The sequence below is a fragment of the Anarhichas minor genome, unplaced genomic scaffold, assembly GCF_050575085.1.
Source record: "Anarhichas minor isolate MPS153535 unplaced genomic scaffold, ASM5057508v1 ptg000025l, whole genome shotgun sequence".
NCBI lineage: Eukaryota > Metazoa > Chordata > Actinopteri > Perciformes > Anarhichadidae > Anarhichas > Anarhichas minor.
The window spans coordinates 13,253,663-13,325,751 of NW_027466471.1; the positions used below are offsets into that span (position 1 = coordinate 13,253,663).

A 72,089-nucleotide genomic window follows, 5' to 3' on the forward strand; every position below is an offset into this window, starting at 1 on the left:
CTTCATGCTTACTCTTTCTGAGTGCATCTCAGCGATCACTCTGCTCTGGGAAAAAAGGGAGGACTCGAGAGCCATCAAGTAAGCCTCATTGAATTGATATCCCGTCCAAAGTCTATCGTTTATCAAAAAAATCAAATCAATCAAGCGCTCGCTCACATAGGCTTGAAAGGTTGTCTCTGAAAATGAATGATCCTCATTCCTCACATCCATAATGTCAATTAAATGACAGTTATTTGATTTTTTTCCAGTAAAGAAGTTTGGTTCCATTTTGTTAGAGTAATAAACACGTGAAAGCTCCACTTTTCTGCTCTCGACTCTTGACAGTATGACTCTGACTGAACAGAAGTGAGAGCAGCTGCTTTACATTCTTCAAATGGTTTAGCTAAGGTGCTCCAGCACGCTTCAGCACTCAGAGGGCTAATTTAGGAATGTCCCCAACATTTGGACCCTTTTGCGGAAAAAGGGAGATTATAAAAAAACACCCATTTGCTCCCCCCCGAGAGTATAAATTTAGACTGGCATTGACACTTTGAGAGATCGAGTCACATTATCTGAGCATCCCAGAGTAAAAAAAAAAACATCCACTGAGCAGTGGGTACTTTTCTTTGTCATGAATGTTTCATCTATTCTCTGCCATTTTACTGCTAACTGGGGCTTTTAAGAGTCCAAGTTGATGCCAGACTCCGGCAGTGAGGACCAATTAGACACAATGGTGATATCTGGACAAAGACCAAGCCGCACTGCAGTGCTGGCTATCTGAAAAGTACATAAGGGTGTGATGGCACAGGGCATGTAGCAGGAGGTCCTATGGTGCCCACAATAGTCTACATCACACATTTTGGATGGGCTTGCCATATACACAGTGTGGCAGGCAGGAAGGAAGCAGGGGTGAGACAGAAAAAGAATACATTACAGGGGGATTACCGGCACCCAGTGTGCCAAGTCTCTCGCGGAGTTTGTCACGCTGCATTTAGTATGTAAGTGTGGGGGGAAATGAAAGAGAAGGGAGTGCTATTATGTGTGTGTGTGTGTGTGTGTGTGTGTGTGCGCGTTTTGTGTGGTTTTGCGGCTTCATCATAGTCAATATCTGGTCAATTCATTGTAATTGTCATTCCAAATGCTTTACGTTCCCTGGCACACAGGCACTAATTAAAATAAAGTGTAGTCATTAAAGATCAATTCCCTACCAGCTTATCAACCCTCTGTGAGGGTTTAACACCGTGCATATTCATGAAATGAACAGCTTACCTACAATTACTGCAGTTAAAGTCTTTACTGTACATATGGTAATGCCTCAGTTGCAGCCTCACATTTTATTTTTATTTTCCCTTTTATCCAACAAACTAATACAGTTTTATATGTTTGTGCAGTTATGCAAATCACCTTATTTGCAGTATGTGTGGCCATTCATTGCAGCCTCTGTAGAATGTTCAATAACTTTTCTGCATCTCACGTGTGGAATCTAATTATAGACTCATTTGCACTTCAGAGGAGAAGATAGTTGGCTTAGCTTGGTGTAAATCATGTGCAGCCATCTAATAAAAAGACTTAAACTTTTATTGAGTCTCTTCAGTTAGAGGCGCATTTCACATCCTGCCTCAGCGTTATAGTCAAACAATTACAATTACATGCAGTCAGTCGGTGTGTGAGGACTCATTAGTGATTGACGGTTGTATAAACATTTACTTACTCTGAATGAGAATGGGTGGCTGACAAATACTCCACAGGCTAAATTGCCCCTCTGGGTGAGTTGGCTGAGCTCTAATCAGCACTGTTGTAAACATCTTGGAAGGCAGCATTTCATTGTACCAACCAATCAATGCGTTACATCCAAAAGCAGGGACGCTCTGAATGTGGCCCGCCCATCATTTCAGCATGACGACAATAAGAAGGGAAAGCAGCTGTCTCCAGTCGAAGAACAACACCCTGACACTGCACTGTCTGTCAATAAAGTTTCAAGGACACGCTGAAGTCCCAAGTTTTCTGCTAAGCCCTACCTACCTTCTCTGTTTACCACACTCTACCTCAAAGATGCTGACTTGAAGAAGTGCAGAACTGTCAGTGCAGGAAGATGAAGTGTACATGCACCTCCCACTTCGTCAGAGTGCCTCAGCCAGGAACTCTGCACAATTAGTCCGGAACCTCCAGGGGATGACTGTTCATAGGAGATGAATGCACGCAGGGTACCGAGTCGACTCATATATGTGTATGTGTGCGTTTTCGTATGTCACAGAGAAATGAAGTGCAAGAGAGACTTTAATGTTTGATGGCATTTAAAAAACATTCTGCGAGAAGCACACGTCATTTTTTCAATATAGACAACCACGCCCTTTCTGTGCTACACAGGTTGCACTCTGCAACTTGTATCATTCATTAATGTTGCAGTACCTTTGCTTAGAGAAAAAGACCACCTCAAGGAGACCTGCCCCCTTTTTCCTTTCCTTTTTCCTTTCGGCAGCTCACAAAGACGTTGTGAAGCCAAAGTAGTTTTCACTTTAGTTTTTTTTTTGCACATTCAGTTTGATATGAAAATAACGGGTTCAGAGACCTGGCAGGGAACCCGGGTGGAGATCTGAAACGAGCATAATCTCAACATCCCCTCCAGCCCACTTTGGAACCCAGAGCGCTCTTCAGTTCAATAATGCAACACTACACGCTGCCAGAGTTAATAGCAGCAAGTTTCAGGGTGAAAAAGTTTTCATTTTAAATAATCATGCCCACTTCAGTCCACATTCTGCCACACCGAGCCTTATGTTAATGCCTCTGAAGGGTCGGATGTGGATGAATGTGCATTTTTCTCTCTTGTACAATATACAGTGCATTTTTTTTTTTGCTCTCTTCCTTCTCAATGAAAAGCACATATTTCTATCTTATGTCTGTAATAATATATTTGTTGGCATATAAATGGCCAGCTAAATCAAGAGGCTTTGAGATCTTTTGTCTGGGGCTCATGAATACTGTCTAGTTTTCAGGCCCCTGCGGCTGAACATCAAGTGATTTGAATTTGATTTGAATAAAAGTCCCTCAGTTTTGTATTATTCTGAAAGTTGCATGTCTAATTTAATTCATTGTAACAACTGACTAATCTAAGGCCGGCAATTTAAATCAGCCAAACATCATCTTTTATTTGCTGCCACTGCTGCTTCACAAAAACATAATAATTTGGCTGTCTTTTTATTGCTGTAAAGCAGTGCCGATCATCCACATAGATGCTCCATATAAATGTCAGCGGGCTTATTCACTGTAACAACCCCCTCTCAGACAGGGTTGGTTGGGTTCCATGTGGTCTACATAGAAGAAGAAAAAACGAACAGAGGAAGATATCTTTTTCTCTAATGAAGCATCTCCAGAGATGCTTTCTGTTGCGACGGAACAGTGCGAATGTAGTGTGGGAATAAGGTCTGACAATGTGAGACTACTAGAGATGGAAAGTGAGAGGGATGGCAGAAAAAAAAAAAGGAGGGCACAGTTGATCATTTGTTGTTGTTTTCTCTGCCATGGGTTTCTTTCCTCCCACAGATAGAGAGAAAATATTTGAACCTTTTTTTTCTGGTCCGGAAGCTGTTGCTCTCCAGTGGTCTCCCTCCCTTGTTACTCTCACTGGAGAGATTCAACCCACGGCATTTCACACACACAGAGGCATTCGCCACAAACCTACTTATTTACATGCACATTTGCACATGTATAAACCCTGAAACAGATGTGCAAACATTGTTCAAGTGCATCCACTGGAACACTACTGAAATATGCATACAGTATTCACACAAACCCTAGCACACATCCATGAGTCCAAATACACAAAATCTGTCATATTTCTGTTAAAGCTATACAGCCAAACTCAATTTTAGAGAGTACATCTATCTAGCCTTTATTTGCAAAAATGACTGTATAGACTCGGCCGACTAAATGCAGCTGTTGTCCAATCAGCAGTTCTCCCTAAAATTGGTGCCAAATATGCAGGCTAGCAACGTCTGCAAAGTCTTCGCTTTACAATATGGAAAATAGTTGAATGTTGCTCATGCTATTTTTACTTAGAGACAAACAACAGAGAAATATTGACGCATATACAGTACAGAAATGGATAAAGAAGCTGCACAGGTTCGGGAACCATGTCTTCACCATTGGGAACAAACACTGTCCTGAAGTCTGAGAGTCAGCACTTTTATAGTTTTTGCGACTTTGTTTAGCATATTTGTGATATTTCATATGTGGTTCTGCAGTAGTCTCCCAGGACAGAGATGCAGAGGTAGAGAGGCCTCATAATGGTGCACTGTTGTACAGTCGGTGGGTAGCATGATAGCGCCCCCATCTGGACCAAAATAAACTATCAGGCTGCAGCGTGCAATGAGCTTCTGGGAGACTTGCAGTGCCAAGGTTACAGCTGTCGCATGATTAGAAAATTACTCTGCTGTAATCAACGCTCTTTAGAGTTTTAACAACTTTTGCGTTGTTTTTTGACTGTTTGTCCCACATGATTGTCCCACATGTATAATAATGATGTATAATAATGTATAATAATGATAAGTAACTCAGTACAGGTCAAACTCATTATATGAAGCTCAGAGTGGCACAGTAAGAGTCCATACAAACACAATTTCATCTAGCATGTTTGTTCAGTGGATGCAACAATAAATGTTTCCTTTGAAGGTGGGAACAGAGCTCCAACGGAGATACAATAAAAGCCACAAAGGCAGAAAGAACTGACTGCAGGGGGAAAATGAATGAAAGGCTTGTACATCGCAGAGACATGGAGGGAAAACTGGGGCAGAGGAAGGCACGGGGTGCTCCGATTGGTTTGTTTCTCTGCAGACCACTCTCTTCCAGGATGTTCTTTGGATGCCACAGAAGTTTAAATAAAATAAACAGGCACAATTGAGTTCACTTGGGTCTGTGAATGGTGCCTTTCAAAGCCTCGCTGAACCACATGGCGCTCAGGACCTCAGCCACAATGCCTCCCTAGACTAACTCAATATTCCAAATATAAAAGGACCAAAAACCTCTTTTATTCTTTTATTTTGTGGATCCTAAAGAGGAATAGATATTTGTTGTAGAAAATAGATGGTATTTTGAATGTGCCACTGCATGTGGCACATTCCCTGTGGTACTTTCAGCATGAAATAACCCTGCAGGTGGACATTTTTCTGAACATCCTTCAGATCTGCTGTCAATGATAGAGTTCTGTTTGGTGAAGAGTAAAACTTTGTTTTTACAGCAATTACTCAAAGTTATACTAAGGTAATTACCTTTCCCTTTTCAAAAGGATAAAGACAACTTTCTTTTGAATATTATCTTTTTAGATCTCTCGACTTTTAGCGTGCAGGTTAATCAAGTGAGAATTACTGTTATCCTATTCCTCTTTGCAGTTACAAAGACATTTTTGGTGTGTGTGTGTGTGTGTGTGTGTGTGTGTGTGTGTGTGTGTGTGTGTGTGTGTGTGTGTGTGTGTGTGTGTGTGGAAGTCTTAACAAACAAAACTATCCCACTGTTCCGGAGCGTCTTCACTCTGATAGGAGAGGCCAAGATATCCAATTAATAAGAGAGGTCAAAGTTAACTTTCCACTGCCTGATCCAATCACAGGAGGTGCCCCAGTTAATTTGGTGAACAAAGTCATGGCAGGGTTGGGTGGCCACTTAGGGAAGGCGAGGCGAAGGAGAAGAGATGGATGAGAGGAGGCATGATAAGGACTGAGGGAAAGATTGGGGCCTCCTGACAGCTCAGCTTGCATGGCAAATGAGGAAGCTGACTGAACAACATTTACTGAATCTGCAATGAGCACGATCAGACCACTTTAGGAGAAGCAGTGTGCTACAACAGAAACCAAAATCAAAAAAACTTTTGTGACAACCAGAGATAGATAAGTCCTGCAGTGTTTAATGCCACGGTGGAATGAGTGTTTGTGCATAAAGTCTTCAGGTAAATGTCATTCCACATTTACAGTTTTGTCAAGACTCATAGTTCAGCCCTGTGTTTGTTACACAACAACATCCTGTCTGCAACATTTCTTCTCAGTCCGGAGCAGTTGGACATAGAGAGGAACAGCTTTCAGATGTGACATGCCGCTCTTTCTATTTCGGAGTACCCACATGGATACACAATCAAAATCATCACTCACTTGACTCTACCCAGGCAGCCAGTGACTCTTCACTCTGCAATGGAAACTTCTGAGCTTGCAAAAAACATTGATAGATGTTGCCACACTATAGTACATAATACACACACCTCATTGAGACTGAAAACCAGTCTCAACTTTGACAGGCAGCCATGGACTACGCCCAAGCACATCCACTGTTCCTAAATTCATATACAGACAGTTTTGCCTCAGGAAGCTGAGAAATATTCCCTTCTGCTCGATTTTTTTTTCTTCTCTCTCTCTCTCTCTCTCTCTCTCTCTCTCTCTCTCTCTCTCTCTAACCCTGCATCCGCTATCTTCGTCACATCTTTCACACTTTGGTTTATGAATCCAAACTGACGGCAGGCAGACTTCTTTTCAAACTTTGAAAAAAGTGACTCTGAATAGAACATGTAGCCCTTCGGCTCCTGGGGGCTCTGAGACTCCAGAGCTTTCTTGAGTGGTGCATTTCAAAAGTGGAGAAAATAAAACTATTGGAAGCAAAGAAGGTGGAAAAGAAACAATATATATATATATATATTCCAAGAATTCAAATAATGATAACCTTAGAAAGCAAAGGTAATAAAGTGATTTATGCAAGTTGGAGATAGTATTTGTCTAACAAAAAGAAATCCCTCGCAGAACTTTAGCCACACATTACCAGAATTTCACTGCTGTTTCATCATTGCCAGTGAAGATCTAAACTCGTTAATCTGATAGTTATAAGCTCTTAAAGAAGGCATTCTCAGCACTATTATCTTGATGCAATGTCATCATATCATAGAGTGCCCTTATTCTGAATAAATGTTTTCATCTACTTGAAAAGATTCCCCTATGGCTATATCATACTATTTCATTACTTCGGAGTAATTTTCACAGGAAAGAAAATGAACGAAGTATGTAAGCTTAATTCGATGCAGCTATGGTCTTTTAGAGTTTGAAATTGAATTTCACCTACCTTCAAAGTCTGGTAACACAATTAAGCTTAGTTCCTTGGCTTTAAATGTGATTTTGTTCTCAAGTGTCTTTGTTCTGAATGTCTTTTCTTCTACGTTAATTGCATTTTCAGCGGCTGTTGTTCAGCAGTGTAAAATGGGCATTCATGACACCTAACTTGGGCTGCCCTGCTGTCAAATATACCTCACTGCAAAGTGATATTAATGCCTTTGTATTTTTTGCTGAATGGAATCTGGGTTAAAGCAAACGTCTATACTTTTAATGCTAGATATTTTCTATGGTTCATTAATTTCGCTTTTCTTAGTAAGATGCCAAAAAGGTCTCTTTAAGTCAGGCTGAATCGCCTGCTTTACAGAGCAAGAAAAGATGGTCTAATTAAACTATAGCCCTCCGTAACTTAACCTCTGACTGATAGTTTAATGAGTTACTCACATGGAACAGGTTTGATTTATATTCCATTTATTCATGGACACATACATTTGAAAAATATAGGTTGGCTCACCACAGTCTTGACTTATGGCATTGAGGCAATTAAAGTCTGTAAAAGTGAGAGTTAATATTTGTTAAAGACTTCCTCCTTAGTATAAGAGCTACAGTATAACACTTAATCCTTTACAGTCATGCTCACAACAAGTACATGGATAAACGTTCCTGCACATCTTCTGGGAGTGAATGGCTCTTAAATTCAGGGTGAGGAAGGGGACAGACACAAGAAAAGTACAAGCAAAACAATGAGGAGTCTGTTGGGTTTTGTAAATACATATTATAGCCGAGTATCCGGCTAATCAGTCCGTGCAAGCCCAGTGTCCCTGGAGACTGCTCAGCAGCCATCTGTGAGTGAAGCAGAGAGAATAAGCAACAGGGGGTTTGGGGAGTCTAGAAATGCTGAATTAAATCTGCACTAGCAGCTGCAAGAGGAGAAAAGTAAGATGTGTTGAGCTGGAAGCAAAATACATAAAATAAGAAGTAAAAAAAAAAACCTGCTTTTGTGTTGGTGAGAAAATAATGCATAAGTGTCAGCATGCCAAGGTTTCTCAATGGAGGAGAAACACTTGTTAGACTTGCAAAAAAAGGTTAAAATGTTAACTTTATTTCTCATTTCCATCACAAGGCTATACGCTTGTTTATTAAACATGCATGAGTGTCGCCAGGACAGATTCATCATGAAAGAAATGCAAAAACTGAAACTTTATGAAACGATGCCACACAATGCATTTAGCAGCAACTGTGCCCTCCTCTAAATAAGGGGACTAAATGATTGTATGAGTGACTGAGTGAGGGAATGACTGATCGAGGGAGAAATGGAGGAGGGAGGGAGGGGGTCAGTGAGTTTGGGAGGGAGGGAACAGACTGCTCTATCATCTCCACCCAGACACCGCTGGGATTTAGAGTGAGAGACAGTATAGAGCGGTGGAGAGACAAATCGCTTCTCTTGACCTTTGAGCGAATAGCCACATTGTAATAATCCACAGAGGGGGTTTATCCATATTATTGGGTTTTTCACTTTCGCTACCGAAAAGTACTCTTCCAACATGCTGCTCAGGGAGATAAGGATGGAAGCATGGAGCTCTGTACTTGATCATGTTTGTTGGTGTTTGATCTCTTAGAGCTCTGGTGGTTGTGTGAGAATTAATTTATCACATAATATAAAAACTAACCTGGATGCACTGTAAATGCACAGATCAGTTTAGAGATTTGTAAAAATGCTCTTTTTACTGCTTTTAGCTGCAGCTTTCTCGCAGCTAACAGTTCATTGAGCTCCTGAATACTAAGATTTCCACTTTATGTGACTTCATTAAATTGTAACCAGTGCTGTAATTCTCCTCCCTTTGATTCAAAAGCTCTTCTCTGCACTTTTTTTCTTTTGCCAAACAGAACATGTATAGCCTGCAGTGATGTGCAGGCAGTGCTGCAGCATTATGGGCCCTTAGCTTTTCCATCGGCTACAGTAAGGAGGTTAGCATTATGGACTAGTTACTGGTGGTGCCTGTCACTGTGGTGTGCACCGCACTCTGATCTACATCGTTCTGGGCTTTAAGTACTACTTCATGCCCTGAGCAATTATGGGCTGCTTCACTTTGGTCTGCTGCATAGAAAGCTGAAGATGTATTAGTGGGAACAGCACCGTTTCTGATAGTGAATAATTCATCTGTTGCATTACGGTAGAAATGATTTAGATCTTTCTCTGGACTGCTTAAATCACTTTCACCTGTAATTTCAAACAGCCAACTCTGTCACGTGAGCATTTAACAGAGCTTTTTCTTATGGGTAGAGCACAATGTTTAAAACAATGTTGTTGTATATCTTTGATAATCCTATCTGTCCTTTCTTACCCAGTGACACACAATATGATTTTCTTCTGCAGAACTGGTAGCAGGCCACCCATAATCTTTTGATTTTCATTACTTTTCTTCCCAACTTTTTCCCTCTGCTTCCCACTCATAGATGCTTGATGAATGGATGCAGTCAGCCCCTCAACCTGTTTGCTCCTCATGCATCATCTGTAATCATCATCCCTGCCATGAACAGCCATTTAATATGTGGGGAATGAGGGAATCCCTATCAGTTACGCACTGAATCTGGGTCTAATGGTCCACAGTTGACAGGGCAGGAAGCAGCGTGCTCTTACAGCGCATGTTTCACTGAATCAAACAGGAGCAGGCCTAGTTGATTCAGTGGCACCTCATCACACAGACACATTAATAACTGCCACAAAGATTTCAATGACTTATGGTGTAGTAAAAAAGCATCCTCCTCCACGAACAGTGTGCTGTACAACATAATCAATTACAGGAGAGCACGAGTACATGCCACTTGATTATTACAAATAATAAATGAACATTAGGCAGCTGGTAATGCAACCAATTTGTCTTTCTGAGGGTCGCTAATGGCGCAAAACACTCTGCTTGAACTCACCCTAAAGAACTTTGGATATTCCGGCACTTTCCATTAAAAATTTAAATGCAATCAGTGTTGTAATCTTCGGCTGCAAGTCTTGCTGAAGTCAATGGTGCTGAAACAACAGCCAGCCAATTCAATCCAACATCAATCAATCATAAGAGATTGTGCTCGTTGGAGGAAACTGCTGAGACTGAGCGATGGAAGCAAGTTCTGCTGGTGTATCCACTGCCGAAACATATTCTGAGACACATGTGAACTGATTGAGGTACTAAATGTCCCCCAAAGCCTGCCTTGGCATTATGAGTTTTGCATTAAGTGTGAGCACAATGCTTTGAACTCTATTTGACCTTCTATAAATATGTTTGCTCGTTCTTTAAACTGAGGATGTCCTTGTCTGTGTGCGCCGTTCACTTCCTATGCTCGTTAAATATCTTCTCATCAGGGCTCAGGGTCATGGACACCGGGCTGAGCTGTCCGAGTCGTCTGTAGTGTGGAATACAAGAGTGCCAGCCAGTCAGACAGCCACACTTTCACACACACACACACACACACACACACACACACACTCAGCTCTAATGAAAGAGATGAATTATTGCTCTGAGTGTCCAGAGTTTCACACAAAGTGGCGTTAGCAAAAGCCACAATAAAGCTGTATCGCCACAAAGAGAGGGGAAGTTTGTGTTCTGCACACACTGTGTGGTAGTGTGTGTGTTTGTGTGTCTGAAAAAGAGTAAGCCTAGGAAGGCAGCAGGCAGTAGGATGGAGGGGGTGGTGGGGAAGGAAGAAAGAGAAAATGTACACACACACACACACACACACTGCAGTCCTCCTTACCCCTACAATTCAGTGGCTCAGTAAAGCCCAGACATCGTAAACAGGATTTATGTCATTTAATTAAGCTTTTGTACAATTACCTTTATTTACAGCTGCATGAAGCAGGCGATGGGGAACTCATGGCAGTGTGAGCCAAACAGAGAGGTCGTAATTCCTGTCCTTTTCTTCTTATTGTTCCCAAGATATGAGAACACCACTGTGGGCTTTGCTCGGTGGAGCTGCATATTTACATATATCACAAATCTGTTTTGGTCCTTTGTAATAATTATTATGTTTATTTAATAATTTAGTGTAAATTCCACATAGCTTGTTTCAGGATATGGATGACCAATATGTTTATTTTAATAATTGCATATTTTAGTTAAAACTGTGGCAAACATGTGAATATATAGCTAAAAACCTTAATTCCTCAGGATACATGTATCCCGAAATTCTGCATTTTCCACTTTAACTCTTATAAATACTCAGCTTTCATTTCCAACAGTCTGTTCCCTAATTTGTGAGGGAAAGTGTGGCTGACATATCTCCTAATGGTGATGTGCTGTATCCTGGTTCTATAATAAGGACACTTGTTTCAGCTTTGATGTTACAGTGCCATCTATTGGCCAGTCTAAAAGGTCCAAGCTTTGGCTTGTGGCTGATACAGAAAATAAATCAAAACGTGTGGTTCTGCGTACCATGCCTGATTGCTTTGACATGAACAGAGGCCCTCTCTGACAGCTGTTCCCATCTCTGTGTCAAACCACCAGAACACATGGTGGTGTCTGTGCTGGTTCTCTGCCATGTGGCAGACTCACACAGACGCACTGTGACTGTCAGCATTGTTGTCACTCTAGGAGTGAGCATGGCATCAGCATCAGCCATCAGCATGGGCATTGAGAAGCAAGAGTCAAACAACATCGTCACTTTACATGTTTCACTAAAACAAAATGCATCGCATTGCATCTGATGTAAGATATATAACAAAACAAGGTTTTAAGTGTATGACTTGTCATTAACCACAATTACTTTTTGAATATGCTCATTTGATTTTTTGCAGATAAATAGTAGTACATTGTGTAATTTTCTCCCCACTTTCATTCAGACAAAACACCTCTTGTTTTAGGGTTGTAAGATCTGACCAGGAGAGGGGGCTTTATGCACACTTTTGCACTGACTGGCGTTAGAAACAGCATTAAGACCAAGTCACCATGGCCCCTGTCAGTTTTGTTGTAATTGATTAACTTAAGACTGGCAATGATGAGCATAGAACTGAAATCACTTAATGATGTGTTATACCACATGTGTAAATATATATATTGCAAAATGCAAACCCATCTCTGTCATGATTTTCCTTTTTTGGGGGTAAAAAAGTCAGAAACAAAGTAACAAACTATGAAAACTGTTCAATTAAATGAAAATAATCTTATTTTCTTTGGTATTGTTGTTATATACTTATATGCAATGATGATTGCTGGATAATATGTATGTTGAATTTATTGGAAATGTCCAATAAAGTCTCTATTTGATCATGACGAGACAATAGCAATACGGTATAGCTAGTTTAGAAGCAACATCTGCAAAGACTGACAAAGTGAGCACAACTGAGGCCTGCATTATGAATTCATAAGATGCCATTGTTGTGGAAAGTGAGATGAACAGCAAAACACAGCTTCACTCACTGCTGCAGTCAGTGTCTTGGGGCATTTTAAGTGAATTTTGGACAGTAAAGGAAAGGACGGATGAAAAATAGTTCCTAGCATCCTTGAATACTTGAATCCTCGAATACTGCTTATCAGGGTGCTAAACCAAGAGGAACATCAGGAACTGCTAGCATATATTCAGTCATGCACAAAACACTAAGAAGTGATTATTTGTATTATCTATCTGGAACGATCATTTGTTATCTCTAATCTCAAGGTGTGCCAGTAAAACAAGTATAACTTCAATATGTTAAAAATGTAGCACGACAAAACTTCCAGCAAAGTTGTCGGAACAAATTCTTTACTCCGGTAACTAAATTTGCTGAGGCACAGCAACTCTGCAGCTGGAGTTCAGAGGCTGTGAGTGTGTGTTTACAGTGTGTGCGTGTCTTTGTGAGGGACGTTAAGAACATAGGCTTGTAAAAGCGGGGAATACTCCTTAATTAATTGCAGAGCAAGTTTCCCCCTGAAGCGAAAAAACTATGCCTGTGATAGGGAGGCCTGGGGAGACAGCAGAGCACTGGGGCTGCATATTGCAACGCACATGTTGCGACATGATCGCCGCAGGTAAAAGTACATGCTTCTTGCTGCAGGCCTTCTCCAGTTAAAATGAGATCTGTCAAAACAGCAGCATCAGGATCATTACAGAAAGGCTACTAGTTCACCTGTCTTGGCTTTTTTGTTTTTTAAAAATACTTTTTTGGTTTTGCACTCATATTTGAGACTGTAAACACATTTCACGTCAAATTTAGGGTTCTGAAAGATCATAGGTATATAGGTATGTTTCCATCTTTGGATTGAAAGTAATTTTGTACTATTTGGGTCACGAAAGCTAATATTGGCAATTGCTAAGAGAATAGCAGAAGCTAGAAAGAAAGACGATATTTCCAGCCTCTTTCTGCTGGAACACATGGGTTAATAGCTGAAGATGAATATCCTTCCTCATCTAATGGCTTGTCCTAGATTTCCCCACCTGCAGTGCCCTTATTTTTCAGTGTAGTGTCTAATCCACCATCGCTCCTCCACTTAACACAAAACAAAGCATCCTGCAGTGTTACTGTAGGCAGCCCATGGGAGCTGCTCTGTTGAGACCCAACTTGTGTGTTACTTACAATTCATCAGATTGTAATTATCACACTTTTTATGACATCCATTCCAGGGTGCGGATTATGCCAAATAGATAGCAGACACTCACCTCTTGCCCCCAAGCACTCTGCTGATTTATAATGCAATCATTTCCATAATCTAAATTTGTTTTGCATTATTCATGCTTGAATGTACTTATTTTCAGGGGAATATTTTGCTTGTTACTGAGCCACTGAATGATATAAACAGCTTCACAAGGAAACTGGAGTAGTGCATTTTGTTTTTGATACAGCCCACCACAACTGAAGTGATCAAACTAAATGTTGCCATAGGATTGAAAAGTCAGTGTGTGGGTTTATTAACAGCTACTATCATAATGTCACAACCGGCTGTATAAACTACATCTCTTGGCTTACAGAGGTCTCTTGATCATAGCACCCTCCCCCTATTTCCTGTCACTGCAGCTTTGGTAATTGTAAGGCAGCACGGAATGGGCTACATTTCAGGAGAATGTATATTTTATTTTACTTACATACGTTGCCTTCTAAATGACAGATTGTTGCCATATTTATTAGGCAAAATAATTGAACCCTGGTACTTTGTTAACAATGGCTTTACGTCCTCATTTTTTGGGGTCATATACACAAACTCCAATGCTCTATGGGTAAATATATGCAAATCAAACTGAATGAAATCATATCAGTTAAAAAAAAATCATGTTTTAAGCTGTTCTCATTTATTTCGCAAAAAATATTAAATATAAAGCCGATAGAACAGTGCTGAGTATGTTATTTTAGCTGTTACATTAAAGAGGGCTTCAGGACCCCAAAACAGAACATTAGGGTTTAATGCTTTTAGTTTGTATCTTTGTCTCTTTTCTATCCATCTATGATCTACACCCAATTTTGAGTGAGAGGCAGGGTAGGCTACATCTGGCCTACATGTCAAGATAATAAGATGGTATTGTCATAACAGCTCACATCATGCTTCTGAGGTACAACATTAGTAGCCACAGGGAGCCAGATCCAGCAGAACATACATCTCAGTATGTAACAGTAGGGGGTTATACAGGTCATAATAAAACACTGTCAGCTTAGGTAACAGATTTGCTGAACACAACGTAGATCAAGAAGGACATGGTGTGTGTGGCCAGGTTGTTAACCCCAAGAGATGTCCCATATTGATGTGATCAACTGCCGTGGCATTTACATTTCAATATCACCGTCTCTCTCTGGATCTGAACATATGGATACACGTTCATTCTGTGCACACACAAACATGACATGATATCATTTCATCGATAGACATTACTGTACGGAAGCAGTCACTGCATTCATTACCTCAGATTGTGTCATAGTGTAGGAGTGAGATGGTAAACATAACAGCCTCACTGGGTAAATATGACCAAAACCTACTGTAAATCTGCAAACACAAACACATCTCTCCAAATGTGTTTTTTAAGTATGAAACATGAACCCCTTGCGGACATGAAAAACAGGCCTTCAGCTTGAATTCAAGGCGGAATTTGTTTATTTTTATTCCACAGCTGACTCAGTTTCTATCTGCACATCACACCATTGAGCCCTTTTTACATTACCAACTTGTTTGACCAATCTATCGTAGCCTAAGTCATAAACATGCCTGATGCCCTGAAAATTGAAAATGGAGACATCCTGCAGGGTGAGGGATGATGTTGCAAAGGAAATAAGGAAACTTACTAGGACACTATGTTTGGAGCCTGGAGCTTTACAATCCTGTCCCGGCTCAGTCCCCTGTCCTGATCCATTCTTTATTGATGTACGCAGAACACATATCCTGAGGGTAGATATTTGAGTGGGACAAATGGATCTTTGTTGTGTTTGAGGAATTGCTCAGCTATGCTCAACAAGCAGATCATTTTAAAGACTTTGCCTCTGAAGACTTCCCTGCGAGGATTAAGTGAGGGCCTTGCCTCCTCACCACTGCCCTAATTTCTCATTTTGTCTCACAACAGTATTGATCTGAGCATCCTGTTATGGTGTTCAATGAAGGATTCCACAGAAGATCGCTGATGGGATGTTGCTTCGATACCACCTCTGCTGTGAATAATGCCAATAAAACGTCCAAAGGTGATCAATGGTAGTGATTCTACCAGTGGGAGAATGCTATGCTTGTTTGATTAATGAGACTCGGCTTGTTTTATGTGGAATATAGTGCCTTTGACTATGTAGACTATTGAAATTAAACAAGTGTAATGTAAATACACAAAACGTAATTTATAAATGTTGTCTTTTTGTCATTTTGAATAAAAAGGTGTTTTATTTTGCAATGTCGAAACCTCTGCATGAAGCATTTTCATTTGTTTAAATATGTATTTGTGTATATTCTGCAAAGCACAAAATATCTCAGAGGTGAAATGTGGCAGACAATATGTGCTTACGCATGCCAGCAGCCCTACTGTAACTACACATATTGTTCCCCATATGCGTGAAAATAATGTTATGAGCATGACATGTGTGTTAGAGAGGCACAGAAACACAGACTGTTGTCATGTCCTCCGTGGGAGCACACGGTGCGCTGCTGTGACAGTCGGCATTGAACATGTCTTTGGGGATGCTCCATTATTTACACCGTGCCTTCCTGTGGGCCCGATGAGACATGACAGGAGCCACAGGAAGCTCATGAAATAAACAGAGGGGCCTAAAAGCACAAGGGGAGGGTACAGGGTGATGGGGAGGCCCGGGGAGACAGCAGAGCACTGGAGCTGCAGATTGCAACGCACATGTCGCGGCCTGAGGGGCTGGAGGGAGGTGAGGCAGGGAGGAAAGACACGCACGGACAGAGAGAGATGAGAGAGCAGAAGGAAAAGATTTTGTTGGAGAAGAAGTAGAAAGAGATACAAGACACAAGATTAAAAAACAGCAAACAGGAATGAAGGAAATTTGTTTAGGATGTTGTGATTAGACAGACAGAGGGGAGAGAAGAGGCTAAAAGAGCGCAACAGCAGTCTTAATTTAGCCAGATATTAATCCCTTACTGATGCATATAAAACACCAGAGTGAAGATGATGTCATGCATTCAGTGGACAGTTAGTGGGGTGTGTGATGTCTCAGCTGTTGCTCGAATAGGTTGGGCAGTGAGTAGCTTCTGGTGTCAGCCTGCATGTCCAGATGGATGGAATAACCTCATATAGGCTGTGACTCATCACCTAAGGCAGCAAACCAATACACAGTAGCTGCCGGCAATAAAAGACTCAGGCAATACCCTTACTGTTTCAGTGAAGTGATAAAATGTGACTAATGGGTATTGAGGTCACAGACGGGGATGTTGAATTTTGTTGGATGATGAATTTCTTGCTTGTATATTAAAATACAAAAGGTTTTACCCTGAATGTTCTACGTTTATAATCCCACATTTGTCTCTGGATTATCCCATGATGTGGATTAGGACAAATATGTTTGTGTATTCTCTCAGATACGATGAATATTTGCTTGATAAAACCATGCTTTTATGTCCTCCTCGTTCTCTCATACACACACACACTTAAGTGTTTTATGAGTATGATATTTGTAAGTAACTTTTTATGGGATGTGCCTCTAACAACAACCCCTTTCATTGTCCCTCGGGGAGCTGCTGTCCATCTTTCATGGCAACCCCAGACGGGAAAAGGAACCGCCCATACCACTGGTGCCAGGGTGATATCATCTGATCGTCAACCTCAAACATGGGCGCTGAGCCACACGGTACATTTTCATATTGTGGAAGGTCTTCATCCTTCACTTTACACTTTTATATTCAGGGACTTTTCTTCTGCAAGTATTAATCCTGCAGAACAAGTAAAATTGGCTTGTCATATAAAATGGGAAGTTGTGAGCTTCATATATTGGAATATAGGTGCCAAGTAAATTAAGCTTATAAACTTGAATCTGTAAAATCTTTTTTTTCTTACGTCAAGCTGAATGTAGCTCCTCTTATTGATGCAGTCCATTAGTTGTAATAGTAGTCTGTCTGTGGAGTATCAGTTGTCATTCTACTTGTGCTTGAATGCTCTTAATTCCCTCCAGAGCCCATCTGGACAAGCATGTTTTTCAAACAATATGACAAAGCACTGCAATACTAAATGTAGATGCATGCATCACACAAGCTGGACATTTGCACAATCATTTAAACTGTTCTTGAATTTACATTTATAGTTGCAAACATGTTAATGTGTAATAAGTGAAGCAGTGGCATGCAAGTGCATTTACATAAACAATTATAATGCAGATACAGTGTGTAAATTAATGAAATAATCAGGTCTCAATACATACATGGTTAGCAAAGGACTTGTGATGCATGCCAAAACAAGAACTGACGTCCCAGTTGACCCTTTTTCTTATCTCACAAACATCAATAAAATACATGTGATGAGAGTGGCAGTGGGACAAACTTAAATATATTGTTCTCCAATCCAGCTGTCTAAAAATAATTCACATAACACATCTGGAGTGTGTGTGTGTGTGTGTGTGTGTGTGTGTGTGTGTGTGAAAGAAAGAAAGAGACAGAAAAACAAACATTAATTTCTTTGTTGCATCTTTGTTCTGCATGTGTGCAAGAGTACTAACTTTTATGACAAAACTATGACCACATACAATATTTTACACCAAACCTTGGTGCAACAGAGCTCTGTGGTGACCTACTACGTTGTCTTTTTTTGAATAATATTCAGAAGTCATTGCTGACGCTGCTGTCAGTAAATATGAGATCAATAAGGAGAACAGTGCAATAGCACCGGTGTTGTTTTTCCAGAAACAATGCTGAACCCAGAGTTCAGATCATGTTCAAGTAGTACAAGTAGTTAAACGTGGTGTTTATCACATTGCAAATTCTATTCTTACTCCGTGTCTTTTGTGAAAGTTGTCTTCATATCAAAAATCGAAAAGTTGTGCATTCAGAGAGCTGCCCATTTTCTACTGCAATCCCTTTCTAAAAGTGTGACTGAGGGGCCCATGTGCTCTCCGTCCCCCCGCCCCCATCTCACAACCACTCTTCCCATATGTGCAATCGAGTGGCAGCTGCAAACTCCCCCGCTTGCCCTCTGAAAAAGAAAGTGAAAAACAGCCCCCTGCACCACAGCGAATGTAGGAGAGTTTTTCTGGGCAGAAAGTGTCTGGCTGCCACGGTGAGTGTCAGGAAGAAACAAAAAGGAAACAGTCAAGGCTCCTAGTGTTTATTGTGGTAGAAAACAGTTAACACGTAATTTGGAAGGACTCTGTCATCTGCAGAATTCATCTTTAAAGAAGGAACGTCTCTCTTTTGCGTAACTTCACACTGTGTTGTGACTAAGTCGATGCCTTAATTGTGTGCACATACAACATACACACAACCTGCAGTTATCCACTAATAAAAAAACACAGTGGCCTCCCCATCTGCCTTCTCCAACTCCCTTTGGGGCCTGCAGGAGGTGTAGAACAGCAGACTGTGCCATAGCCTGCTCAACACATTAGTAACTCGCTGACACACGGAGGCCAGGCGGGCACATATGGCACATATTGAGGCAATGCCAGCATAAGTCTCATCCGGCTCCAATTAAAATATTACAAGACAAGTGCGTAGGCAGAGAAACAAATGCACGAGTGTGCTGCACACACAGACACAAATATGGAGCGGTCCTCATACTTCTGCTTCGTTCAAACCCTCTGTTTTACATACAACACAACACTCACTGGAATGTCACCTCTTACACACACACATACATGATCTTGTCAGAGACCGGCAGACGGACCTGCAGCATAATACTCATCTTGTGCAAAGGAGGAACTGACGTCATGTAAATTGTTAGAATACTAAACAGACAAGATTAAATGCAAAAAAAATACAATACTGGAACCAGCAACAGAAAGTTAAAGCTGAAAATATGTTGGTAGGCTGATAACATGAACCTTTAATGCTATGGATAAAATATACAAAACATATTTACAAACACAGTTTATAGATTATTTAAATGGATTTTAATTTCAGCTAACGTATGTGTATTAACAGCAAACGCTACATCCTGACACGATCTGAGACATACTCATAGAAACATACTTTTTTTCAAATGACTCCAGGATTAATGTCACATCTTGAAATGTGCATTGATAATTCACATGTGACATTAAACTTTAAGCATCTGGCTGACATTGGACGTGGCATGGGAAGGTCTCATAAACACTACGAAAGTAATGTTGGAAAACTCAGCCCACTACTCCTGAGGACCTTTGCTCACGCTATCCATCCATGTGACACTCACTCCCTTTTTTAAATTTTTATGTTGATCCGGTGATTTATTCACACAAGTCCTGATGTGCCTGCAAGTGTGCTTTGCTTGAGTTAAGGAAGAGAAGGCAAGCAGTCTTGTGCACTGACCCTGGAACTTGAAACATATGGGTTAATGTGTGTACCTCACCTCAGACACCCACCACTGTAGTACTTAAATGAGACACATTCAGCTGACACACATAATGAAGATGTTGCTTAAGAAAGTGTGTGTGTGTGTGTGTGTGTGTGTGGTCTGTGTTTTAGAAAGATGACAGAAAGAGAGACTGAGAAAGGAAGTGTATGTGCATTTATAGCATGTCACACTCACTACCGTGTTACAATTTATATCTAATGTATGACTTTTACATACACACCTAACCACACAGGATGAAAGTCAATTGATGCAATGAGGACAGAAAAAAATTACTCAAACTAACACGATCAAGAACCGATAACCACTTGTAATAGATAATTCATTCACATTTACCAATGTGAGCAATGGAGCTTGTTTTTTTAATAACATTGAAAGACGTGATGCAACTGCAACATGTCAGTGGACGCAAAAAAACGTAATTGTCTTCAAAGGCATAGGAAGGTGGAGATATTCCCACGTGCCGCCTTTGAGGGCAATGAAGCGTTATGAAAATTAATATGGATGAGGGCCCTCAGTCGACACACAGTCGGCCCTCTGTGGTAGCGCTCAAATCAGTGCCCATCCTCAAATCTGACAACGCAGTTATGGTGAAACAGAGCAGAACAGCCAGGCTGGCCTGACGCTCTCCTTCACACACTCTTTCTCCCCTTGGCAGACTGTCAGCGCCGACCGACCTCCCATAACACACATGCAGTGATACAGAGATGAAGACAAAGACATGAAGTCGGACACAGAATCACAGATGCAGACAAAATCCCAGGATACACATGCATGCGTTGAACTCTAGATCTTGCTTATTTCACCTCTACAGGTACATAATCTCCTTTTTCACACTCGTTACATTAGAGTCAGTGGTTGAAGTCGAGCAGAATGGTTACTCCACCTCTTGGCAGGTATGGAGCTGGCCCTCTCAATTTGTCTGTCTATCCAGGGAAAGGCGATTAGCCACATCCTGTCTGCAATCTCGTTATGCTCAGTTTGGTAGGATCCACAGGACACAGTCACACTGTTACACAGAGACAGAGGATGATCCCAGCCCTCCAGATTACACCAACACATAAAGCCAAATGAAGACTGGGGACTACTGGACCTAGCAACAATCAAGCCTAAGCCACAGCCATACTGTAAACGCAGAGGCAGTGATGATCTTGAGACCAGGCTGTTCTGCCACTTTAAGAACCCGCTCACCCTGAAGTGCCCTACATGCTTAATGAGCATGCTCGAGTGTATGACTCCAGCGAGTGGTGCTTGTTTGTTTGCGTGTTTACAACTGAGTATTTGTGTGTTTCAAGTGGAGTAGCTTCTTTGGTTACATGTCAAGTCAATGTCAGTCAGATTTTATAGTTCACTGACCATCTGTGTCACAGGACTTAGGGGAAGCCTGTGCTGTGGTGGAGAACAGCTACCTGAGTGACCCACGGGAATGCAAAGTGTGCTTCCTCTTGAGTGGCAGTTTTTCGCACCCTGTCCACCTCTGTCATAGCGCATGCAGGAGACATTTGTCAAGAGAGCTTTAAAATCCCAAAATGTCTTGAAAAGGCCTGTCCAATCACAAGCAAAAGAGAGAGAGAGAGAGAACAGATTGATGAGGGTTCATAAAAAGACTTAAGCGAGCAATGAGAGAGTGGACGGGATATCCAGACGCCCTTATTTTACAGTGCCAGTTGCTCGAACACCGGTCAGTGTGAAGGCTGAATGGTGAAGGCAGCTGCACAAAGGGCATGCCTGGAGATGTTGACCCAGCCCTCGGCTGTAGCTACTCAACACTATGTTAGCTCTATCATGTCAAGTTTAGCCCTTGGCTGACTTTCTAAAGCTTTCAAATCAACTTCCCTGCCTGCAAACGACATTTGAATGTCTAAACAGGTATTCAATTCTCTTCCAGATCAGAAATTACATAAAAGAGCAACCTCACTGGGTCAGTTTATGTCCACTGAGTTTGCTGATATATGCCTCGGTCAGGTGTGCAATTTATTTATTTTTTTAGATGTTGGTTTTAAACGGTGCTCTAAAGCGTCATGTGGCAATTTTATTTATAATATATAAAGAAAATGTGAAAATCTTTTTATGTGCCACAGAGATGCCATATGACCAGCTGCAAAAACCGTATGTTACTATTACTTGTGATTGCGCCTCATTGTATGTTTATGTGCACCAACATGCACAGGTCCATTAAAAAGAAATATCACACATGATTGTGTGTCCATGTTTGGTGAAAAGTGCGCTAACACTTGTTTAGTGGTTACTAAATCCAAGACTACTTCCAACAGACTTCATTCTGCCAGGCCTGCACTGCAGCCTTCTCCACTCTTTGCTTCAGTTGTATTGTGGAAACTATCTGACTTGGTCAATCAAGCATTAGGATATATGAAATATTGGTTGCCTTGCCTGCGCGTTTAGGGCTATTGTCTTGCTACACGGTCCTAAAACTAGACAATGCCTACAAATACACGGCCCCACAGTCTTCTCCCAATATGAACAATCCTAATACTTTCTGACTGTATTGAAAGAAGCCGCTCTGTGTCTGTGGCAGTCCAACAGTATGCAGAGGCCAAATGAGTTGAATTAAAACGGAGTACTCGTTCTAGCTAAAATGAACAAAGATAGACTTTCTGTCACAAAGCCAGAGCTATATTCAGACTGTCTTGAGCAGTATATCAAAGTGCTAATTGAAAACTCTGGTAAGACCATTATGCATATTTCATTAGGAGAACTGAATGATGTCAGTCCAGACTGACAAGCTTCATGTTCATCACCCAAAAGGAAGAATTCTTGGTAGGGCTGCAACTAATGATTATTTTCATTATCGATTAATCGTTTGGTCTATGAAATGTCAGAAAATAGTGAAACATGTCCATCACAGGTGTCTTTTAATGTCCTGTTTTATCAGTCCAAAACCCAACGATACTAAGTTTAATATTGATAGTTAAGTCTGTCATCTCCAGCTCCTTTTTCTTTACCTACTCTCTGACCCTCTAAAAAAATATGATTATGAAACAGTCTCGTTTCCCAGAGCACTGAGTGAAGATCCCATGGATTGAACCGGTGCCGCTCTGTGTTCACTTGGCTGTGTCTGCTCGCTGAGTGAAGAGGAGTGGGAGAGGGAGGGGAGAAAGAGCAGATCAGCAGCGGGCAAGCCACCAGCCCTGAAACCCAGAAATATTGGCGAACTTAAGCTTGCGAAACGAAAGAATAATGTACTTTTACGACATGCGAGTTTGCACAGACCGACCGGGATTTCGGTGATAAGGCTGGGTCGCCCGTGGACTCTTATCCGGGACGGCTGGAAACTCAAGAGGAAAGAAAACAACAACACTGGAAAAAGACGGGGGTTTCACACAACAGTGACAATAAAACAACACTCCCCGACAAGTGGTCTGCCTTGTGCCGAGGGTGAACTAAATAACAGGAACTATTGGTGAATTGATATTCAAATTTGTAACATTGTACGTGTTAATTTCAACATAGTGCTTCTGTGTGAACTTCAAACTCAGGAAACAATGAAGACATAGCGAGCAAGAACTCATCAAGTGTCTCCAAGCTGCTAGCCATCCCGCTAGCGTTAGCTTGGCTATCTTGTAGCGTAGCGAATGCGAGGTGAAGCTAACGCCCGCTAGTGCGGCCAAGTGAGCGAAGTTAGCTCGTCGGCTAACGTTAGCTGGCTAGCTTAACGCGGTCTGGGAAACTTTTGGTGTTGTTTCTGCCGCAGAGCCCAAACACTGAAGGAGTTTTGTAAGAACAGAGGGGAAGGGCAGGTTCCCTTCTGGACTTCCGCCCTCTACATATTGTCCTAATATGATGGCTACGGAGGTCAGCAGTGAGGATACGGGCTTGGTCACGACGGGGACAGGGGTGGCAGGCGGAGGAGGCCCGGACACGGCCCCTTTCCCCTACTATCCCAAGCCGAGCAGAGTGCGAGCCACTGATTTGGGACAAGGACCACCGCCAACCCTCCGCCAGCATTCAAACCCCTTTCCGGACTCACTTCCCGACACGAGTGCGACCTACCCGATGTCTAGTGGGGATGTGACCGGACCAGCGCTTCCCGCAACAGGGAGTGGCGGAGCAGTAGGTGGACATTCAGTTTTACAAGGACCAAGTTCAGGGATCGTGGGCGGCATTTGCTATTCTCCCACTTCGGAGGGTCCAGCTAGTCGGGTTTCACCCACATCAACAGGCCCGGATGGACCCCCTGACTTCCCCCAACTGCCACCGCCACCTCCTCCCCCTCCAGGTTGCGGGGTGCCCGGTGGCACTGTGGATGAAAGCGACATGCAGGATGGACCGGAATACGAGGAAGAAGAGGTGGTGTTCCCCCTTTCTGCACCTCCTACGAACCAGTAAGTACACTACCTGTACAAATCACATCTCGGTCATTGATACCTAGAAATCAACATTTTCTAGCATCCTGTACTTCTTGTTGTGTAGACTTCCTTCCTGCTGTCATACACGTGAGGTCTGGATTTGACTTCGTGTTGACTCCTCCAGGTGTAATAGTGTCTCGTGCTACTCACAGCTATATCATCAGTTATGATCTACATCTGTGAAGCCAACTGCACTCACAGTATTGATGATTGTGTGCATGAGCCTTAACATGAAAATAAATGCATTGACGGAAAGCATGCCAAATTTTTAACAGTATTACCATGAAGGAAAAGTTAGAGGAGGCAGCTACAGTGCACTGGTTTGATGAAGAGTTGCAGGTGACGAGGGTTTACTTTCCTCTGAGTGAGGTCAGTGTCTGTCATCTAGGTAAACAACAACTTTAAATGTGCCTTTCCTGTTGTAAGAGTGTACAGAGTTCACTTGGGTCAAGGTGCTGAGAACACCTACATCTATAGGATGTCCTGCCCAGTGCACTTTAATACAATACTTATAATCTTTACTGACCAAATGCTTGATTTAGTTTGATTTACCAGCAATTATCCCTTTACATTTGTAATATGGAGTAAGTTAATCAATTCATTTCTGGCTGAATTGTAACTGGTACAGTGTCACACTACATATGTTAAATGCATCATATACATTGCATTTTAGAATTGCAGCTCTGATTATAGGTATTTTTTATGAATTTGTCAGGCATGCACAAAATCACATGTCTAAACGCGTGCGTGTGTGTGCTGGTGTTGTAATAACCTAAATACGGCCCTCCTATTTATTTCAGTCTCATTAGAGAAGTGCTGAGCGTTGTCATTTCTGGCCCCTCATACTGTAAGATATGGAAGTGACTGGACCTGGAGTGTGGATTCAGCTCTTCTTTTAGGAGCCACCCTTTATCTCCCTGTCACAATACAGAGGGAGGCTCGGACTGGTACTGAACCCCTAAATGCAACAGCAATTGAATCCAATGTCTCACACATAGTACCAACTGTGGAAGTAGTTGTTCTGCCACGGCCGACTTCTTCGTGCGTCTGCTCTCGATTTCCAGTTGATCAACTTGCAGGGTTGCCAGTGAGGCCGTGGAACAGTTGTCCCTTGTGCATGGATGGCATTGATTTTCTTTGGTCTTGCTTTGTTTCACAATGAGAGTCTTGTAGTCAAATAGTTATCTGCCACATCCACTAACACACACAACTTCACATGCTGGTGAGAGTCAAAACGAGTCTTCTCACTCTCTCACTCTTGCCTACTCTGAGATGCTTTGACTCAACCGAGTTGTGCAAGGCTCATACGCAACACCGTCTTCTCCTCTCTATTGGTGCTGTGGTTTTGTTGAATTGCTTGTAGTGGTGAAGAATCCACCAGAAAGCTGGACCGCATTGTTTTTTTTGTTTCTAGTTATTATCAGTCTGTAATTTCCCAACATGTGTGTTGTGAAGTGTATGATGGTGTTCATCAAAGGCCTTCAAGGATGTCAATCTGTAAAAGGATCGTGACAAAAAAAATGTATGCTCTTACAATTTACTACCATGTTCTTTCTTTCTGGCTTCATTGTCGCACTTGATAACTAGTTTACTATTATCAGAGATTTGGACGCAACAAAACATCTGCTTTAAAAAACATAGAGGTCAATTGCTGCATTTATGTACAGTTTATGTGTGTGCTCATCGTGAGAACACCTGCCATTGGTAACATGAGCGAGGCCAGACACGGGCTCTCCTCAGAGCATACAGCCTTCATTCATCCTCTTGTGTGGCAGTGGAGGCTTCTGGAGAGCTGAGGAGTTATAAGGTGCTGCCATCGCCTTGTGATGATGACCCAGTTAAGACGAGGGTCTGTCCCTCATTCAGGATTTGTCACTGATCCACTGTGATAGACGGGGGCTGATATGTGGACCCCCTGCGAGATTACTGTCTCATCCAGTGGTGCTGTCTTACAGACGATGCCTAATCTAATGTACAGGGATTCAGGCAAAGGCGTAATAGTCATGGACATAGCTCCTAGCTTTGGCCTGGAGGCAATATAGTGAATCTCATGGCATAAAATGAACTTCCCTTGAGTCACATTATGTATGTGAACATCCAATCTATGTCTAATACAAGAAATACATACATTTGTTGTTGTTGCGGTGGACTTTTTCTTTCATTGTGCCTATAATAGCATATGCCAGTGGCACCAATGGGTATTATATTCACAGCTGACTACCCAGAATGATTCTGAATTCCACCCTGTCCTTTCAGCAGTGTTGCAGGCTGCGTAATCTGGCTCCAAGACTGCTCTTGTATTCCTTTGAGTTATGTTAGCAGCCTGCAAAGTACCTGTTGGAGGAGTGATGGTGGAAAACTTCCACACCGTTGGAAGCGGTCCCACTGTGTGTTGCACAGTGACGGTGAAAGCTAAACTTGGTAGAGTGAATGTGTTTGCGAGAGAAAGACAAATGGCAGTCACAATCATTCACACCTCTGTGCAACAGTCATTCATTCATAAACAATGGCCGTGGCAATGCCATAGGAATTTCACACGGATGATAGTTTAACGAAGAGGCAAGAGTGAAGACGTCAGGCGGGCCGAACAGAGCGCGTTCCTGCAGCCATTAGAAACCTGCGGCCCAGCGCATGAGCTTAAACAAACCGAACGTTGGGAAATGAGTTGTTGATTTTGAGTTTCCACGAAGATTAGTGAGGATTTTAAAATTATAAAGGATTCCCCAAGGAGGTGGTGGTAGGATGAATGAGAAAAACAGGGGAAAGGAAGGATGGATTTGAAGAACAGTGGCTGTGTGAATGAGTTAAGCACTTGGCTGTGGAAACGTCTCTCTAACCGCAGTGTTAATTGAGTAGCCACACTACCTAATTGCTCTTTGTTTAGGGAGGCAGAGACAGTGGAGTTCTGAAACGGCACGAGGATCATGTCGCGTAGCTTAACAAGGATGTTCCCTGGTGGAGATTGTTCCCACTAGCCCAAAAATGTTACAGCACTTTCATAACAAAGCATGGTCTTATGAATGGAATTGGATCAGCCATTACACCGGTTTGATGACTGGTGAGCCCAGCAATTAGTATTAAGCCTGTAATTTCCTGTTATACATTTTTGAAATTACTCCGGGCTGAACAAGTTACACTGCAGCTTATATGGAACTGTGTTTGCATCGTGTCACACGATGCAAACCCCCCCCCCCCCCCCCCGTACAGCAAAGGATGCACATGCTTACGGTTGTTCTACTAGACCCCATTGATTGGAATACCAGTCCCTCTGTAATGTCTTCGCTGTGGGTTGATAAGGCAAAGCCTATGGTTTCCATGCATTTTCAATGTGTTACGCAACGTCCTGTCATGCCCTTCTAATACCCACACTGCCCTGCCTTTTCTCTCCTACATCCTGTTTTCAAGACTTCTGAGCCTCTCATTGTGGCCTTAACAGGATCTTCCAACGCATTTGAGTTGTGTTTGTTAATACCCAGGATTTTGTGTTTGAATGACTCCACGTTATTTGGGCGTGCTTGAATAATAAGTTGGCTTCTTTGCATAGAAAATGTTACAGTGCCAGGTTAATGTTAAGTACCATAGTACAACAGGCAGGACGTCCTTCGCAACAAGTATAATAAAGGCTTTTCTTGTCATTGCTTTGTTACTTTGTACGCAAGAGCAGCCACACAACTGAAAGCTATTGTTGCACATTTCCATTTGATTGAGATGCACTATCTGACTGTTACTCCACATTCAGTTCAACAAGAATCGATGGCTTAGGGTGCTTTCACACCGAACCTGTTTGGTTAGTTAAAAACAAACTCTGGTCGGTTAGTACGGTTTGTTTAGGCTGGTGTGATAGCTGTCAATCAAACGCTGGTGCAAAGCAAACAACCCAACCAAGACGGTCTGATAAGGTCGAGCTTCCAAGTGGACTCTGGTGTGGTTTGTTTGTCGTGTGAAAGCAAACAAACAAAGCACAATGTTTTATGATAGCAGCTATGTGATGTGAGCAAGATTTCAAAAGCTCAACCGCTAATAAATCCATCTGCTGATTGTGAAAGCTGTTGAGGAAGGGATCTCATTGATCTGCATTTAAGGCCTGTATATGAGCACGTCAGCGTGGGTATTTCCCTCATTAATAGGCCGGTTACAGCCGTGCTTGTGTCTGACTCTGTGTTCTTTGTCATTTCATTAGCTCCATTAAAACGCATGTGACAGCCATGCCACAGATCCCCGCCTCATCCACGCGTCTGTGTGCTCCCCGGTGTTCCTGGTGTGCGTTCGCACCACTTATCTGGGAGCGTGCAAAGGGGATTTAGTACAGTCCTGTCTCCACTATTATTCATCATCACATGCAGTCAATTTTCAGTCTAATAATACTAATATTGCTTATAGTGGTGCAACGCATCATAAAACCCACGGTTCGGATCAGATCATAGTTCAGATCGGCACAAAAGAGAAAAGGGAGCTCCCTGGTCACGTTTATGTAAATGATGTATAAGCTGCTTAGAGCTCATGTAAACAGTTCCCAATTCATCTGTAATATCTATTTTTATTGTTGTGAAAAGATCTTCTTCAAACAAATGTCCTGATTTGCATATTTTATCGAATATTGACAATACCGATCGTTAGTAAATCTTTATTTCACACTGTGATGGTTAATGTTAAACTGTGTAATTAATCCGGGGTCCACATGAGTACCGAACCACGAGGGGGGATCCGTACGGATCACGGATCGACGATGGTATAAATGTACATAAATATACACGTTAGAAGCAAAAGCATTTAAGTGCTGCATTCATTCTGTCAGTTACCAGAATTAGATTTCCCCACGTGGGTCCTGATGATGCAGGACGACCATCACCAAAACGGTCCAATCAACGAGTTACCTGTCAGTCTGTTTAACTTTGTTTACTCCTCTTGGTTTGCTTTTAAAATGGCCGTGTGAACAGGACCAGAAATATAATGCAACGATGTCTCATTGTTCTGTTTGTTCCGGACTAAATGTCTACAGGTGTGAAAGCATCCTTAAATCTGCAGGAAGAGAGTATTCTTAACTGGACGCTCCCACTTTTTAGGAATCTAAAGCACGGGGAATATAGTATGGGTAGATGACAGTGAAGCCCATTATCAATGATGTAATGACGTTATTTCGGGGACGCTGAATCACAGCACGAAAGCCGAGATGTCTGCTTTGGTCTCCGTGTGTCTGGCCGCGCATTAACATGACGACGGTTTGTTAGCGTTCAGGCCGAGCAAGGCGGACGATGCATGGACAGGCCTTTCCAATCTCTCCATCTGTACATGTTAAGTCTGCCCCTGTGTGCTGGCATTCTCCGGCCCCGGCTGAGGTAACAAGCTGCCGCAGTCTATTATGTGCAAAGTGAAAGAAAAACAATTCACAGCTGCTGTCAGGCCTCCGCGGCTCTCCACCGTTTTCCATTGTGGAAACTTGAGCCCACAAATATGAGTAAATGGTTAAGGGATCACAATTTACATTGCTGGTTGGTTAGTGCTTAAACCCATACTGTGTTTACATTAATAGCTCTGGCGTTCATTGACTAAAAGAATGCTTGGTGTGGAGTTGAAACCGGTTTGAAGGTGTTGAGGGTGAGCGAGGATCAGGTCGATGTGTGTTTAATCTTTAAGCGTAGTTGAAGCCAGGTGTATATAAAGCACTCTCTAAGGTCAGAAGGTTGTGTGATCTGTTTCCACTGATGCCTGTGATGTGTGTTTGAGTGATCATGAATACGTATTCATACAGTAAGATGCCACTCCCTATGCTTGCTGTCCCTCTGCTTTAAAAACCAATCGGCAGCATGCTCATGACGCGTGGCTTTATGAGAGAGAAAGCAGGGAGGGTAAGAGAGAGAGAACGCCACAGCAGGAGGAAGTTGGCGCAAAGACAACAGGACTATTTTGCCTCAGCTTCTGAAAGATCACTTTAATCAGAAGTAGAATCTAACGGATAACGGAACCAGACACGGTCTTCTAATCATCCTCAAATGCATGTGTATCTCCGTGTCCTCCTGTGCGTCTCACCTCCGTGGATGTTGCTCATTGACACCAGTGACGGGAGATGACTGTATCAGGGCGGCAGCGGGGTCGCATCACCATGCCCTGTACGGATTTAGAGCTACCATTGCTCTGCTTTCCACGTCGGAGCTTCCAGTTTTTGCCGGGCCAGCAGCAGTATGAGAGGAGTGGGTGCAACTTGTGAGACCACAGGACACAGGAGGGAGATGCAGCAGAGGGCGAACTCGGCGTAAGTGGGGCATCCAATCACCCCGCAACTCCAACCGTACCTCCCCAACAAGGGGCGGGCAGAAAGAGTGGAAAACTCCTGCTTATCAACTGTTTTTTTATTTTAGACTCAAATTCTACTGTAGTTAATAATGCTGTAATTTAAAAGGGAAGTGTGTAGTTTATTAATTTAATATTATGCAGAGGACTTTATTCTACGTGAGATCTGTGAGCCAACTGTGAACATCTGACATTTCAGTTGTGATATCACAGGAAATCTGTGATCGATACTTTTGTGTTTTGCTTGTAAAAGTGTAAACAGGATAGTCAAACACTGATAATGGCACAATGTGCCTAATTTGTCTAATAATATAGTTCACAGATCTGACACTCGTGAGTCAGGAAAGTTCATGTTACATGTGTAACTACATGGTAATAGGTGAGACTAATTGAGTACAGTGGCTGTGTTTAAAAATGTCAGCGCAGCGTTTACATGGCATTAAATTTGTGTGTAGAAAACATGTTGTACTCGATACCCCCCCCCCCCCCCACCCCCTTTAAAAAGCCAGCTGCTCCACTGAGCTGCATTGCTAATGTACTGTAATGCAACGTTTCATTCATGTTGATACTGATGAGGGCTGACAGGACGTCTGTGGAGACGTTTGAGTACAGCTGCTCAATCGAGACAGAAGACGATGAAGAGAAGAGACGTGCGCGGAAGCAAAAGAGTTCATAAAAGAGCTTAATGACTGACAGACAGCATGTGGTAACAAAGCTGTACGTAAAGTAGATGGGCACAAATAGTCGACTCTTTGTTCACCTGAAATCTTAATGTCGGAGGACTTTGTGCCCTTTTCAAACCTTCGCTTGTAATTGCTTAAACGTCTGCACTATTTTTGGCAAGGATTCCACCCTGGGATGACACACTCTGCCCCAGAGAATTGATATATTTTTATTCTATTTCTATATATTGTCAGTAATTGTCTTATTCCATTTATAAGTCATTAGTAATTCCTCCTATCGGCAGCATACAATATACTTAAGCGGGCAGTGGTGTCTAAAACACCCGTATCAGGAGTTTGATGCACATCGACTTTATTGATATTGCCACATTTATATTGCTGTACAAATATCTGTTTTGCCTGTTTATACATTTAACTGTTTCCTATTTAATTAAAACATCAATTACGGACACGCATGATATGCTCTCACATACAGCACAAATACTACAAGTTGTGTTCAATTCTATTTCTAGAATAAAACAACCTGATTACAGAATTGTAGAATTAAAAAAGTATTACTACTTTTATAAATGTGGGAATAGCGCTTCTCTCTTTCTGCAAACCATTTAATTTGGTCATCTTTGTGCAGTTTCTCTCTGACATTGTAGTTTTGATTCTTTTAACTTAAATAGCTCTAATTCCAGTTGTAAGAATGAAACTGAACTCTTCACTCTCTGTGTTTTCTGTGGCTTCATGGTGCCACAGGTTGTTCTTTCCAACTCCAAAGCTATAAACTGTGGGAGAACCACAGGGAGGGTTTAAGTGGCTCAACACTACAGGCGTAATCTGCAAATAGTACGTCACTCGTGTCTTGTCGGAGCTCTTGTGATGCAATATCTTTTCAAGGCATCCAGCCTTAAAATGTAGCCAGAAGGATTGTATACACAATAACCCATGCTGCAGTGCTTGCTGGAGCCTAAGCTCTATATGTTGGCGTCTTGCCCAAGCTCACTAGGCTCGGACATGTTCAATTTCAGCAGCGCAAAGTAATATTGTTCTTGACAGCGCGACACAATTACCTGAACCATGCACACAAGTTAACATACTAACTACTTTGCTCCCAGAAAGCATTGCCTTTGGCGCTTGTCTCCTAATGGAGTGACTAATTGGGTGTCTTGTGTGAAAGCGAGGTTGAGGATGTGAGCATAGGAGTGAAGGATGACGCTGTCGGTGACTCGTCCTGCTCACTCACCGCAGCACTTTGAAACATACGTTGGTGTGGTGTCATTAAAGGGTATTTGTGACTTGGTTAGTATGGAAATCGCAGTACGTTGCCAATGCATGTGAGGTACCTCAATTGCTTGCATTAATATCAATGTATCAATTTGTTTTAGTTGACTTTGCGCAAACTGGTTGAAGTCCTTTCCCTGAGTTGAGCGTTTTATAGAGGAGAGAACCAGCTCGTCACTGTGCTGCTCGCTGTTCATGTTCTGACACGACGAGACATTCCTCAAGCTGATAGCAGCACTGAATCCCATCACCGCTGGCACGGCGCATGCTTATAGTCGTAACACCCGTCCTGCCTACTCTTCACATCCCATCATGAACAGTGTAATTTAAAAATGTCATATTATAGATCATATATAAAACTGCAGTAAACTTGAACGAAGTAGCTTTTTCGTGATGTAAGGTGCTAAGAAAAATAAGTTAAAACACCATGTTTTAATGTGATTCTTCCCTGAAGGTTAGGACATTAGAGGTGTCTGTGTTAGATGTATGGTTAATTAAATCAACCAGGCTATGAAATATTTTGTTAAACAAATACAGCAAAGCCAGCCTCGTCCAGCATGTAACCCAGTGGAAAGTTTGTTTGTGCTGAATATGGATCATCAATACTGGATTAAAGTTTACGCACCTCCTTGGTTCAACAGCCCAGTGAATGACATAAACAGGTCTTCATTTCCCTGTGTATTTGAGGCATATAGTGCGAGCCGGATTCAGTAATTAAAGGATGCTAACAAGCTGTTAATTGTTGCAAGTCTGCCCAAAGCAAGAGCTATAACGGTGAAGTATGGTCGGCGAAGTTGTGGTTTGGTATTCAAGATGACTTCAAGATTAGTGGCAGTTGGAGTTAGTATCCCAAATGTGTTTTCTTTGCCTTTAATGTATAATGGTTGATGTGTGTGTTTTGGTGGTGGCACGAACTACTTAAATGTTATTACGCTGTAATAACTGTGGTAATTGTAACCTAGCTGGTTTGGTTTGTAGGAGGGTGTGCCTCGCTCTTCTTCCTTTTCCATTTCCCTGTTCACTTCTCCATCGGTGTTATTTCCCAGCTTTCCTTTAAGGGCTGCTTGGCTCTACTCTCCAACTGCTCTCAATCGCCCTCTTCAATGCTCTTCTCACCTCAGCCCCCCCCCCCCCCCCCCCCCTAAAGCCCCTTCACGGACCCTTAACTCCTCCTCTTCAGCACACCTTCTCCAGCTTCCTCCATCAAAGAAGACTTGAGCAGGTTTTCTTTACAAGTAGGGACCTTTACTCAGCTCAGCCAGATGGGAGTCCTTCAGGTCCCCTGTGAAAAGAGCTACTGCAACACCTAATTCATCTCCTCACCGCCGGATGGTGTTTTTCCAGTTCGAGAGGCTCCAGTGGCCTAAATTTGGAAAAGCGTGTTCATTTTTTACCCCTGCTGTCAAGGCCCAGTCAAGTTCAGCCTCACCTGCTAAAACTTTAACCAGTGTTGTTCCTGAGGCTTCTGTTTTATTCATGAAGCAGCAGAATTTAATGGTGCGCTGGAAACTAAAAAATAAAAGCTTTTGGACTTCCATTTATTAAAGAATACATGACCCGCTCATTCTGTCTGGGTCGTAGTCTCGTGAAAGTAGGTACGGAAATGTATTAGAGCTTCATTTCTATTTTTTTTTTATTGGGTTTACTTATTTACTTATTTCCCTCACCAAGAACTCCAGAACTGTTCTGAAAATGAAAAAAAAGCTCTCTGCTCTCAAGGTTTAAGTGGAAATGTATATAATAATAACTTTATTTAAATGTCTTGATATCTAAGACATCAGATAACCGGATGAAAGTGCTGATTCAAGTTTTGCGATTCTGAAATATTTAGATTTGTTATTGCGACCATACATCTTTTATTTCTAGTTATTTCTTGAAACTGGACTGTGAAGAACTCAAAATACTCGTCTTGTTCTATAAAGAAAGATGTGTGACCTGTGACCTGTTATTCTCTTGAACGCATTATGTTTCTGTGATTAACTTGCCTTACTTGGTGTCTGGATTCTGTTGGCCTTTCAAAACAATAAATCTCGTCTTTATTGTATTATTTTTACCTCAGCAGGTTGTCGGTTGTATTGCCACAATTCTTGTATTAGTTTGAAGTGTTTTCTTTGATTTTTACTCTGACAAATTTAACATTTAACTGAAATGAAGTGTAGTGTATTGGAATAAATATTGTTATATTATGATGTGGATTTTCCATCAATCAAGCAGTTTGATTTATGGTCTACGTACTTCTAAACAGAAATATGTATGTCCCTGCTAAACAGACTTGCATCTCAATACAGTTTGAGCTAACGCACCATCTGCCCCCTCCCCCCCTCTTCCTCATTATCTCCTTCTCATCTCTCCATCCCAGGTGGTACCATGGCAAGCTAGACCGAAACATTGCTGAGGAGCGGCTGCGCCAGGCCCGGAACCCTGGCAGCTACCTCATCAGGGAGAGCGACCGCCGGCCCGGTTCCTTCGTCCTGTCTTTCCTCAGTGTGACCAACGTGGTCAACCATTTCAGGTATGACGGAGCACACGCAGCACGCAGAAACAACTGAATCTCAGCGATAGGCCCAGTTTGGTGGTGGTCCCATTGCAAATTATTTAGCATGTTTGCAGTTGCTTTTTTTTCAGGGATGTAACTTTATTTGACCTGACTTGGCCTACACAATGCTGACGAAGTGTTTGTCCATTAAACTATTTTTTTTCCATTGCTGCTGTAATTTACGGGGAAACCAAAAGGATAATGTAAGGATCCTCAAGGTGTCATCTGTGTTCACCAGTTATAGAAGATAGCATACCCTGCAACAGAGAGAGCTTTGTGTTTGGAATAGTTTGAATAGTTTGATCTGACATGAACTCTCTATTCTCTATTGAGCCCTTTTTAGTAGGTGAAATCAAATGTAGTGTGGCATGTCATAATAGGCCGGCAGCATGCCACCCTCAAGTAGAAGATAAGGATAGGGGAAGTACCGAAGTTATTTATTACATGCTCACCAAAAGGGCAGAGATCCATCGACACCGCAGCCAAAGGGCAACATCAGAGATGAGCCGATACGGAGTTGAGAATGTTTAGGTCTGAAGTGGTTTCTGGTGCCGTGTCCTGCCACTGTAGACCACCTCAGCCTATTTGTGTCACAGTCATTCAAACAGCTTGAGAACATTGTTTTTATTATGTGTATCGACTCTGCTGGAACCCATGACTCTGCGTGTGTAGCGTGACGCAGAAGACTTCGTTGTGTGGGTGGACCTGAAGTAAAAGAATGAAGAAGCACACTTGTCTAGCAACAGTACCGTGGGGTATTTAACAACCTTATGGTCAATGAAACAAAGCAGAGTAGCATAACAAATGTTCCTCCCTTTCAACGGATATGTTCTAGGCTACGGCCACACTTCCATTTTAATACGCATATCTTTTGCTGTGTTTACACTGAGCGTCCGCACTACTCCGGAGTTTCCGAGCACCGGAAACGAAGGAGTTTAGAAACGCTTTGACTTACTGTGGGCCTGTGATGAAAGTCCTTTACTGGCACATATCTGTCCAGCCCATTGTGCTGTTTTTGGCTAAACTGTAATTTCATAAAATGTTCCAGTATTTGTTGCTGCTACTCTACTGCTCATGTTTGACCGTTAGTCCTAATGTTACCCGTTAGAAAGCAAAAAGGTTCTGAAAGAGCAACAATGACATTATCTACTTAACTCACGTGGATTTAGTGTGGAGCCGTGATGTCATTGACATCACGGCTCCACACTAAATCCACTAAATAAATGCTGGTAGGTGCTGGAAAAAGGCAGCGCTTTTTGTAAGGACATTATGAACATACGGTTGTTTGCGTGACACTTGAAAAGGTTGATGTGCTTAGATTGTGCACAATGAGTAATCACACAAGTGCATTTGTTATAAACCATCAATGAAAGATCCACTCAATTGATGAACAGAGATTCAGGATTAGTGGTTCTGAACTGGGAGATGCTTTAGAACAATCGCAAATGACAAACATCCTGGTCATGATGGACTCAACCGGACAGCCTCCATCTCTCTCTTCCTCTCACTGTCTGAAGTCCTCTTTAGATACATATTTACTATTTTCTGACATTTGGGGATTGTGGTGCAGCTGCTTAGTTTTATGTTGTATCTTAGTTTATATCTGATACGTTTCATCTGTGGTGAAAAACAACGTTGATGCAGAACAGTCCAGATGGATATTTCTCTGTCCAATGAATCAAAGTAGAACCTGTTCTATTCCCTCTACTGCTCAGAGATGGGTCTGTATTTACTAACAACTGTGCTTTCTTTTGTCATTGTCGTGTTTTTCTCTCAACAGGATAATCGCCATGTGTGGAGACTATTACATTGGTGGGCGGCGGTTCTCTTCTCTATCGGACCTGATTGGTTACTACAGCTATGTGTCTTGTCTGCTAAAAGGAGAGAAACTGCTATCGCCAGTGGCGCCCCCCGAGGTGAGACTGTATACTCTAATACTACATGTTAAAGGTCAACTCCCCTCTAATTTTACATTTTACATGACATTACTTGATATTTGTTTTTTTTCCTCTCTTGTAGTTGTTTTTAAAAATGAATATTGCGAAATACACCGTGTCTAAATAATATAAGGTACTCCCAGTCGGTTAATTGTATAAGATTGATACTTAAGATCTTCCTCTTTATACTCAAAAAGACAAATTCTGTGGAAAAAAATAACCATTATATTTTTAAAACTTAGTTCCAAGGTTGCAGGTCTTGCAACTCACTCACTCACACACACACACACTCACCAAATTTACTTTAAAAACGAACACTTACAAATCAAAGTTTTACTAGATTATGGATCAATAAATTAGTTCCACACACGTCTCTCACTCGTTTTGGCAGCTTGTTGTTTTCAGCAATGGATCACTCCGACTAAGTAAATTTGTCTCCTATGCTGTTTGAAATAGAATAGGAGCGAACTTTCTACAGAGATGAAGGAAAACTAAATATAAAACTTTTAAAATATGTCAAAAGGATGTAAAACCTGTGACAGTCAGCCGTAAGGTATGCTAAGCAAAGCTTGATTTCATGAAATGTTGTCCTGTAAAAGTAGTTTGACCTGATTTAAATGTTTGAGGGTTGAAAGATATTTATCTCTTTGTGGTAACTTGAAGTCAGCCTCGATTCCTTTTACAAGGGAGTATTTAGTCACGTCTTCCTCTTTCTTTTGCTTTCAGGCAGTATTCAGAACGGTTTAAGGCAAAGCTCAACCTAATGCTAATTACCTTTTTCAGCGGAGTGTGATATCTCCCAGAGGGACTCGTAGTAGAACACTAGATTTTGTGGAGTAATTGGGGGATTTAACATGGATGTGGCTTTTGAAGGTCAGAGTTTTATTCTTTGTGTGCATGTTTCCACAGCCCGTAGAGGACAGGAGGAGAGTCAGGGCCATACTTCCATACACCAAAGTGCCAGATACTGATGAGATCAGGTAAGGCTCTCACAAACATGATCTACAATCTTTGAGACACGGACGATCCCTGATGGTTTGCTCCCAAATAGCAGCCTAGTAGTTCTTTGATTTATTTTTATTTTCTTTTGGGGGGGAATCACAGGCCTGCTCTTCTCCTCACAGCAGCCTGGGAAGCACATCATCTGACTTGTTATTGAAAAACAGTCTTGCCCCTGTCATTAAGCTGCAGTAGGCACACTTACTGATGATCCCAGCTATCCCTGATTTCCTGGATGTGATAAACATCTGTCTGAAGTCGACCTCCACCATGAGTCTGCCAGGGAGCCTCTGGCCTAAAGGACAGATATGCAAATACCTTCCATGTTATGAGTCAGAGGAGACACCTGCTGGTAGTGCTCTGGTATTACAAGACAAGCAGACAATATCTTTATTTGACATTATCCAGATTACGATGCCTCGACGGAGCAGAAGTGTGATAGAGAGAGATGGTTGTGTTGTGTTACAACATATGTATCGCAGAGTTTACAGTCTTTATTTTTGCCTTATTGACTAATTTGTCTCGCGCTCGTGTCTTCAGCTTCCTGAAAGGGGACATGTTTATTGTTCACAATGAACTGGACGATGGCTGGATGTGGGTGACCAATGTTCGCACAGAGGAGCAGGGCCTCATCGTGGAGGATCTGGTGGAGGAGGTGGTAAGTACAGCACAAGATGTAAAGGCTATATCTTAAGAAGATGTGTATCAAAACATCAAAGACGATCATATGGAATAAAGACAAAATGATTAGTGGCATCTGCACTTCAAGCTCTGTGGGTCAAAAGAAACCAAAATGGCATTAGCATAGCACCAAAGGTAGTGATATGATGTATGAATATACAGCACAACAGTCCATAGATGTAACAAAGACTGCACTCATTGGTCCATTAGAGGTGGTGTCAGTTGGTTGACAGGTTTCGGTTTCTTTTATTCTTTCAGGGACGGGAGGAGGATCCACATGAGGGAAAAGCGTAAGTCTCACTTTTATTAATGATCTGATCAATTGGAAAATGTCAAAGCGGGACGTAAAGGTTCACATACTTTTGAGATGGTGTTGTTGCAGCAGGTTCTACCAGATGTTTGCATTGAGTTGATTGAGTTAACTGTATCGTCTGCACCTCGTTCTCCTGTTGCTCTCTTCGGACCTCCTGAACAGCTGGTATCATGGAAAGATCACCAAGCAAGAGGCCTACAACCTGCTGATGACAGGTACCATTCCTCTTGGCCTTTCTTCAGGCGAGCGTTATTAATCACGTGCTACGGTATCGTGCATTCAATTTGTCGGAATCTATTGCTGACCTTTCTCTTTCTCACTCGATCTGATTCTTTCTCTCACCTCGTAGTTGGCCAGGTGTGCAGTTTTCTAGTCCGACCATCAGACAACACACCCGGGGACTACTCCCTCTTCTTTCGCACCAATGAAAACATCCAAAGGTTTAAGATCTCCCCCACTCCCACTAATCAGTACATGATGGGGGGGAGGTACTACAACAGGTACGTTTGGCAATGTGGCTGCCTTCAGGAGAGATTACATGCTAACTGTAGCATTTTAGAAGTTGCAGCTAGCCTGTAATGTGTATTTTGACTTACAATAACTGATATGCTGGGTCTTGTTTGCTGGCAGTGTCACTGACATCATCGACCATTACAAGAAAGAGCAGATTGTCGAGGGCTACAACCTGAAAGAGCCAGTTTCAGTGCAGGTATGTACCAATGTATTTTAGCCTTATTGAGCCTGTTTGATGTTGTGTGTTTGACCTAAAGGAATGACAGTCAAAGGGGTTTTATAAGACTTAAATGCTCACATTTCTCACATGTTTATTGCCATGCAAAGTATCCAAACGATGGAAGCCAGTGTCACTGAACTGTAAATGTACATTCTGAAGTAAATATATTGCATCAGACATGTTTGTTTTCCTCAAAATCTAGAACATCTCTCCGGGGCAGCAGTTCTAGCACTTCATTTAAGCATTGTTATGTAAGCTGCCGCTTTCAATGGAATTTTGTCTGACGGTTGTGTGACGGCTCGATCTGTTGTTGTATTTCCCGTAGCACCAGGAACAAGTTCTTACTGACACAGTGGACGGGAGAGAAATTTATAACACTATCAGACGGAAAACAAAAGACGCTTTCTACAAAAACATTGTGAAGAAAGGCTACATCCAGTTCAACAAAGGTACGTGTGACAGTAGCTCCTCGTAATATCACGAACACTAACTTCCCCGTCCTTGTCTTGTGGGTCATGTCGGTCACGATCTACCATTATGATTATTAATACCTTTTTATTGATTCCCGTCACTTTCAGGAAAAGGCAAAAGATGGAAGAACCTTTACTTCATCCTGGAGGGTAACGACGCCCAGCTCATCTACTTTGAGAGCGAAAAGAGAGCCACCAAACCCAAAGGGCTGATCGACCTGAGTGTGTGCTCCGTGTATGGTGTGCACGACAGTCTGTTTGGCAGGTGAGGTGTATTTCAGTCAAGCTGTCAGGAAGCACTGAATGATCAGCTGCTCAGACACCACATGAAAGGAATTTCTTTCAAATGATGTATCATCTTATACAAAGTAATACAACATCTTCTCTCTTCTATTTTTTTTCAGGCCACACTGTTTCCAGATTGTTGTGCAGCACTTTAGTGAGGAACAGTACATATTCTACTTTGCGGGGGAGTCTCCAGAGCAGTCACAGGTAATGAGAGGGTCCGCACCCCCCCTATCACTGATAGACCTGCACATCTATTTCAATGCTGAGTCCAAAATACTATCACTTTACGCTCTGTCTCGAAAAATGAGTCAACGCTGGGAACTGCTTTTAGAAAAAGAAAATACATTTGCAGCCTGAGCTGGTTCTACATCAGATACAGAGGACCACTGAATGGTTTGGTTCAGTGGTAATCAGGACCTCCGTATGTGACAAAGGACCATTCAAGTACAAACCGTGTGGACAGTTTACAGAGTTGTGAGTTCTTCCAGAGACGGAGCTCATGACAACTGAGATTTCTAAATGTTCTGACAGTGTTCTGTTGTTGCAGGATTGGATGAAATGCCTTCACACTTTCTGCAGTAACTTAAGGAAAACCACTCAGCCGGCTACCAACAAAAGACTTCGACAGGTACGTATTCCATTAGCCGGGGTGTGTTTCATGGAGACAAAGTAGTAACAGTACATGATCAAACCTAAAACGGTCACACAGAAAGACTTTAAAATGCTCTTAAGCTCCCAATTTCAATATCTGAATTCGTGGATTTGTTTTTATTCAACAAACACAAGAAAAGACGAAGTGACCTTTTATCCTGGCTGGCTTGTCCCACTTTGAACTAGTTCACTGTTCTGCCATTGTCAGACAAGTCAATGTTGTTACTGCATAATTACACCATTCCCACACTTTGCTCAGCCTAAATTATTATTTTGAAGGCTTCATGCCCGGTGATATTCATAGTAAGGAACATTGTTGAAAATGCTGAGCAATATTACAAACCATTCATATATATGTTTTGCAAATGTGTGTGTCATGTGCTTCTCTCAGGTGAGCAGCCTGGTGCTGTATGTGGAGGAGGCCCACAAGCTGCCAGTGAAGTATTTTACCAACCCCTACTGTAACATCTACCTGAACAGCGTCCAGGTGGCTAAAACTCACCCGAGGGAGGGCCAGAACCCCGTCTTCACAGAAGAGTTCATCTTTGAGTGAGTCCGTCATTTGCATGTTTTCCTTCCTGGGATTCCTCCACTGCTCTGTTATTTTATCGCCCTCACATTTCCATCAACCCATCTTGCTAAGAAAATAAATAACATTTTCTCTACTTATTTACAGAATAATAAACTGTATTGATCTGTTGTTTCAGTGATCTGTCGAGTGAAATCAACAGGTTTGAAATCAGCCTGAGCAACAAAACAAAAAAGAGCAAAGAAAGTGACATCTGTGAGTACATCTCTTAAAAACAAATGTGAGCACTAAACGTCTCTGCATTCACCTCATCTCCTCTTTGTTTTATCTCACGCCTCGATCTCTCTCCCGCTCAGTGTTCATGCGTTGCCAGCTGAACCGTCTGCAGAAGGGCCAGATGATTGACGAGTGGTTCCCTCTCAGCTCCCACGTGCCTCTGAAGGGCATCGAGCCCGGCTCTCTACGCGTACGCGCCCGCTACTCCATGGAGAAGATCATGCCCGAAGAGGAGTACAGCGAGTTCAAAGAGGTCTGAGCCGCTGGAAAGTGCTTTGGTTTTTGCCCATCAACTGCTTCTCTTGTTATTCACTTAAAACGACCAATGATATCATTGTTGTGTGTGTGTCCTCTGCAGATGATCTTGCACAAGGAGTTCCACGTTATCTACGCTCTGGCCCACGTGTGTGGTCAGGACCGCACCTTATTGGCCAGCCTCCTCCTGCGGATCTTCAGACACGAGAAGGCTGAAGCCCCTCTACTCAGGATTCTCAATGACCGAGAGATTAACGTGGAAGGTAGGAAAGCAATAACAACAACAACAAACAAACGATGATGAATTAATGGATCTGCATACGATTCACTTCAGGAACCCACCATCTATTAATGTGGAGTTAAATGATATCGATTTTGTGTAAATGAGTGCTGAAACCTTCCATCCTTCTCTGGAGCAACATGTCCGTCTGCAGTGTGTTACAGGGTTCAGCTTTATTGTTTGGTTTGTTTGGCTTAGAAACACCACGTGCACATACACTTGCATTCACTTTCTCTGCTTGTGCACTACTACCAGATGAAGCCACGACATTATTCCGAGCGACCACACTGGCCAGCACACTGATGGAGCAGTACATGAAGGCCACCGCCACGCCGTTTGTCCACCACGCTCTCAAAGACACCATCCTCAAGATCATGGAGAGCAAACAGTCCTGCGAGGTAAAGACCTGACAAAGAGGTTCTCTCTTCCGCACAGCAGTACAAGTTCCTGAGCTGTTTGGCCTGTAGATGCAAATCCAAACATGCAGCGACGCAGCATCGGCATGGCTGAGGTCTCAAGGGTGCTGTGTGTGAGCCCTAATGTGTTTCTCTTACTCCCCTAAAGTTCTTTCTCTCTCCATCTTTGCTTTTAAGCTGAACCCTTCCAAACTGGAAAAGAATGAGGACGTGAACCTGAACCTGGCTCATCTCCTCATCATCCTGTCTGAACTAGTGGAGAAGATCTTCATGGCTGCTGAGATCCTCCCACCGTAAGAACAACCACACATGTACTCGCACACAGTGGGGTCCCGTGCTGTGGGTAGATCACTCAGACTGGCTTCAAAGAGAAACTCAAAGGCAACGGTCTAATAAACCCAAATAATCCGTCTTTTTTCTCTCTTTGATGACCCGTTCAGGACATTGAGGTTCATCTATGGCTGTCTGCAGAAGTCCGTGCAGCAGAAATGGCCCACGAACACCACCATGAAGACCAGAGTTGTAAGGTAAAGAGACACAAATAATCAATGTTGGACACACTTCTGTTGAGAGTTAAAAAGCTGTCAACATAGTCTTTGTTAACTGTCTATTAGTATTCCAACTTTCGCATGTTATTTAGTGTTCTTACTTCATCCGTTCTACTTCCAGTGGCTTCGTCTTCCTGAGACTGATCTGTCCGGCCATCCTCAACCCCAGACTGTTCAACATCATAGCTGGTGAGCATCCGTCAAAAACAGGCACGCAAAAAGCCACCCGTTTGCCATGTGACATGTTACAATGTGTGTTTCGTATGACACCTCTCTTCTTGCAGACGCTCCATCTTCAGCAGCAGGCAGGACCCTCACACTGGTGGCGAAGTCTGTCCAGAACCTGGCCAACCTGGTTGAATTCGGTGCTAAGGTGTGGATGATGCACTAGAAACAATAGCATGCTGAAGAAATATTGCTTTGACAGCGGCTGCACATCAGAGGAGCTTTGGTTATTATGCCTGTAGACTCATTCTCCAAATGTTTTCTCTATCCTGAAACAGGAACCCTACATGGAGGGTGTGAACCCTTTCATCAAAAACAACAAACACAGGATGATCATGTTTCTGGATGAGTTGGGGGTGAGTAGCACTCTTTGCCTTCTGATCAAACCACCAGACGTCTCTAATACGTCCTTGCCGAGCCTGACCGCTGACTAAACTTCACAAGCTTAGAAACGTGTCCACTGTGTTTGTAGAATGTCCCCGAGCTCCCTGAAGCCACCGAGCACTTTAGGACGGATCTGTCCCGGGACCTGGCTGCGCTGCACGAGGTCTGTGCCTCGCACTCCGACGAGCTCCGGACGCTGAGCAACGAGAGGGGAGCGCAGCAGGTCAGAGGCCGGCGATACGCGCAGGACGTTATACGCCGTCCCGTCTCAGAAAGCTTTATCTAATCCCCGTTTCCTCCTCTGCAGCACGTGTTGAAAAAGCTGCTGGCCATCACGGAGCTCCTCCAGCAGAAGCAGGCTCAGTACGCCATGTCCAACAGCAACAGGTAGTACTGCACTCCTCTCCTCTACTCTCATCAAGTCTCCTCCACCGGAGTGCAGCGCAGAGGAGACCTAGCATGCTCTACCCTCATCACCATGGCAACCCCTCCATCATGTCGTCGTCCTCCTCCAGTCGTCCCGCCCATCCCCCACCCACCACACGCCATCTTGTCCCGTTCACCACCAAGAGAGCTATGCAACAACCGACGCAGTACCTAAAAAAACAACATATTAAAAATAAATACCTGCACCAGTGACTGACAGCTGTGTGCACAGGAGACATATTCTACTCTCATAGACTGTGTTCAGGACGCTGACGTGGGTACAGTTCATTCCCTTCATCATGAGGGCCAAATATTAAGTTTCTTTGTACCTGCTGTGTGTTCTGATAGCACAGGTTGCCAAAGTGTACCCCCCCCCCCCCCCTCCCTCCCTCCCTCCCTTCCTGCTCAATATGAGGAAACTAGTTCTCTCAGTCCCCCTTTCTTGTAACTGGATTATGAGCGATAAAGCTTTTTATACTGTAATTTACTGATTTATTTGAAGGTTGTAACAATATCCGCAAAGTGCTGAGACTAGCATTTCTGTCTTTGTTCTTTCTTTGTTTTCTAGATTGAAACAAAGTTTTTTCAGAGAAGTATGGTTATTTTATATTAAGAATAAATTCTCTTGCTGGAATCATGAGTATATAAGTGAGATGAGCTGAATTTCTCTTTTTCCTCAGATTGTATCAGCTATTTTGATTATTTGGTCTTTTTTGAAACTTCTCAATGCCAGACAAGACACGTAATCAGAGAAACCAAGTAAAATGAAAGTGTTTACAGCAGCAACATTTTTTGAGTAGTACAGATTGTATCAGCCATGCATGCACTTATTAAACAGTTTTTGTAAAGTAGATTACGGAGTCATTCATTGTCCCCGGACAAAGGTGGAGAACGTATGCACACTTAATAATCTATCATTCTGTTTAATCTGCAGAAACAAGACACAAAATATAGAAAAATATCTTTATTCCTACTGCAGAACAAACCCAGGTCTTCAATATGCTGTAGAAAAGTAAATATAACGTGTAAACGTCTGCAAACTGTCTTTGCCTCCCCATTGTATCTTCTGTAACGGCACGGTTGGCCAATCTTCACAGTTTAATATTGGAAAAAACTGTTGGTACACTAGAATAATATCTTTAAATGCTCATATCAGGTCTTCATCGGTCCATTCCTGCAATGAAATAAGAAGTTAAAATATGCAGCTTAACTAAGTTTTGTCGGCATGTAATTCAAAACATGGTCTCACCTCATCTTCTGTTAAACGAGGTTCTTTCGCTACATGACCGTCTTCTTCATATCCTCGCTTTCGTTTGCTGCAATACAAAAGCAATAAGTTAAGAATTATTGTTAAATATTTCATAATCAGAAGGACCTTTACAACCCCTAACCGGTGGTCAACACTGTTCCTTTCATTCAACGTTTGTGACCGACCTCCAAGTCCATTTTCAACGCTCATCTAGGAAAAGCCATGTGGCATCTAGTGTCCACCACACCTTCATGACCGCCATTGGTAGTTCTAGTTCCCCCATGTCTCTCCATTTTCAATCGTTACGCCGCTCCATTTAGACTAGTTCACACCATGTATGAATACATACAGACAATAAGTGATTCCCCGAGCATGGGCCTGTCACAAACATGTCCACTTTATCTTACAGGACAGAGTGCACCATCATGTCACTGGCTGCTGCCATCCAGGTAATGTGACTTTCACAGGTTTCTACCCGAGAATCAAAGCGTGGTAGTCGGACCACACGACCAGCCGGCCAAAGCGAGTCCTCGTCCCGTGAGGCGCCCTACCGAAGACTTACGTCAGTTTGTATTTATAAGCATGTGGCCTAGATTCCTGGCAGTTCAAAACGCAATATGGCTGTTCTCCGTGGGAAACCACTTGCTGCATATCTGAATACTGTCCTTTCCAAAGCCCTTCCCCAAAAAACGCTTCAGACACGGGGTGTTGAACTGATTTAAAATTAGACTTGGAAGAGATGATTTCTATGAAGATGGACCTGAGATACAGTCGACTGCGGAAATGTCTGAACTTCTTTTATCCCGGTATTCCTGCCACTCCCCCCCCAGTCTCCCTGGTTCTGGTTAACTGACCCTGATCAGACGCTCCTGTGAGGATTACAGTGGAGGGGCAATCCAAAGCATTGAAGTAGCGTTTCTTTCTGCCGTCATCAGGGAAATTTAACACAGCACCTCTCTCCAAGATGACACAAGCCTTAACTCCTTTCTACACACCGCCCACTCGCCCACGTCACCTGCTTTTATGACGAGCTCTTTCTTCGAACCGCTAACGACATTGTACGAACTACCGCGCAGCACCGGAACCACTTGTTAGATTTTTTTTTTTTATATGCTGCTTTGTTTGTCGATATTATACACTTAGGCTTGTATAGAAGCGTAGGGTGTTTGTGTGTGATCTAGCTGAATGATAGTTTGTAGGAGATATCTGTAACCTGTGCATGTGTTAATCCTAAATGGATCCTGCTATAGTGTGTGGGCCTACATATATGCTGCTCTAACAAACATCACCCGAACTCCCTCGAAGCCTTGGGGGGGAGGAGGGTGTGTAAACGAAAGCTTTCATGCATTTGCAGTCTCTCTCGCTCTTTTCCAGAACACTTCTGCACCGACTATTTTCATATAGATTCATCCCGAGAAGTCATGCCATGCACAGATTTATCATGTTCAAAGTCATGAGGGGGGGGGGGGGGGGGGTGTGTCGGCCTCGTGTGCCTCCTGGTGACTCGAGCCGCTGCAGAGTCTGAATCTGTGCCTGTCATAGCTCGAGAGTTTACCAAACTGTTTACTGTAGTTGCACTTAAAGATACCACGGACCTCACCAAGTGTTTAACGGACGGCTGGCGACAGCCTCGACGTCTCCTCGTCAGCGATACCAATATCAGCTGTGCTACATGGTATGGGTGATGAATGTGGCGTGCTGTTGTACTTCCTTTCTGTATTTCATACAGCTGATGATGTGTTCCTTTTTATTTTTCTACCTGATACTGAACCTTGAAACCTTTTTGCATCTTAGATACGACAACCTGGCTAAAATAAAACTGTTACTATGTATAACAACAGAAGACGTGAGTTGCTTACTGTGTGTGTGGGTGACAGAAATACACGACACTAGTTCTGTCTTAATATAGGGACTAGATCAACTCCACAATAAAGTCACATATAGTATGGCAGTGTGACAATATAGTATTCTCAGAGTAAACGCGCACGAGTGACTTCATCTCCTTACTTGCTTGAACTGGAAAACTCCGCATGAATCCTCTCCAATTTCTTTTTGGAAGCATTCACCTCCTCCGGTTTAGGAAGTTCATACTTCTTCAGGAGGGTTTTCATCTCTGGATGAACACAGAAAACATTTACTTTAGTCTTGGATCAGACTTGTTGTCATGAGTGAAGCTCAAAGGGCTCAACATCACCACCTTGTGGTGTGAAATGAAGGTGCAGTTTACTCACGTCTCATAGAGTCGTACATCTTTGAGAGAGTCTCTTTGTCCTCTTTCAGTCGCAGACATTCATTCAGGTAGCTTGACATTTAAAAAAAAAAAAAAAAAGATTGTTTACATTTACAAACTTTCAACTTAAGTTGAATAAAGTTCTGTCTTTATTCTGCTGGAACATATTCCCAAAAAAACAAATGCGTTAATGATGCTCATCCAGTTGATTATTTAATTAAATTTATTGCTGTTTATTATTACTAAATTACTTCAAGATCTACTTTTTAAACTTGGCACCTCTCCATGCTGAGACCGGCTCTCGATGCGCTGTCCAGAATAGCTGTTAGAGCAATCTGAGAGGGGGGGAACAGCAGTCCTGCGTCCGTCATGGCCGCCTGTGTCAGAAAGTCATCTGCACTCTTCCTCAGCGACTCGGGGTTCTCCAGCGTGGGGTACCTTGTCTGAAGGATGACATTTATGAAAAAGGACATAATTCATTGAGACGGGACAAAACATGTGAACTGCTAAATGAGCCAGATTTGGACTACGAGTGCCAGAGTAATATCTGCAGCTCTCTCCAGGGGTCCAGCTACCTTGAGGTCGATGAGCAGGCCCTCCATCGGTCTGTAGGGGTTGTGGACCACCAGGTGAAAGTTGAGCTGTTGGATCAGCAGCAGCTCAAACTCCAGGATCTGTTCCAGAACCCTTTCCTGCCCCGCCGGGGTCTCCTGAAGAAGGTTGCCCACAAACTGGGTGCTGGAAACGTTGAACTCATCCACTTTACAGGACAGGTAGGTACAAGTCAGCCTGAAACGGGAAGGTCAGGTAAGAACCAGCCTGAAACAGGAAGGTCAGGTAAGAACCAGCCTGAACAATAAAGGATTGTTCCCAAATGGAGCTACTAAAGTTGCTAAAGGTATCCCAGCATTTACACCGTTGTAAACATTATTAATTCATATTTTAATTAAATAACTGGATTTGCAGTTTGCCTACCATGTTTACATACAGCTAGGACTTTTTGGTCATTCAAGCTAAATAAATGTTGCTTTTTTAATTCCCCCTCAAACATATCTGTACTCACATGATAATCCTGGGGTGGTACTCCATGATGGAGTTGTTCAGGTAGAATCTTCTGAAGTACATGATGGCTGTACCCTGCACAGGTGAGACACATGTAGGTCAGATATGCCATAATAGACGAATCTGGAGTATTTTTTCCTTCCTACATTCATGTGGATGAGTCCAAGACCGAGCGTCTGGGAGGCGGGGTTAAAGGAAACGCTAGTGCGCATGCTCAACGGGGCAATTTCAGAGCGAGACAGATAGATAGATAAAGCACACACACATACCACAACAGACTTGGGCATTATAGGCTTGAAGGCATTGCAGAAGTCCACCATCCTCTTCTCGTAGTGTCGGATTAAAACCTCTTCCTCGTGACGCTCCAAGAGCTTGGACTCACTTACCCCAGGCTGGTTCAGAGAGAGAGAGAGGCGGGAGGAGGTGGAGTACACTGTCAACACACACGTGTGCCTGTTGTCCTTGTTATGGTATTATTTTTATGTAACGTCACATATTACCTTCCCACCCTCTAGCATCTTGTTGCGGAAATTCTGGTTGGCCTTGTATCTCTTCTGCTCAACATCGTCTTCACTTGCAAAAATCCAGTATTTCCCCTGTGAACTTTTGTGGAACATGGCTGCCTCTGCAAGAAAAGAGGAAAAACAGGACCGTGACAGAAAATAAGAGTGAACGTTGGATGCGACGTTTTCCCGGTTTGCTGCAGAATCAATTAAACATACTTTAAGTGTGTTTAAATATGCGCTAGTCCATTCAAAACCGGATAGCGTTGACAAACACCAGCAATAACAAAAACGATGCGCGTCGCAACTGTCCTGTGTCAAAGTTGTCCCCTTGTGATGACGTGTATTACCGTATTTTATGATACAGTGCGCAAAATAAATATTTATCAGTACGCTTCTAGTGCCCTGATATCTGCCATAAACCTCAACGCAATATGAATATGAAAATATTTATGGATTATAAAGCTAGAGCTTAAATAGTATCCAGTTATTTGTATTCATCCATGGTTGTATGATGTACTTATCCATGGTCGTTATATTACCTACAGTTAACTTCTATTACACTAAAACACTTTTTACACCATTTATTGTTATTTTCATTCCATTCAGTCACGTGAGGCCGATAATTCCTGAGTATTGGGTTTGGTATGAGTTATTCATTTTAATTGTCCCCACTTAGGATCGGATAAGAAAAGGATGTCTTGTTTCTCTAAAAACGTATTCCCTCGTTGTCTCTCTCCTTGCATCGCTGGTTGAAGGGACTAAGCACGTAAGGGTATGTGGATGCAATTTAGGAGACTTGATGCACCCACAATGTCGTTAATCATAAAACGTCATGTCATAAAAAAAGTTTAAAAAAAGGCAAATAGTTCAATATGTCATATAAATGTCATCATATAGTATGTCATAAAGAAATCCATATTATAGATGCAACACAGACATGATATAGTATGTCTTAAAAATGTCATTGTATAGTTTGCTATAAAAATCATATATGTCAAAAAATATAGTGTAATATGCCATAGAAAACAGATACTATTTAAGATTTCATAGATTTCATAATATGGTTTGTCATAAAAAAGTTATAGAAAATGTCATAGTATAAAGTATGCCATAAAAATGTCATAGTATAGTATGCAATAAATGTAAAAGTATGGTACGGCATTAAAAATAATAAAAAGTAATTGTATAGTATGTTGGAAAAATGTTGAAAACAAGTCATACTAATAGTATAGTATGTCAAAAAAACGTCATAACAAGTCATAATTCAACTTTTATTTCAGACTCATGAGTCCATATACATGAGTCATAGTATAGTATATCGGAAAATAAGTCATAAAAGGTGATAGTATAGTATGTCAGAAAAAAGTCATCGTATGGTATATTATAAAAAGCCATAGTATAGTTATACCATGACTTTTGAATTACTTTTTTTGAAAAACAATACTATGACTTTCATATATATTTTTTTCGACAGACTAGTTCAACGTACTATACTGCGATATTTTAATGACGTTTTTGGACATATATTGCATTTTCATTACTTTTATCAACATATTTACCTTTTAATGCTTTACTTTGACTTCTTTATGATTTTTTTGACATATTACTATGGCATTTTTATGATGTTTATAAAAATTGTTTTTGCACCTAGTATTATATGACTTTTTGTGAATTTTTCAACATACTATACTTTGACTTTTTTAATGATATTTTTTCTACATACTATACTGAAAATATCATACAAATATAAAAAAAAATCAAATAATAGTATGTCATAGAGAGTCATAGCATGACTAATATAGTTTGTCACAATAATTATTAGGTTAGATTAGATTAGAAAACTTTATTAATCCCCAGTGGGGAAACTCATTCATAGTATACTATGTCATAAAAGAATCATAGCTAGTATGTAAAAAAAAGTCAAAGTATAATATGTCAAGAAAAGTTTCATAAAAAGGCATTGCATAGTACGTTAAAGAAATGTCAAAAATTCATAGTATAATTTGCCATTAAAAATGAACTTTCTGATCTGACACTTTCATAACATATTTGACTTAACTTTGTGAGGTAAACCTCAAAACCTACAGATGCACATAAGGATTAAACCCACAACCTCCAGTGTTCAGACCAGTCGTCTCGCACCCTGAGCTTTCTGATCTCACACTCTTTGTAGCATATTTGGCTTCTTTACTTTGGCTGTTGGACCGTAATCATTGTATACCACATAAGAATCGAACCCACAACCTCTGGTTGTCCGAGCAATCCACTAACTATTTGATCTACTTCCACTCAACTTAAACACACAAGTCCCCATGAAAAGCTAAACTTTTCAGCATAACAGATTTTTCTGCACATTACAGATGAAAATAACAAACAATTTGCATTTTATAGCTTTCAAACAGCGATGGGTTTTAATCCTTTCAAGTTGTCAAGAATTAGTTGTATCAGCACCTTATATTGATGACCTACAAAAATACAGAGATCCAAATAATATGAATAACTTTTAACAACCACTATGAAAAAGTCAGTTCTAAGTGTTTTTCTAAGAAAAAAAGAGAAGGCGAAATAACAATTTGCATCACATTCACATACATGTTTGTCTACTACTACTACTACGACAACAACAACAACATAAAATACAACTACTGCGATAGCTACTGCAATAACAACGACTACAATGGGGGTTCTCAATGTTTTGATGAGCCAATTTAGGCAGCCAGCATATGATTGAGGCCAGCACAGAAAAATTATTCTGACATTTTGTATCATACTTTATCATTATTGATGACATACGAAGCAATGATTTGTTTTCTGACATTTTTTAAGATGGCTATTTTTTTTACTTTTTTTGCACAATATTCTATGACATTTTTATGGAATACTTTGCTATGACATTTTAAATATTTGAGCTACTATACCACGACTTGTTTCTATGATAAACTGTACTATTACATTACATTTTATGACATACTATGTTATTATTTTATAGCATACTATGGCATGTTTATGGCTAACCATAATTATGACAAAATGATTATATTTCAGTCAGACATTTTTTTTTACTTTTTATGACATACTGTCCTATGACTTTTTTAATGACAGACTATACTATCACTTTTGCATGGCATAATATATTATGACATTTTATATGGCATATTGTGGCTCAATGGAAGAGCAGGGTCACCCTTCAATCACTCGCTCGGCTGTTCGATCCTCGGCTCCGGCTAGTCCATGTAGATGTGTCCTTGGGCAAGACACTTAACCCCAAATTGCTCCTGCAAGCTGTGCCTGCGGTGTATGAATAGGTGTGAATGGTTAGACAGAGTCCTGATGGAGAGGTGGCACCTTGCATGGCAGCCCCTGCCATCAGTGTATGAATGTGTGTGTTAAAGTGCTTTGAGGGGTCGGAAGACTAGAAAAGCACTATACAAGTAAGTCCATTTACCATACGATGGACTTTTCATGAAATACTGTGCTATGACTTTTATTACATTTTTTATGACATACTACACTAGACTTTTTTAATGGCTTTTCTGTTACTATACCATAATATGACTAATATTTATGAAATTATATTGACATATTATACTAAGGCTACATTCACACTAATATGTTTTCGTTTTAAGTAAGTATTCTGTTTTTACTCAATATAATAATTACAAACAATCTACTAATATTTTTAACATGACAATTCATAATTAATCTGGTACACACTTTTTTTTTAAGGATTGAGACATACTGTGAATGCAAATAAGGTGCCAGAGTACATAAAAAAGCATCAAAGTAGAGCTTGCTCATAAAAAAATAAATGCATGGGGAGGATCCCCCAGACCCCCCACAGAGGTCCGACTGTGCCCATAATGTCTTCAAATAATTGAAACACCTTGCATTTGAAGCCCATAGGCCTAGCCCACTATCAAACATACACAACGTGTACACACTGGCAGGACCAACAGGTTGAAAAAGCGGTAGCGAAATCAAATGACAGCCTAAATGAGGTTTACCCACAAACATAGGCCTCGGCTGCATGGCACGTTACACTTACTGCCCATATAGCCTGCATTACTACTGACCACCTGGATGAAGCTTCGCAATAACTCTGCCGCTTTATGGGCATGTTGGTCAAATTCCTGGATGTGGATCATTTTAGATGGAAGAGCATAACAGAAATTGAATCACACGGTATGTTTCGACGGAGCTACTCAACCCCCACCGGTGTTTCCGTATACCGTCATTTGCATAAACATGAGTAATTTATGAATAATAAATGCCCTTGCATTCAGCGGGAGCCGGTAATTTGCATATCACCACAGCTACAGTTTTATTTCCTTAGTGCGGCGTTATCATGAAGTCCTTCAAGCCTGCACAAACCAGAATCAAAGAAGTAATGCTTTAACAGGTATGTGCTGAGGACTGTTTTATTATCTTAATCTGTTTCTCTACAGGCGGGAACGATTTTAACTTTAACGTCTGAGCTCCGTCTGTGATATTGCACAGCGCTGTATATACGTTCAATGTGTGCCGGGCTTACGTCTGCAGCTATCCGTCGCTCGGTCTTGCCCTGTAGATTGCATAAACATGAAGTGCCGATGCATTATTGATGAGACCATTGCAACGTTTACTGTATGTGCGCCCGCGTGTGCGCGCACTGATAGGGCGTGTAATGTGTGTGTGTGCGTGAGCGACTGACTGCCTGCATGTACGTCTGTGTTGTCAGTATAACCAAACACCTTTCCTTCTGTATATCTCGCATAATTCCGCAGTGTGGCAGATGACTTAGTTTTGTCTTTTTTTTTTTTTGCATCCTGTTCTAGAATATCTTAATAAAACGTAGGCCGTTTTTTTTTTTACATTGGTGTTGAATTTTCTATTCATATTTTTGGCGGTAATGAGACTCAGTCAGTGCAGCGTGCAGTCTCTTTACTTAGGGAAGAAATGTTTGGATGCTATTGACTCAGAGAAAGCAAGTAAAGGTGTGTGTGTGTGTGTGTGTGTGTGTGTGTGTGTGTGTGTGTGTGTGTGTGTGTGTGTGTGTGTGTGTGTGTGTGTGTGTGTGTGTGTGTGTGAGTGTGAGAGGTGGTTTTTAAAGAGAGAAAGATGTTCGGTCAGGCTTGTGTGTCTATGACTAAAGGTTGTGCTTATATAATCTGACAGGCAGTGTTTTATGGGAAATCAGACTTGGGTGATTTTGTGGCATCACCAGATCAGCTGAATGATCTGTGAGCCTCCCTGATCAAGTTATAGTCTCATCCACACAGAGTCAAGTCTGCCCTCCTCTCTGTTATTTCTCAGCCGCATTTGAAAACCTTTCCAGGCATGGGGAAATTATTGCAATTCAAGGACACAAAGTCAGCCGTTGACCTGACGGATTGATGTCGTGTGAAGCATCACCTTGGCTTCACACATCTCTTTTTTTTTTAAACACGATAATGTTGTGGAGGAGGAGAAGAATCGAGAGGAGGAGGATAATCCCCTTCCCGTGGCCCACCTCCCCACCGTCTCATCTCTGAAGTAACTTTCTCGTATGAAAGGAAATCATTTGGAAATAACCCTGACAGCGATGCGAGTGATTTCTTTGACCAATGAGCTCGCTTAATCTCTTTTTCCCCTTCTCTGATATTTCCCATTTTTGCTGTAGCGTTCAATCCATTTCAGCTTCACACACCAACAAATGCAATTAAACCCTGATTCAAACCCCCTACATGTGCATATTAATTATTCTGCCCTCCATCAGCAGCCCCCCCCCCACACACACACACACACATTGCACCGCGGTTGCCGTGGCAACCAGGGGTGGCAGTGCTGATGTCAGAGACTCTTTCAAGGACAGTCATGCAGGGGCTGGGTCAGGTGATGTACTGCTGCTGGGCATCGGCTAACGCCCAAGAACAAAATGGCCGCCACCCTCCTTATGTTTTTTTGCCGCATGGGAGAGCCTCTCTTTGAGCTTTAAACAAAAGAGGAAGTGCACCTGTGCTTGCCTGACACCTTCTTTTTTTTTTACGACATGTGTGATAAGGATGCTGTGGAATATTCTGTGTGATTGGTTGGACCGAAGCGCATCACAGAGCTGAGCTGTCTGAGCCCCTCAGAGATCAGCCGCCTGTCTGAGGAATTTAGAAAACTGCCCGGCTATTTAAGTGCATTCTCATATGCGTGTGCCTTCCTTCGTGTTTGGACGTGTCCGTACATTGGTTTCCTCAGGTTGGCATTAAGCAGCCGAGGTTCTTTCCTTTCCCTTCCCCCTCCCCTCCAGACACTCAAAGCTCCCCCACCATCTCTCTCCCTCTCTGTCTCTAATTGAGCTTTGTGTCTACCTCCATCTCCATTCAAATCCAGAGTCATTTGCATACTGCCGCCGCGCACGCCGGACAGCTCCCCAGCTGTACAGTACAGAACTAAATGAGGAACACAGACCCACTTTACGTGACGCGAATACTAAGCAACCAGGAAAGACATTTTCCTGTTTCCTGAAAATACAGCGACCGGAGAGATGATGGGTAGAGAGGAAGGAGGATGGTTGTATCAAATCAGTGCATTCAGAGCGAGACAGGCATTACCAGCCTGAAAGGAGATGCTGATGTAGAGGAAGACGTTGTTATTTATAATAAAACAAGACATTGCCGAAGGTATCAAATGCTATAATTTTACATAAAAGAAGCCATATGATATATATAAAGGAAGGTTGTGATAAAATCCAGTTCTATACAGACATCAATTCTTCTGCGCTCCAATTTCACCGTAATTTAAGATTTCTTTCATATCGCAAACAGGGTTTACAGGATTTACCCATCTTTTTTTGGGGTACCAGTCTAACATGATAATTGCTCCCGTATGGCTTAAATATTGCCAGGTTTAATTAGTACCCAGCCGCCCCTTGGCTTTTCTCTGGCTTCAGTCCTGTGGAGGCCTGACCCTGAGCTCTTCTTGCACATCAGGATCAAGGAATTTTAGGGACATTTTGCTTGAGTGCGTGGAGACACGTAGTGATGCTGTATTTGTGACGCACTCCAACCACACTTAACAGAATATGTTAAGCACACCCTTAATGGGAACCTGAAAACCTCCAAGGCCAATTTTCCTTTCTAGCATATTGGTAGGGATTTGGGACATTTCCACTCATTTCAGGATTCAATCAAATTCATAGCTTCAGGGAGAGCAAAAATGGCATGCCCTTTATCCAACCGTCCTTGGTTTGCTATATGCATACAACTCTCTCCTCAGTAAGACCAGTGAGAAATGTGTGAAATTCAATGATCCATTTAACTTTACCTTGACGACAAATGCAAACAGTGCAAAAATGTTTGAGATTTGTTCCCTTAGTGAGTTTAAATGGAAATGTTTTTATTGATGAAAACAAAGTAGCTTGTGTTCATTTGTGAATAGTTTAAATCACCGGGGAGTGAAAAACACACACCGTGCTCCATCATTCTGAGCACCCTAGCTTTGAGTGAAATGCAGAGAAGGGCAGATAGAGGGATGTTAAAGTGCAGCCAAAATCCAATCCTTCACAGAACGAAGTCCTCCAACAAGTCCTCCAAATTACTTTTTATATCAACGTGCAACGTCCTCACCTTTCCAAATAGCGAGGCCATTTGGATGCCCGTCTGAGTGCACTCCCCCCCCCCCCCCCCCCCCCCAAAGAGCTGGATTGTGTTTGTATATTTTAGAATGGATTGTGTTTTGTAATTATGTGGCATATTTATTTTTCCAATCAAAAACATACTTTTGTTTATTTTTACTGATATAATTTCTATCGCAGTTGCAAAGGTAAAAGTGTCACAATGAATTAAACATTTCGGTTCAAATTATACAATTAAAAATGTTTTTTTCTTGACAAAAATCTATCAATTAATTAAAAAGAAGAAGAAAAGGACCACTTTTGCAAAAGCTATATATTGAGCGCGCGTGTGTGTGTGTGTGTGTGTGTGTGTGTGTGTGTGTGAGATTCATACATCAGTGTGAATTTGCTCGCAGTGGTGGGTTTTGCATCTTAATCTAATTAAGAACAAGAACCCTGAATATAGACGACGAATTATTTGAGAATGGGGGAGGGGAACCGTGTTTCATCAAGTCAGGTTGCCCAGCAACCGAAACCATTTATTTCAGACAAAAAAAAAAGCCCTCTAAGATTTAATAATCAGGTTGTCGGCATTAAAATGCAAAGGAGGCTGTCAGGCTGCACCTGAAGGACAGCAGAAATTAGGCAGGGTAATTTCTCGACTTACAGGTGCATTGCTGACCTTCTGCAGTGAGTGGCTGTCAACATCAGCACTCAAACACCGCAAATCAGCCAAAAAAAAGGCTTTTAAATGTGGCTTGTAAATACAATCGAACTGGCACGTGCATACAGTGTATTCTTCTCATTTCAATTGTGTTAATTGAGCAGACTCAAGTGAGTCCAAACGCAGTCATTATGAATCAAACACGATGTTCATTTTCAATTTTCTAATCAGACAGGTTCACGGTCTGCGTGCCCTGTTCATCACGGGGAAATAAAACAAAAAATATTGACAAATAAATACAACAGACGAGATGAAATTGTCAGATATATCTTTCTCGTGTTTCTTATATAAAAGTAATGTAAATGTTGGCTCAACAATCACACACAAATATTTTTAGAATGAATATAATTGTATTCGTTTAGTCTCTATCTAATCACAGAGTCCTTGATAAAAAAACATATTTAAAAGATATGAAGCAGAAGGTGTATTTTCTGACGCTTGTCGTCGCTTCTCTAATTGACAGTGTGAGCGCTGCTCCTTCTATAATCACTGGCACCCTTCTCTCTTGTTTTGCTAATTGCCACCATCCCTTTTGTTAGAGAGCATTCTTGCATCAATCCCTGTTGCAGAGCTCTGAAGGCTTCCTGTGGACTTCCTGTGGACTTCAACAAAAAGCCTTGTCAGGTGGATCGGCCATTAGTCACCACTCTACCTTGTCTCTGACAAATCTGATGTTTAAAGTACACACGTGATTCCAAAGCACCCTCTGTGCTCCACAAATTGCACGCGTTTTATCCTGCAAATGTCATAAACGTCAGGGTTGAACTTTTTTACAGAACCATGTTGATACAAAATGTTGGTTTGAGCCTTTGCTCAGTCAAATCTCATCTCATCAAATGAATAGAAAACAGCTAAATAAATACATTTACTCGTCGACAGAGATTGCTATTATTATCATATCAGAGAATGTTAAAAATGTTAAAAGCAAACTCAAGACCTACTTTTTAGTTTGGCTTTTAATTGCACTTTATTTATTCATCTGTCCATCTATTCATGCATTCTAGTCTGTTTCTCTCCTCGGTACATGTTGGTATACCAAGTTAGAGTTTTTATCTATTTCATGTCTCCTCACTGTAAATTGATATTTATGCCAGGTTTTCCTCAATTCCTGTTTTATTTTTGTTGAATTCTGTTATTGACCGTTTTATTAATTTGTCATTTATCTTTTTTTTAACAAAGTAGAATTGTGTGAAGCACAATATTTGCATGAAAAATGCAATACAAATACAGTCTGATTGACTGATCGATTGATATGGTACTGGTACGGCTCACTAATTCATTTTTTTAAATATATATTTCTTTCCAATGGAGATTGTGTGATTAGGTTTCTAAATTCTAGTTAGGTATTTTTTTGTGAAATAACATTTATAGTTATTCTGAATTGTGATCAATCTTTTAACGTTCATTTAAATATCCTAGTAATAATCCATTCATCTGAATCAAATCTTTCCATATATTTTTTTACTTGTGTGCGTAATATCTTTTGCTACAATGCCCTGATTAAATAATGCCCTCTCGTGGTTTTTGTGTGAAGACTAGAGGCAAATATATAATTAATATAATGATAACAAGACAAATACATTTGTGTTTTTTCCTTTTACTAAATCTCCAAATATACTACTATATTCACATCACATTTTGAATGTTAACACTATAATTTCCGCTCAGTTTCTTGGGAATCTTAAGATGTTCATTTACACCAAACACACACACATGCAATCATTCACTTGTGTGGACGATGGGAATTACTCCGTCTTATCACTAGATGGGGTAAGAGCATCATTTAAAGGCTTTGAAAGTGATCGCAAATGTTGCCCCACTGCACCTTTGCAAATAGCAATCTCTTAATAAAACTGCATTTAAATTCATTTAGGATTTTTCTAGAAATCCAAGGTTCTGGCGAGGTCTGAACTTAAGTCACCTTAGCAAGTTGTGCATGTGTTGAACCTCCGAAGAAGGTGTTAGAACGGTGTTTTTCTGCTTAAATGTTTGTATAAGCATGGCTGAGGTGTAAGCAATACTTGTAATAAGGGCCTAAATACAAATAAAAATGTAACTAGTGTTTGTATTAAAGAAAATAATTTAATTTCAGATTTTTTTGCATATATCCGGACTCTCCAAGTTGCGTTTCTCTGAGATTCATACAGTCTTTCCTGTCTGTCCTTCCCCTGTGCCCCCCCCCCCCCCCCCTCACCTGCTTCATACATTGATTTCAGAGTAGCATATCATTAGCTCATGGTTGTGTTATGGCCCGCTGTTGTTCGTCTTGTCTCAGCTCCTCGGTGTGTCTGAATTGGCATGGGCAAGAGAAAGGGAGAGCTTAGCGGCCAGAACTGTGAGGCTCTGTTGAGTTGACAAGTAGCTCCTTGATTAGCCCATAGGCTGGTTGAGCGGACACAATGTGTTCTTTATTCATTTCCCTTGTCCTTTTCTTTCAGAAAGAGACCCAATAGGGCCCAGCAGGTGAATGTAAAGAAACGCGAGAGGACTCCCCTCTGATCAACCTTTTCAGACCCAGACAATGGGCCAGCCCACCTCTTGTACAGCTGCATTAAAACCCTGATTAAAGTTCTTCCTGTTAGCGATTGATTGAGGATGCGGAGCCAAAACCAACAAAAACCTGCACTGCTGAGGCCTGATAATGACGGGGCCCCACCTACAAAGCACAGGCTTCAAATGATTAGTGGGGTTTTGTTTTCTTAGTAGGTGTGTGAGTGTGTGTTTATGAGAATGTGTGTGTGTGTGTGTGTGTGTGTGTGTGTGTGTGTGTGTGTGTGTGTGTGTGTGAAAGAGAGAGGTGGGGGAGGAGAGGTTGACAGATAGCTCTAATTAATCAACGGACTCCCTGAAAAAAAAACAAGAAAATCTTTCTTTCCGTCCTTCTTCCTTAACAATGACAATGTGTGGTCTGTGTATTTGTGAGAGTGCATGTTGCGTGCTATGTGTACAATTGAATACAAATTATATATATATATATATATAAAAATAAATCAATATGTGAATTAAAATACACATCACTATTTGAAGTAGTCAATGTGTTGTTTTGTACTCGTCCTTTAATCCTCAATAGCATTACGGGCAGCAAAAGAATAAAACGGTCTTCCACATATATTTGAGGGACTATTAAAACTTTCACATGCTTATCGTAATCATGTTTTCAAGTGTGGATTTTTAAACACTCTTGTCATTGTTATGTAAACAGCCTTTTTTGAATGTTAATCCTTTTATGGAAGAACGTCGGGGAGACGCATGACGACATGGGAAATGATCTGTAGAGAAGACGCTGACAAGACTTTAACAATATGCATGTGTGTGTTTGTGTGTCTGTGTGTCTAGAGAGAGAGAGAGAGAGAGAGAGAGGTTCTTCAAGAATCCATAAATATTGCATTTCTTTGTTTGACGGATGTGTGACACATTTTCATGTTTCCTCAACAAATTCCACTGTCATATTTTTCCTTTCGTCAGTCATCTTCCAAACAGCAGATCCTGACAATTATCCCAGAGAAACTCGTGATCAAAAACCACCTTATTCCGTCTGCTGCTCAGCTCCATCACACGCACTGGTTCTGCATCACTCTCATCTTCCTCTCGCACAATCTTTATTTGATTCTAGCTCGGTGTATTGCGCCACTCATCAGTTCAAATGCAAAAATTACATTTACAAAGTGTTTGTGTCATCTATATTTCACACATTTTGTAATGTCTATTTGTTGATGCACAGTGCAGTTATTACAGTGTTGCTGCGGAGCGATTGTCCTGAGGCTTTCTGTCTGTGCTGTAACAAAGCAGCTAATTCACAGTTTCAACAGAGGAGGGGCTCGAGCGTTCGCCTTAATAGGGACCGGTCTCAGCGATGGACTAATCAGCTAAAGAAAAATGATAAAAATGTCTTGGAAAAGTCTTTCTAAAAATATTGACAGGGTTTCACCTTTTCAAAAAACATCAGTTTGGTGTGAATTTGATTTGGAGATATTTGATTGAGTTATATAGGAGCAACATAAAAATGTATTTACTGTTTAATATTTCAAGTCAAGGCTGTGAGGGTGATCTAGTTGGACATTTTTACAAATTAAGTTCCCTACAAAAACTGAATAAATACATTCACACACTCAAAACTACAAGATAAACCTTTTTTTTATTCAGACAATACTGGAGAGTTTGAATAACAGGAGAGTGGAAAATTGAGACAGGCAGGTAGAGGAAGGCACTGAGGAGGCCCTCAGGCTACAGTGAGGGTCTTGGGCAGATTGGCTCTGGGCTCCACAACGATCCTTACAACCCACACATTTATCAGAATAGGGTTAGCATACCACTGTGCCTACACTTACGCTGTGCCCTCCCGCAAACACACACACACTTAGACCCAGACGTACGCCTACACCCGCTGTAAGCCTCATAGCCTTTTTAACTTCTCCTCTGTGCACCTCTTCCTCCCACTCTATTGTTATTAGCCTCAGACAATCAGACTACCTGACTCCACCTCGCAGCATATGAGTCAGAACGACCTGCAGTCTCAGTTACTTTCAAGAGCATAATTGTTCCGTGTGTATGGTGTGCATCAAATTGCCAATGCATAATCAAAGAAATGGTGTGTTAGAAGATCGGATGTATAATACAATGAAAACATAAGAGATTCTTTAGGAATCATGCAATAACAAATATATCCAACATGGCGAGAAATTACACAATGCAATGTTTGTGAATACAGTTAAAGGTGTTTTGCTACATACAGACATTTCAGCTCAGCATACTCCCCGTGATTTTATATTTTATATATGGTCAGGTGGTCTTATTTAGGCTTACGTGATGCAAGTGTGGCCTCAGGCGCATGAAAAGAGAAAATTCAACCATTGACAGAATCATTTGCACCTTGTACATCTCTTTACTCATTGGAATCTTTTTGCTTATAGAAATGGACATTAACCGTACCTGGCAGGCAGTGAGTTGGATAAGAGCAGGGGTCTGTTGATAAATCCAGCTTGGTTCATAGTCGAACTCTAACAATGTCCTTACCAAGTCCTCGCAGCTCAGAGCTGTGTAATGCTGTTTCTGTGTAGCGCTACTATCCTGTATTCACTGCTGATGTATGACCGGTAGAACACACTGTTACTGCTGCAACTCTGCGTTTCATCTGGATTTGTAGAGGGTCAGAAATGAATGGCCGCAAGAAAGTGCACATGTGACATATGGAGAAGTCAATTTTGATAAAACTCATCTGTATTGTTGAAAAAGTCGGTCTCTATATCTAGATATGGCTCTTTTTTTTTTTAGAAAGGTTAGTTGTGTTGTCACATGCATCATAAAAATACAGAGAAATTATTACATTGTTCTGATTTATGTGTTTTCTGGGATGAATCTGAAAATTAATGTGGAATCCAGATGGTGTGAAAACATGTTGATGGGCGTATTTCCCCGCCCTACAATAACCACAAAGACTGGCAGTCTCGACACAACCCCTGTCCTCAGCTTCAACCCCCAGCTCCGTCCTTGCCCCCACCAACCCACCCTCAACAGACCTCGGTCCTCTGCAGCACAAACAGCAGCGCGTTGTCACACACTCGACCCTCTGTGCCAGCACTGGGTCAGGGAGGCCGCCGACGGGCTGTGTGTACCATCAAACACACATGTCAGTGTGGGGGACTGCCAGATTGTAAGGAACTCTTCTCATCCAACCCTAAAGTATCTCATAGTCCAACACCCCCCGCCCCCCCCCCCTCTCTGCTCACACTCACACACACACGCACAGAGTGGCTCAATCCTGATCTGTCTGACCCCGGTGGATGTGGATCAGTGCGGAGGCACTGACAACTGAAGCTCTGGCATGCCAACAAGTCTGATGTCGATGAAGTGATGCTTTGAATTAAAAGTACTTTTGACGCTTAAGAGGAGCTAACCTGATTTGACTGTCGAACGTGATTTGAGTGGGCTCAGACGGAGATAGAGTGCTACAGTGTGTGGAGGGAAATGGATCTCTGCCAGCCGAATCTGCTTATTCAGTCGATAATGGAAGCAAACGCGGCCAAATGAACCCGGCGGTTCAGCATGGAGCTAATCTGAAATGTTAACAGTATAGCCCTTGCATTGATGCTATTCTACGTTTTATCACTATGGCTATTTAATAGCCTCCGCTAAATGCTCTTGAGCATTAGAAGCATTTAGTGTGGTGATCATTGATAAGCTCTCACATTTTTTTTATTGACGTTCAGTAAATGAATGAAATCATGTGTAATCCAAATGTAGTTATGCCTAAGTGTGTGTTTTGTTTAATGATTGGATTTTTGATCCCGCTGAACATCTATGTTCCTCTCTATTTCCGTATTTGGTTACCACTGAATATATTCATTCTTAAAAATATTTTTTTTTGTCCATGTGGCTAATTTTGTTGTGAGAAAAGCTATTGATGAAAGAGGCCGGGCTTCTGCGGTGTTTTTGGGAGGTGAGAGTGTGTCAGAAATGGTGAGATACAGAGTGCAGAAGCGTTGATTGGGGAGAGGTTGGTGGAGGAAAAGATTTGACTATTAGGACGCCAATTTATATCTGTGTCTATGAAGCGCAGGCAGCATGTGTGGGTTTCTCTTACCAACTCTCTCTCTCTGTGGCATCGCTGTTTGTGTAGCAAAAAGCAGGGTCTTTTGCTTTGTATGTAAAGAAGGTGAGGTGCAGCGCTTCACCCCCCCCCCCCCATCCTCAAAGAGCATTAATCATTGGTTCTCAAAGACACAGTCTCTCTGAGGAGCAGTCACTCACCCCAGAATGACGAGACACACATGAAAGCTAGCAAAGGGGAGGTTCAAGATAAGGTATAGCGAACCATCCTGCAGGGAGAAGGGGGAGAGGATTTCCCCTCTCATTAAAGATCAACTGCTTGGCTCTCTCCTAACAAGAACTCCTTCTTCAAAGCAAACAAAACAAACAAACAAGCACTCACTTGGAGGGAACCATAAAACGGAGAAGAGGCTTTCCACAATAGACTATATTGCATATTGTCAAATCTGTACCTGCAATAAACTCTCTGGCGTCACGCATGTCAGCATAAGCTGTGGTTGTGCGCTATCAATGTGAGGTGGTAGGTCACAGGTGGTATCACGGGGGGAAGCAGACCAAAGCTGGGTCTTCTTCTGCTCTTCTCAGAAATGCCTTCATGATCTCCAAGCGTGAGACCTCGACCCTGTGGACCAACCCTTGCTGGGCCTTTAATCCTGTCTAAAAGAACCAGGAATATGGCTCCTCTGCTCCTTCTCTGGCCTTTGGGTCCTCCAACAGTTCCCAGTATATGAGGGGATTAGCAAAGCAGGCCGCGAGCACCCCCGCTGTCTCAGTGTGGAGCCGACCTTGCAACCCTGTGGCCAGGTGGAGCTCCACGATGGGTGGACACCCACGACTGAATTAGCCTCTCTCTTCCTCTCTAAATGAGGTGTCCTGAAGGGCGCCAGGTAAGACAGGTCACGAGGGGTCGACAGACCCCTGTGGTCTGACACAAAAAGAGGCAGAGGATCACCTGCCGCTTGCCAGATCAAATGAAGGCTTAAATAGGGGGCTCTTGTCAAATCTCTCTCCATGAATACTCAGGAAGGCCAGAGACTACTGTATAGCCTCCCCCAGGCTTGGCCTCCTGTAGACCAGAGACCCTGTTGACTGCTAACACCTCTGTACTTCAGCCCAGGTCCCCTCGCAGTTGCCATCAAGCTCTTAATTCCTGCTCTCAGCCCATCACTAAGTACTGTGTGCATAATAGACCTATAATCAACCCCTGGCCAATGGAGCCTTTTCTCTCAGCGTGTCTGCACTCATGTTGAGCTCGCATGTCGAGTTGCAATGAGATGCTAATTAGACTTCATATCTACAGGGCTAATCTGTGTGTTCACATTCAGGTGCTTTTAATCCACTCCATAGCCGAGCAGTTTGCTAATGTGCAGGTAGTATTACCATAGTGGTCAAGGGAAAAGGCAAAAATGATCTTGTGAAAAATGATGATGTAGACATGTTTGAAGAGAGCTGTTCTGATATAACACGACGCAGTAATTATCTATGCGCAGGCATAGTGTGTTCTGTGGCCGTAAGGTTAATGGTCAGATTCTGTTCTCTCTACCAAATAACCTCATCAAACTGCACTGCATGACAGGGTAAGTGAGGGGTGTGGCGGTCTAGGTGCCCAACACAATGCCCTTTGTCAGTCAGCCTCATTCCTGGGGGTGAAGAGGAGCGAGGGAGGGCGCATCAGAGGCAGCCACAGGCCATTGGGTCTGTGCGATTGGCCTTAATCCGCCAGCTAATAAGTTCAGAGAGGGGCCATATGCTGCAGTGCAATGTGTGGGGAGGGGAGTGTTGCCTCATGTTACTTACACCAGGCCGGCGCTTTCTCAGGTACCGCCCTCCCACGGTCTGTTCCTTTGTACTGGGGGATCAGCCCTCTCCACGCTGTGAATGGTCCGAATTGATTAAACCCCACCGTATAATTGTCAGCAAATCCCAGCGAATCATTTCCCATCCATTTGAAAAGTACAATGTGCGTTTCTCTTTTTCTACCCGCCTCCTTTCTTCCTCACCCTCCCCACCCCTCAATGTCCTTCCCCTCCTGTTTTCTTCTCTTTTTTTCATTTATTTTTCAAGGTCTCAGGTTTGTCCCTGCGTGCCCATCTCGGTCCCCTGCATGAGAGAGAAAGCAGAGGCAGGAGGAGAAGGAGGATAAGAGATGCTGGAGTGAGGAGGCATAGGGTATGCTTGGCTGGACAGTTGGCCGTAGATGAAAGTGGGCAAAGGGAGACGTGTTTTAATCTGTGGCCCGGGCCAGAGAGCGGGGTGCTGATCTGAGCTGCCACCTGCCTGGGCACAGCCAGGCCTGAGTCTGGTCACAGCATCAGGTTAACACCATGGCATTCAACGTTTTAAGGAGGCAGAACAAGTGGAAGAGGTATCGCTGTACTAATTGTAAGGTTCATTTTTTCTGTTATGTTTTTTCTGGTCTGTCCTCCAATAAAAAAGAAAAATCTGTCGTTTGTTTACGTTCAAGTGAAATTATTATAGAGACGAATCCACGTAGGGAGGTGGAAGGGTTAACAAAACACCTGACTTTAACACGGGACACTGCAATTTGTTTTTCTTTTAAAATCAATTAAAGTCAATGTTGTCTTTTTAAAACCATGACCACAATTGGTCCTCAACCTTAACCAAGTGGTGGTACTTTAAACATGACAATGGAGATCCCCAGACCTTTACATCTGAACCCAAACCATGTTTCCTTAACTGAGAACTTATTTAACCCAAACTGTGATGTTTCCGTAACCAAGTTGTCTTTGTGTCTTCACCTAACCAAATCTCAACAATAGTGTTTTAACATCATAAAATGGATTTGTCACAATTGGAAAACATCCTGTCAATAGAGGCGTCAGATCAGAAAACGCTGGGTCGTTCAAGAGGACGGTTAGTTTCATCTGAAGAACTTAATGGATAACTTAATTAAAGGAGTGTTGACATCTTAATGACAAGTGACCTTTTACGTGAACACGTCTTTTAGTATTCAAATCCAAAATATTCAATTTGTAGGCTTTTATGATGTTACAAACTTATTTACACATTTTGGGATATAGAAAGGATAACAGAACTATTATCTGTAACACTGACCACAGACCATCAAACCTCACTTGTCCTTCCTCTAATCAATCCCCCATTATAAGTACACATGTTTAACTCACATTCATTGATCCAAGAGGTCCCTAGAGAGAGGTGCAAGACTCTCTGACCTCAGTCATTTAACCCTTGACCTCAGCTACCACATTTTGCTCTAGAGTAGATTTTGAAACTTGCAATCACATTTTTCTTTGACATAACATAATCATCCTGGACAAAAAATAGTACGAAGAAGACTTTGAATTAAATCATCTTTTCGAGGTCAAGAATGAACTTTCACAATATAAAAATATATATTTCTTTACGGCTTGTTTGATGGAGCTCATACCATTATTTGAGTGTCATATCCAGCAAAATGCACCTCATTATAATGGATCGTATCTGACGTTCGCCAACCACATCCCTTGGAGATGCTCTTTACATATGGGGTCATATAGGCCTACATACAAGCAATCCCTGTCACGAATCTCGTAACCTGACATTGATCTTCAACTTTGACGCTTGGCTTTCATTACTGGCTGAAGGGCGTTGTTTGTGAGAGTGATCTTCATGTAAAGTGCTCATAAACGATCACAGGCCATGCAGGCAGATTTATGATTATGGGGGGTTACAAGGAGACGAAGCACAATGCAGCATCCCATCTATACTCTTATAAATAGCAGTCGTCTGAGTTTGGGGTTTGTATGCGGTCATGGGGGTGGTGTTGATAGCGATGATGGTGATGATGAGATGGAAAAATATGAGGAGGCTGGGATGAGGTGGGGAAAGGCAGAAAGTAAGCTGTTATGCAATAAGTGATAAATGATGGACGGATTGGACGGATAATAGAGCCCGACCGAGTCTGTGCTAATTCATATGAAGACTACCATTCAAATGCTCATATGGACACAAAACACATATTAACATGCTAATTCTGGATGTAGCTCGTGGTCAGGAAATGTCGCACCTCTGGCCCCTTATTTCCATGCTGAATAGTTAACCTTGAGATCAACGCTGGAAAATGCTATCCTCAAAGACTGTCCCTCTAAAGACCCCATCTACAGTTTCCCACTCACAGTTCTGTATTGTTAATGACTTCCCGTGCATATTGTCTCCACTTTTCAAAGTATAATGCTTTCTATAATGGGGCTTTATCCAAACAGGTGTTGGACCGGGGAATTCAATGACTACAATGTAGTGTTATTCCTTCTCTGCATTATAGCTCAATGTATTTATCTGGCTTTTTGGTCATCATTCTGAACGCGAGGTTAGTCGCTGATCATTAAACCTTCACTTGTCCAGCCTAATGCTGTGTTCACACCAAACGCGGCGCGAATTAGCGAACGCAGCATTAGTCCTTAATGATGTCCGTTAACTAGCACAGGAATCCTTCAGCAAGAGTCTCCTGGGAATGAGGTCGTGGTGTTTGGTTCATGACCTCCGACCTCCAGTGACCATAGTGGTCTGACCCACACATGTGCTCTTGTACCAATGAGGTCATCAATGAGATCTTGTCAAGGGCCCTGAGCAAACAGATTAGGCCCATTGTTTGTAAATAGGGTGACCAGCTGCCTCACTGCCCGTCACTATAATTATGTGACCCGTGAAGAAGAAAACTGACACAAGGCCCAGTTTTATTGGGAGCTCAAGTGGTTGTCAAAGTCATTTAAAGGTATCACTTGGTTAGATGCTTGTTTTTCAATGAATAGTTTGAACAACACCTCCTTTTTATGAAAACCGGAGAGCTTACAAATTCTTTTTTTTAGGTCAAACTCAATACAATTTTAATATCCTACCATTTCAACAATCAATAAAAGCTAAAAAAAAGCTAAAACATTACTAATCAAAAACGATTCTCACCAATCTAACATTACTCGCAAAAACAGTCAAAGCCAAGGTGTCTAGGATAAAGTCAAGTGTTGCTTAATGCCCATCATTCCCTCGTTAACCCCCTGCTCCACAACAAAGTGCTCCCCTAGCATTGCAAGAGACCCACCCTACCTGTGTCCACCCAGTCGGGCAAGCCCCCCTTGACCCTCTGGAGGGAGCGGCGTGGCTGACCATATCCTCATTTGACCTGCATCTCCAATATGGAGAGGGACACTGCCGGAAGGTCAGAGGTTAAATGACCAGGACTGTTTACAAGGCTATGGGGAGTTCAAACAGCAGACGTTTGTCCAGTCTTTGTCCTCGCCCTGTTAATGACTCCATTAAAGGCAGACAGCGTAGAGAGACAGAGTATTTAAGCCATTATTGGTCAAAAGTATATTTATTTGAAGAATGAATCATTTAAAATTATTGATCCAAATGATGAAGTTCATTAGTAGCGGATTTAAGTATGGAAATATATGAAGATGCAAGAAAAATATACAAGTGTACTAATGAATAAGCAGCTAGCAGTCCAAACCTAAAACTTCCACACCGTAGCTTCTATACACCTTCTCAACTGGGTTATGAATCTGATTAAGACAGGGTTTGCTTTTGTTTGGACACCCTGTGTTTACATAAAGAGGCCCAGTGGGACCAGCCCTGGAGGTCAGAGGGTCGAACTTCGGTTGTCAGAGAGCCTTGTGACATTTCTTTCCCACGTTTCCCGGCTCCTATTGTCCGCGGTGAGGAGCCCCCGTTAACGTTTGGCCCTGGGAGGTAGTGTGGCGTGAGAGGGAGGCCTAGGGCCCTCAGCGGGTCCCTGGGAAACGGGCGTAACCAGGCGGGGTTGAGGCGAGCGGGGACAGCATGGGGTCATTTTCCGGCTTGCTGCCCCTCTATAGGGCTTTGGAGCACAGTATTGGCCCCTGGAGGAGTGCTGGTGTGGAAGACAGTACAAAGGCCTTTGTCTGTGTGTGTGTGTGTGTGTGTGTGTGTGTGCGTGTGTAGGTGTGTAGGTGTGTGTGTGTGTGTGTGTGTGTGTGTGTGTTAGAGAGAAAGATGTGTGACTGACTACACACATCAGCAGTTTTGTGTGACTATCAACATGTTTATTTTACATGTCTATAAATCTTGTTCTACGGTTTTATAAATAATTAATTGTGATAATGGATAAGCAGGTCAAATAATGTCATGGTGATTTTAGCCGGGCACGGGCAGCAACCTGTAAAAAAACTGACAAAAAATGGGATGATGATTCAATAAGCTGCCCTTGACGAATGGTCAGGATTGTCACATAATTGCTTATTTACAAATAAATACTGTAATGTAAGTAGAAAGTAAAATATCTTCAATAATAAATTGGATTAACATTCTGTATGTGAGAAATAATTTCAGAGGTGATAAAATATTTGAATTGTGATACAATGACAGTATTATAAATGTACATGTCTTATAACAAGGCATGATTTATGAACCGATTTACTGAGTTGGACTCTTGGAGCAATCACAGGTGGTTTTATCATTCAGATAAGAAAATGGGACAAAACACTTGTACAATAGTCTAATTTAAATTAATTTACAAGCCTACTTTTTAGTAGTTTCATTTAGTAATTTTGCAATGTATTTATTTATACATATACGGCAATATTAGCACACAAATTCCTACTTCCTCAATAAGTAGATATGCATTTACATTTTGCCTCTTGTAGTCCTAGGATTTCATTTGAAGCTAACACACTGAGCCATTGCATATTAAATAGACATCAGCAAAATGAATAAATAAAACATATCACCCTGCCATTATCACCTTTTCTCTGTCTACATGCCAGAAGAATATATAACCAACGTTCCTACTTATAGAAAGGTCATCCTTTTTTAATTTTAGCCCGCTTGCATCTTCAGGGTCTCTGACAGAGTCTGGTTTGGCAGTGGAAACGACATGTACAGTAATGTGTGACTAGGGCTTTGTTGATCTGAGAGGGGTGCGTGTTTGCTAGCTTTGAGAGATGAAGTAGAGAAAGACCCCCTCCACCCCAACACACACACGGCCATTGTTCCCGTGGAGAGCAAAGACAGAAGCAGCAGAGGATGTTGAGGGAGAAACGGTCTGTGGTGCACAGAGAGGATCCGTGCCGTATCCCTCCTCCATGTGTGGTGACGAATGGCAGCCACTTTGTTTTATGCATTTAAGTCAAAATTAAATTAAAAAAAGATCTATTCTGACGCTTTCAGATCACATCCCCGGTCATATTGTGCATCGATTGAACAATATCTGCAAAAGAATTTACAAAAAATTAATGTTTAAATGTATATGACGCATTCTTATTTAAGCTAGTACCAACCAATTTCAATATGACATTCATCTATCAATCAATGTGCAACTTTTAGCATCAAAGGAGTGTGTGTGTGTGTGTGTGGAGCCATAGTCCTCTGTTGCTCTGTCAAAGATGCTCGCTCCATATTGCACTCCATTCTAAGCCCGCCCACTTTTTAGCGTTTCATTCAAATGTAAAGGGTTTGATTTAAATTCCTTTTGTGACTGTACACTAGGGGTGGGACTCATTAGGCACCTCACGATTCGATTCCAATTCAGAGGGCTACGATGCGATTATAACACCATTATCGGTTCATCTTGATATATCAAAATATTTTTCACTGTCACTATCTGCTATTTTTTTAAAACACTGTATATTTGTGATAATTATTATGTAATACAGATGAATTTACTTCCATTATCTTTTATTAATTC

General features: G+C 42.0%; 2 protein-coding genes across 3 annotated transcripts; one reads left to right on the top strand and one right to left on the bottom strand.

The window, feature by feature from the left end:
- Nucleotides 1-23,074: 23,074 nt before the first annotated feature.
- LOC142957327 (ras GTPase-activating protein 1-like) lies at nt 23,075-45,384 on the top strand. The gene is made up of 25 exons (XM_076099063.1): nt 23,075-24,322; nt 34,946-35,098; nt 36,903-37,038; nt 37,969-38,039; nt 38,599-38,716; nt 38,998-39,029; nt 39,215-39,267; nt 39,402-39,552; nt 39,683-39,761; nt 40,111-40,234; nt 40,364-40,520; nt 40,660-40,747; nt 41,091-41,171; nt 41,586-41,743; nt 41,902-41,978; nt 42,080-42,252; nt 42,358-42,517; nt 42,790-42,932; nt 43,128-43,243; nt 43,391-43,477; nt 43,620-43,687; nt 43,783-43,871; nt 44,002-44,079; nt 44,196-44,330; nt 44,415-45,384. Exons 1-25 carry the CDS (start codon nt 23,778-23,780, stop codon nt 44,496-44,498), a joined length of 3,156 nt encoding a protein of 1,051 aa, XP_075955178.1. The 5' UTR covers nt 23,075-23,777; the 3' UTR covers nt 44,499-45,384.
- Nucleotides 45,385-45,482: 98 nt separating this feature from the next.
- Nucleotides 45,483-49,918, bottom strand: ccnh (cyclin H). Of its 2 annotated transcripts, XM_076099064.1 has the most exons (10): nt 49,797-49,918; nt 49,575-49,699; nt 49,344-49,466; nt 49,076-49,149; nt 48,588-48,801; nt 48,292-48,455; nt 48,014-48,084; nt 47,790-47,895; nt 45,783-45,849; nt 45,483-45,707 (listed from the first exon to the last, which is right to left on the bottom strand). In XM_076099064.1, the coding sequence occupies exons 2-10, from the start codon at nt 49,689-49,691 to the stop codon at nt 45,681-45,683; spliced, it is 963 nt and encodes a 320-aa protein (XP_075955179.1). In that variant the 5' UTR covers nt 49,692-49,699; nt 49,797-49,918; the 3' UTR covers nt 45,483-45,680. The 2 variants fall into 2 exon arrangements, with proteins under 2 accessions (XP_075955179.1, XP_075955180.1); XM_076099065.1 differs by having other exon boundaries at nt 49,575-49,911.
- Nucleotides 49,919-72,089: the final 22,171 nt, after the last annotated feature.

Coding starts and splice junctions, on each gene's coding strand:
- LOC142957327 (XM_076099063.1), top strand. CDS start 23,778: ATGATGGCTACGGAGGTCAGCAGTGAGGATACGGGCTTGGTCACGACG. Junction 24,323..34,945: donor TCTGCACCTCCTACGAACCA/GTAAGTACACTA, acceptor TCTCCATCCCAG/GTGGTACCATGGCAAGCTAG. Junction 38,717..38,997: donor AGGATCTGGTGGAGGAGGTG/GTAAGTACAGCA, acceptor TTATTCTTTCAG/GGACGGGAGGAGGATCCACA.
- ccnh (XM_076099064.1), bottom strand. CDS start 49,691: ATGTTCCACAAAAGTTCACAGGGGAAATACTGGATTTTTGCAAGTGAA. Junction 45,850..47,789: donor GAGTTTTCCAGTTCAAGCAA/GTAAGGAGATGA, acceptor TTTGTATTGCAG/CAAACGAAAGCGAGGATATG. Junction 45,708..45,782: donor CTCGTTTAACAGAAGATGAG/GTGAGACCATGT, acceptor ATTTCATTGCAG/GAATGGACCGATGAAGACCT.